Source organism: Trachypithecus francoisi, unplaced genomic scaffold (genome assembly GCF_009764315.1).
Source record: "Trachypithecus francoisi isolate TF-2019V2 unplaced genomic scaffold, Tfra_2.0 Lachesis_group0, whole genome shotgun sequence".
Classification (NCBI taxonomy): domain Eukaryota; kingdom Metazoa; phylum Chordata; class Mammalia; order Primates; family Cercopithecidae; genus Trachypithecus; species Trachypithecus francoisi.
The window spans coordinates 155,619,412-155,690,709 of NW_022681453.1; the positions used below are offsets into that span (position 1 = coordinate 155,619,412).

At 47.7% G+C, this 71,298-nt stretch overlaps 1 protein-coding gene and 1 long non-coding RNA gene across 2 annotated transcripts; one reads left to right on the forward strand and one right to left on the reverse strand.

Moving 5' to 3' along the window:
• Positions 1-2,712: 2,712 nt before the first annotated feature.
• ESYT3 (extended synaptotagmin 3) lies at positions 2,713-47,465 on the reverse strand. Its single transcript, XM_033212525.1, has 23 exons — positions 46,840-47,465; positions 28,910-28,951; positions 25,607-25,741; positions 23,284-23,360; positions 21,683-21,749; positions 20,901-20,990; positions 20,270-20,325; positions 18,723-18,843; positions 16,417-16,587; positions 15,500-15,582; positions 13,307-13,355; positions 12,701-12,790; positions 12,183-12,245; positions 12,023-12,085; positions 11,398-11,466; positions 10,760-10,846; positions 9,870-10,019; positions 8,018-8,514; positions 7,232-7,330; positions 6,555-6,686; positions 4,620-4,725; positions 4,456-4,505; positions 2,713-4,132 (listed from the first exon to the last, which is right to left on the reverse strand). The coding sequence occupies exons 1-23, from the start codon at positions 47,146-47,148 to the stop codon at positions 4,096-4,098; spliced, it is 2,643 nt and encodes an 880-aa protein (XP_033068416.1). The 5' UTR covers positions 47,149-47,465; the 3' UTR covers positions 2,713-4,095.
• LOC117084131 lies at positions 23,923-26,400 on the forward strand. The gene is made up of 3 exons (XR_004437327.1): positions 23,923-24,033; positions 25,103-25,250; positions 26,166-26,400. It is a non-coding gene; the product is annotated as an uncharacterized LOC117084131 (long non-coding RNA).
• Positions 47,466-71,298: the final 23,833 nt, after the last annotated feature.

A 71,298-nucleotide genomic window follows, 5' to 3' on the forward strand; every position in this document is an offset into this window, starting at 1 on the left:
ACAGAAATCTAAACGATTCTTGGATGGATCTTTTAATCTTTTTACTTTCAACATTTCTGTGTTTGATGTGAACCTCTTATAAACAGCACATAACTGCTTTTTACTTTTATTTCATTTGACATTCTAGATTTTAATAGTGTTTATTGTAATTACAAATACATTTAGAAGTCTTTTGACCATCTTTTGTATTGTCTAATTATTTCTTTGCTTTCCCCTCCTACTTTTTGCAGGGTTGGTTTTTCCTTATAACCTTTTCTCCTTCACTGCTAATTTGGAAGTTTTAGATATCAACTTTATTGGCTTTCTGCTATTACTCTGTTTTCATAGTTATCTTGCAATTTTGAATACATACTTAGGAGACAGAAGTCACATTGCACAGGTAACCAAACATGAAAATCTTAACCACCTTTTACTAGTTAGCAATTCTTGTGGTGTTTACTACTAAACCGAGTAGAAGCGGACTCTAGGGGATACAGAGTATCAACTTCGGGATGCAGATCCTTCCCCCCAGGGGTAAGGGAGAGTGAACAAGAAAGGAGGTTAGAAACTAAGTGCCTCCCTACCAGGCTGAGATTTAGATTTCCTCTGGCAGCCATAGGACCATGCAACCCACTTGTGGCTAAGAAACTTGCCAAAAGGTGTTGCCTGCTGATAAAACACGAAGGCCATGGTTCTTAGGGCATTAGCCAAGGGTTAACTGTGGGGTACGTAGGTGATTGAGAACAGCTCTATACACCAATTAGCTAGCAGCCATGGAAAACATCAGAAGAAAAGCCCCTTCTTCCTGCTGTAGCCCTGCAGTGTCCTTCCATCACCCCCTATTGGCAAAGCCAAATATCAAGCCCGCCGGGAAAGGCAAAGGAGACAGACGTCAATTTGAAGCTGAGAGGTAATGAATTCGTTACTGACTCACTCACAGTTAAATTTTTAAGGTAAGTATCTTTAGCTTCCTAAATAAGGTATGGTCTTGAATACTTTCTTCTGAATCAGCCTAGCTGCCCCTTCTTAGTTGTTAGTACTAGCATTTTAGTTCTACTGTGTTTCTGAACCCTTGCAAAAATCTTTGGTTATTTGTTTATATCTTGTGAACAATCAAAACTTACTTAGGTTTGCCAACGTATTTTACAGATTTTTTTGCTCTCCACTGCTTCTCACATGCTATTTCTGCCTTACTGGTACATTTTCCTTCTTGCTGAAATATTATCTATGGCTGTTTTTCAGTTTGATATTCCTGTGCACCTTATATTTTTTTAAAGTCTGTTTTTGTTTTGTTTCATAAGTTTTGCCCGTGAGTTTCCCTTTAGTGACAGTTATCTGCTGCAGTTGTCACACATGTACCCTGGATATGAGTGGCAATCCTGTGGGGCCAATTTTATGGTTGCCTCCATCAAGGCTTCACAGGATTCCAGGTTCGAAACCAATATTCACATTCCTTCCTAGGTTTGGGGGTTTTTGCAGCAAGTTGATGTTAACTTCAGACCCTATGCTCCTGCATATTAGCTGACTGTTTCCACCCACTGCTGAAAACCAATTCTTGTCCTCAGTGGCAGCCAAGGTATTACCAACTTTTCAGGCTCCCTGCCCCTTACACAGTGCCTGTATAACCTTGCCTTCTGTGTGGTGTGTACTAAAATTTTGGTTCCCTTCAACATTTTAACTCCTCTTTAGACCATCACCAGGAATTTACCTGTGTTGCCTGATACAGGTAAAAATGGTTCAATTGGCCAGGCACGGTGGCTCAGGCCTGTAATCCCAGCATTTTGGGAGGCTGAGGCGGGTGGATCGTGAGGTCAGGAGATCAAGACCATCCTGGCTAACACAGTGAAACCCCGTCTCTACTAAAAATACAAAAAATTAGCCAGGCGTGGTGGCGGGCGCCTGCAGTCCCAGCTGCTCGGAAGGCTGAGGAAGGAGAATGGTGTGAACCCGGGAGGCCAAGCTTGCAGTGAGCCGAGATCGCGCCACTGCACTCCAGCTTGGGAGACAGAGTGAGACTCTATCTCAGATTTAAAAAAAAAAAATCAAAATGGTTCAATTGACCATGTTTAAAATAAATGTTTGTGGTTTGAGTTTTGAAGAAGAGGGGTAGGTTTTCACTTATCTGCCATTTTGATTAGCTGTTTTAGGGTGGCTAATGTTTCAGATGTACATATGATACATTCCCTTATTTCTCTGGTGCTTCTCCATTTTCAAGGCACTTGTCTATTTAGGGAGCAATTAGAATGCCATCATGAGGTAGACAGGATAGGCATCAATGCTCCATTTTATTATGAGAATTTGCCATTTAAAATAGAAACCTCAGCAGAAACAGATTTCACCATGCATCTTCTATGTACTTAACACGGTCTAGGATGATGAGGGTGAAAAACAATTCAAGTAGCTTGAATTTTGTTCCCTACTGTTCAGTTGGAGAGTAAACAAATATTAAATACCAAATATAAGTAGCTGCTTAGCATGTAACCTTAGCAGGTGCCTAAAGAACATTTCCTTTTTTTTTTTTTTTTTTTTTGAGATGGAGTCTCGCTGTCGCCCAGGCTGGAGTACAGTGGCCGGATCTCAGCTCACTGCAAGCTCCGCCTCCCGGGTTTACGCCATTCTCCTGCCTCAGCCTCCGGAGTAGCTGGGACTACAGGCACCCGCCACCTCGCCCAGCTAGTTTTTTGTATTTTTTAGTAGAGACGGGGTTTCACCGTGTTAACCAGGATGGTCTCAATCTCCTGACCTCGTGATCCGCCCGTCTCGGCCTCCCAAAGTGCTGGGATTACAGGCTTGAGCCACCGCGCCCAGCCACAACATTTCTTAAAACTTAGTGTTACAAAGGCTGGGAACTATTAAAATGGAAAATACTCAGTATCAACAGTAAATGCTACAGGCGGTGGGAAGAGGCCATTTCACTATTGATTGACTTAATAAAGGGAATAGGTTTGAGACAGGACTTGAGTCGGCAGAGCATAGTATTTGGACTGTTCTGGAATAGAACATCTGCATGTGAATAAGGTGGCAGAAAACTGGAATAAGAGTAACATGACAAAAGCTTTGTTTTTGAATGCTGCCCTGCTTCAGAAAAGTGGCAGTGAAGGCAGTGGCAGAGACAGAAAACTGATGGCAGGTAGTGTCAGACGTCTAAGTCAGTAAGAGAGAAGAGGAGGTCCAGGAATGTTAGAGGGGATGAGAAGTATATTTGGTCTTGTCAAGTCTGAAACGTAAAAGAGGCACTTGTTTAAGTATATAGTTTATATATTTTGCTTTTAACATGTCATTTAGGTGAACTAACCGTCTCTTTAGAAAAGTTTAGTAGCCTAAACTTATCTGAAAGCTTCCTTTTCTCTGACGGTGAAACTCTTCAGCAGTCTCCAGTGCTTTGCTGTGAGAGTCAGACATAGACCTGGGTTTGGAACTTGGTTTGCATTTTCCCAGGGAAATAATGCTACACGCTGGAATTTGGCCCGTAGACTACACAAGAGTATTTAACTCAAGGTATTTAAGTATATCAGTATAACATTTTTGCCAGTAGGGAAATAACATTTTTAGCTCCAGGTCAAATAAAAGAACAAATCTCCAGGCATACAAGTACCACAGGTGGCAGCCAGAAGGGCTTTGGCAGTGTTAGCTCTTGGCAGTTTTGAGTTGGGTCACTTTCTGTTTCCATAAAAAAGTGACTTCCCTTTGGCCAGTCACTGCCCAGGAATGCTGGTAGTGGCTCCAGAAACAGATCTCCCCCAGCCCCTATGCCAGGGGCAGGATACTTTCTGGTACATACATTCAGGTAAGTCCTAAATCAGATGGTATACAATTACCTACTAAAAGTGAAAGGTAACCACTGAGGTTTGGATAATTTAGTAGGCATAAATATATCATTTCTTGCTGGACTTGAACAAAAAAATCCAACCAAAAAAAGTAGTTCTTGCTTTTAAATAACCTCTTCCTTATGCTATTCAGTCATGTAGTTAAATTCCACACAAGAATGTGTAATTTCAAGTGGTTGTGATTTAAATGACAAACTATACATATATTTGATGTAAGTGATCCAAAGGAAAAATATATATACATATATACACATTTTAATATAAAGGTGAGTGATAAGGATTCTCATCATCAGCTTCTGGGCTGTCCATTTGGAGTCAGCTCATACCTGTAAGACAGTTAGGTTTGGACTTAACGTTAGTAATGACAGTGTGTTGTGGTAACAGGACAAACTGCCTAGTCCTGCCTGCCTGGGCCTCTGTAAGACCAACAGAACCTGTCTCTGTAAGTTGGCCAGCCAGGGTTCAGGGTTAAGGCTAGAGTTTACAGGTGTCTTTTAGGGTATCAGTGAGGTCTGCAGGCAGTAAAGCCTTAAATAAAGGTATTCATCTCTCTCCCTTCTTGATAACCAAAGTAGCTGAAATAGTACTGAAAAGGGAAAACTGTCTTGAATAGCAGGATAACAGTAATAAAATGAAAGGGCACACTTACCACTGTGAAAAGCCCTTAATCAGATCTTCTTTTGATAAGTCAATCAGTACCTAAATAATCACAAATAATTAGTTTCCCTCCAAAACACTGCATTAAGGAAAGAAATTGGGATAAAGCAAATTGATCATAATCTCCTTGGTATATCAAATCTCTGTTGTACTTACTTTTCCTAACTCCTTTCTTCTGTGTGAGCCAAGTGGTCTACTATTTTTCACTGCAACATCTAGTGACCTCTTCTTTACTTCTTCCATGGGAACAAAAAATTCAAATCTTTAGGAAGCAAAAAGTCAGGAAGTGAGAATTACGCATTTCATTCAGTTTTCTTGAAAATCTAAAGTGCTTCATCCATTTCCCTACTAAAACAGAAGATGCAGACTATTAGGAGCACCTAGAGCAGGACTGGCTCATAACTACTCACAATGTTTCATTATTACAGATAATCACTGTCCAGTGTTGTTCACAAAACCCAGAAGTATTAAGAGGCTGTTTGCGTAGAAGTGCCTCAGACTGCTGTGGCTTAGTTTGCATCTGTCTTTCTCCAATTCTACCCTTGCTACCCCTCTTTTTTTTTTTTTTTTTTTGAGATGGAGTTTCACTCTGTCGCCCAGGCTGGAGTGCAGTGGCATGATCTTGGCTCACCACAACCTCCGCCTCCTGGGTTCAATCAATTCTTCTGCCTCAGCCTCCTGAGTAGCTGGGATTACAGGCACGCGCCACCACACCTGGCTAATTTTTTGTGTTTTTAGTAGAGACAGGGTTTCACCATGTTGGTCAGGCAGGTCTCCAACTCCCGACCTCAGATAATCCACCTGCCGTGGCCTCCCAAAGTGCTGGGATTACAGACGTGAGCCACCATGCCCGGCCCTGGCTACCACTCTTTTAGCTGGCCCTCCTCACCCTGAATAGTACTTATTCATAGGACCACCTCAACCCCCTTCTCAGTTTTTTCTCACCAGCTAAGGGCTAGAACACTGAACAGTTAGGTTTGCTGCAGTTGTGTGGAAAATAGTGGCCACCTCCTATGGAGTAAGGCAGAGGAAACCTCTTTTAGGTTTATTTTTAGGGTGGAGGTTGCCAGCTCTGCCTTCCAGATAGTCCAGGCTTATCTTGCTGTCATACTTTTGAGAATTATTAACAGGTTTAGGTTTGTCAGAAAAGTCAAATGCTAAACCTCTTCCCTCCTATATTCCCACATAATTTTTTTTGATCCCTTAGTCATGTAGTAGCCACCACACCACAATTTTGACATCTTTTTATAATTATGTCAGAGCTTCCTTTGAGGGCAAAATATCTTACTTGTGTGGCTCTAGAGTATAGGATGGTGCCTGGCATAAAGCATTCAGTAAATGTTGAATGAATAGTCTCTCTCTTCCTCATACCCTTTTCTTGATACTGATGAACTCAAAGTGTAGCTGTTAAAGGAACATAATAGTTCTTAGACATGGCCCAAAGAGGACTCAGTGTAACCCTTTTTGAAAAAGTTATTGGCCAGGAAAATTATGAGATGTAATATTTTCCTAAGCTGGCTAGAAATGTCTTTTTAGAACCCTGAAGCAGAAGGTACACGCTGATGAGATTCAGACTTCTAAGAATAAAAATATTTGGGATAAGATTTGCCACCACTGGCCCATCAAAAGCAATTCATATGATCAGAGTCACCTTTGTCTCCAAGGACACAGGTGGACAAGCCTTTGTGGAGAAGGGGAGGGTATCTTCTCCACCTGTCACCTATGTTTTGTTGCAGGAGGGAAGACAGGCCAAAGAGCTTCAAGCTTTAAAGGAAATTTTAGGTCGTTAGGCTCAAGGAATGTTATTTGAACAGATTCAAATCTTTTTACTACCAGAGAGACCTCATTTAAACAGAAAGAATAGGGAACATTCCATGTTCAGGAACACTTTAGCCTCTATGAGCAGTAAATATAGGTAGCCATTTTGATAAACTTCTCTGGCACTCCATTTTTTCCCACTAAAGTACAGAAGCTTCATGAAGTCATAGACTATGTTGTCTTGTTCAGCCATAGGCTGCCAGGCAACATTACAGGTACTTGGCAAATACTTGAATGGATGAGGCACTCTGGGCAGGCTACCAGCCCACTTACGTCTCATCAAACAGAGGTTCCAAGGTCTTCCGCTTCACTGAAGTCTTCTTACGACACGCCCACTTCCTTTCTGGCAACAAGTAGACACGGACGTAGGGATCAGCTCCACTGCTGGTACATGGTGTCAGGTTTCTGATTTGGTGTCAAAGACATTAGGAAAAAAAAAGGCCCCTGGTTTTCAAACACTGCAAATACTCATTTGAGAGAAGGCTGTATTAGCCATTCAGCATTAGATACGCTTGAGGATAAAAATGCTCAGTGGTCCTGATGATCAAAAGTAATACTCTGTAGAATTTAGAGGACAAAATATCAGACGCATGATTTTGAAAACATGCATCTTTATAAAGCTTGGAGTAGAGCAAGTACTTTCCTTCTAAGGGAAGTTGGAGATTTTCACTTGGAAAATGTACTGGCTACCAGCCACTCCAGACAGTCTTGCAGTGGTTGCATCTGAGCAAAGCCCTTGGCTCTTGAGCCCATTAGCACCACTGAAGAATGATGGCCAGAGTGCCCCTTTGATTACTTGATTACAGTGTTCAGGCCTTCAAATCTCATTTTTTTCCCCCAAAGTGTTATCTTGGGACTATGTGCCCTGTTCATTGCTCTGAGTGTCCCTACTCTGATTTATGGTCACCTGATGCTCCCAAAGGACCTCCCTGGCCCTAGAATCCCTTTACCTGCAGCCATTGATTAGCACGCTGAGGCAGCGCCGCAGACACACATAGCGCACTGTGAGCTGAATCTCGCCCAGCTGCCATCGCCTCAGGTCTCCACCTCTGTAAAGAAAGAGACCGTCACTTCTCTTGCCGTAACAGGCATTGGCCCTCTTCCCCCACCCCGAAAGACAAAGCATTCCTGCTTGAGGAGCATAGAGCCATGTGGGATAATAATTTGCAGTGAGTTTACTTTCAGTTGGAATTCAGTTCTATCCAGCATTCATGTATAATTATCCTACTTCACAGTAGGAAGAACGGGAACCCTGAAGTGGGCTCTCCCTTTGTATCATGATTCCTTTTGGGGCCTTGAATGAATTTATTAAACTTTTATGATAGTTCCATCTTGTAGGGTTATTGTGAAGGTTGAATTAAATCAGATAACATGCTAAGCCCATAGTAAACCCTTCATAAATGACAGCCATTTATTATGTAATTCTACATATTAAGCTTTCCATGTCATCCCAGTTTATAATTCTTTAGAATTCAGGAAATGGTTCTGCTGGAAGGGACCTTACCAACCAGAGTCCAGCATCTATTTTATAGTCAGTACACAGCTAGAGCCATAACCAGCCTGTTTGGCTCTCTCTCCCTCGTCCTGTGTTCTCTACCACACCATGCTGCCTCTTAGGAAGATATTTTGTGAAAAAACAACTTGCACAGAAATGTAACTTCATATCTACTTTTCCATCCAGTGAGGTATTTTTCATACAGACGATTTTAGAAAAGATTAAGCAGAGAGGTGCATACTCAATGTTGAGGCTGCTATCTGCCAGGTCAAAGCAAGAAGAGGCCAAGGAGTTGAGCGAGGACATGCTGGGAGGCAGCCTCTTGGGTGGCCATGCGAATGGGGAGGCAGGGCATTTCATGGGTCTGGGTGACTTGATGGGCCCTGGAGAGTGGGGACCCGGGACAGTCAGGAAGATGGTGGCTGAACTCTTCTTCTCCCCCATGGGCTCACAGAACCTTTTGGCACTGTCCTTGCCTTTAGGCTCTGGGCCTGTCTCTTGGGGTGTGGGCTCAGTGGCAACGGTGGTAGCACTGGTGGTGGTTGTGGTACTCTTGGATGTGTCCTTAGTATCAGAAGCAGGGTCTGGGGGACAAGGCAAATCTGTAGGGCCTTCTTCCTGAGGTGGGGCTTTGGGATCCTGGTTGGTAGCCACCTTCTTGATGAGCAGAGGGCCTTTCTTTAGGGCTTCAGGTCCTGTGTATGGGCTCCCCAGCTCTCGTTCCTCCACTTGCAGGAACTGCAAGCAGATAAGATAGATAACAGGGTGGCTTATGAGCTGGGTCACCACTTCCACAACCTCAGCCACTGTTTCTCATTCCCCCTTTCCCCTCAGTTGTGAATTATAAAGACCCTTCCTAGGAACTTCCATTTCTAGTAACATATGGTGTTCCAAACATTCTGAAAAACTTGTTAGAAATGCCAAATAAAATGAAGCAAATATCCTTTGAAATGCATAGCCAAATTCACAAGAAAATAAGGATAATTCCGTTTAAAAAAGAAAAAAATCTGAAAAATAAAAGAAGTTAAGCTTTGCTAGGGTTGTATATCAACCTCGGAATTCAGGGAGTTAGGAGAAGAGAGGCTGTGAGGCTAGGAGCTGAAGGGAAGACCCACGAAGGTGGGATCTCTTTAGTTAAAAAAGTAGTTTAGGGTAAAAATTATTCTGCCTACCGGCAAAGACTGGTGACAAGAACATGTGTTTGTCACAGCCTGTACTCTGGTTGAGGGGACAAAGTCTTCCCTAATAACATGACACCTCATAGGCCTGTCCTCATATGAATTTTGAGTATAAATATGAGCTATCTATGGGATCTTGAAACCCAAGGTTAAGAAATGTACATAAAAATGGACTCAGGTTTGTAATGTACCTGAGGTACTGGGCTGCAGCAAAAGCAGAAACTCCTTGGAAGAGAACAACCTCAATCCAGGTCATAAAGGAACACTGAACATACGTTTGCAATCCAAGTTATGAAACAGAAATGAGTCACCATCAAAAAGCATCAACAGACAAAACAAACATCAAAATTTAATTCCCAAGATCTTCAAATAATAGAACATACATATTAATACATTGTAACATATTTTCAAATGACCAAAGATGGAATATAAACATGAGAAGATAATAAAATGCTATGAGAAAATACCAAATAGATTTGGAAAAGATAAAAATAGAAATGAAAAATCACCATTGAAAAAACCATGAACAGGTTAAACAGCAAACAAGGCATAGCCAAAGAAAGAATTAGTGGCCTGGAAGATAGCTCTGAGGGAATTAGAATGTACCACCATGAATACAGAGATGGGAAATATTTAGGTGAAGTCAAGAGACATGGAGGATAGATGAGAAGGTACATTTAGAAAATTCTAGAAAGAGGAATTTAAAAAGAATGGAAGAGAGGCAATATTTGAAGAGCCAGTATCTCTTCAAATATTGACTTGCTCCCATTCAGTATTTCAAAATTGATGAAAAACATGACTCCATCTCCTGGCTTCTTCCAGGCACAGAGCAGGTGCTTAGTGCTGGGGCAGTTCACCCTGCTCCACTGCCAGAGCTCTATTCCTCCCCTCCCCCAGGGGACAAGAGAGATTTACCCGAAGCACCAGCCTCATGGAGATGAGGCTGTCCAGGCCTGAGTGGTCCAGCTGAAAGCGCTGCTCAAGAGTGAGGTTAGCATAGGGGAGGATCTGGCACAGAGGGACGTCCAGCATTCCCAGAGCACACTCCTGGTCATCATCAAGCACCTGGGCAGTGGGCCAGTCACAAAATAAGAGGATAACCAAGCCCCAACCACACCACTACTAGTATCTGGGCCCCAGCCAAGTTTGGAGTTACTTCAGTCTATACTGTGCTTCTATGGGCATCTGGTCCTATTCTGAAAACTAGAATGGGATCAGGCCAGACCTGATCCTTGTCTTCTGTCAGGGAAGATACTGACTCAGAGTAAGAGGCGATTATGATCTGTATGAGCTAGTCTGTTAAATGCCCAGAGTCAGAGGGCTTTGGGGACTGATGAGCTGTGCTGCTCTCCAGGCAGGGCTCAGGACCCCAAAAGATCCCAGCTCCACCACTTGTTGGTCATGAGATCTTGGACAAGACATTGTTTTTGCCTCTCTCTGCTCACTCTACAGATCTTTTGTGAAGATTAAATGAAATATATGTTTTTAAAAGTGCACCATTATTAATGTCCTGTGTAGATTCCAGCACAGGCTTCTCTGGATGCTGTGTAGCAAATATAAAGATCCTTTTGCAGGGAAAGTCAAGGGACTTGAGGATTTATCCTCCCACATCCCCCTATACAATGACCTCAGGCACTAGCCTCAAGGAGATGAGGCCTTATGGGGCCTCAGTGTCCTCTCTCACATAAAAGGGCCTGACTTTAAACACTGCCAGGAGAACCTGCTCAAGGTGCACTTCAAGCTTCCCACCCTGCCTGGCTTAGAAACCTCTTAACTCTGTTTCAAGAGCCCATCGTCCAGCAAACCTTCAGATGGAGCTGCTCACTGGCCACATTGTGCACAAAGAAGGAGAAAACCTGGCTCCAGACAGGGTCCTTGTTGTGGGGACAAGTCTGGGAACAGAAGAGGGAGAGATCATTGAAGGGTTAGGTTGGGCAGAGCTGGATACCAGCAGCCTCTGCTACCACTCTGGCCACCATTGGGAACCTTACCTATTTGCCCTGAGATCAGACCCAAACACACTACAGCTCGTGGGAGGCACTAGGACAGGACAACCACACTCAAAGGCAGGGAGTGGTTTGCCAGGAAGTTTTACAGGGGAGCTGAAAATCATATTGGCCTTAGAGCTCACTTCAGGAGAGGAGAAGCCAACAGAATTTCGGCTGCTGGACTGAGAAAATGCATGATTGGTGGAAAGGACACAGGCTTCAGAACCATGCCCACACTTGAACCCTAGTTCCGTGTCCTTGGTCAAGTCATTTCTCTCTGATCCTCAGATTCTTGAACTATAAAACTATTCTGTGAGGTTATTCTGAAGACTAAATAACATCAAGTGCCTCCTAGGCATTCACCATAAGTTAATTCCCATCCCTTTTGCCTCTCTCCCTGAGAAGGGCTGGGTCCTTGTTTCCTTACCCCAGGGCTACACACCAAGCTGTCTTACCTTACTTGTATGTGTCTTCTTGCCTACAGATAGTTTGACATAGGAAGAAGGGTCTTTGCTGACCTTGTTCTGTGAGGAATCAAATCCGTAACAGTGAAGGTGGCATAGTCAGGATCAGCTTGAGACAGTCCTACCCCAACCCCCAGGAGCATTTGGGGGAACTGGGACCACCCAATTACTTCTCTTTGAGAGAAAGCTACTCTAATGCCCCAGTGCCCTGGGCTGTCATTACTGTGTAAGCCCCAGGACAGGACCAACCCCAGAAAGCAGTTCCAAGTTAAAAGACCAGAAGCCAGAGCTGAGCCTGGCCAGGCACAGCCTCTTGTTCCCTGGGGCTATGAAAACAGAGTGGAATCAAGTTTTGGCTCCTCCTCTTAGCTGTGCGGCCCAAAAAACGGTAATAAAAATGAATGACACAGTCATCATGAGACTCAGGGATAACAAATGTGGGGGATGAGCTGCCAAGCCTAGTGCCTGGCACATAGTAGACTCCACAATCAGCACCTCTTGTTATCCCTAGGCTGTGTGTGCACAGACTGTGGCCCAGAAGACGGGGTTGTGGCTACTCTGGGGAGAGAAGCTGTGATATGCCCTCCCTGGAGTTTTTAGCCACATACTCACTCACTCTGGCAAACCTGGAGAGTTTTTTGGCTCGATATTCACCATTCAGGTAGTCAAAAGGGTTTCTCTGCAGCACAGGAATAATGGGGTTAAAGCAACACAGGACAATTTGAAAGTGATGGGCACTTTGTTGCGTGTGACACTCTGGACATGTCACTACTCACCGGCAAGTTGCAGGCACTCTCCAAGAAGACCACGAGAATGGCAGTGGAAAAGCCACCATGGTCCTGCAAACAGACACAGACCCTCACTGGGTACTCCCAGCAGCAGGAGAGAAAGACTGGTTTTGGAGAAGCCTACTCATGGCAGAAGAAAGTCAGCTAGCCCTCACACTCCAGACTAGCTGCTGGAGGACATCTCACAACCTAGCCTTTTGTTGAGGTTAGGAATATAACTGGTGCATGACAGATTCAAGTTAGACACTGAGTGGATTTCCCTGTGAACTGGGAGGACAGGCATTGACACAGAGTTCTAAGAACCCCATCATCTAAAGATGATGGAGATGCTCAGAGGACATTTGCTGAGAGCCATCAGGAGCTGCCCTGTGTGGAGACGGGCTAAGTGACATGTTCTTCAGGAGGTGAGCAAGAACAGGGGGCATCTCCCTCCCTCCACCTGCACACAGCTGGCACGTGTGCTCCTCCACCTTTCTGCTAGGGAGCCCTTGACACCCCACACTCACCTCGGTCAGAGCTTCCTGGTCGGTAAGCAATGAAAGCCACTCCAGCCGCAGGTGCAGATGCCCGCTGGTTGTGTCATTCAGGACAAACCACTGTGGGGCAGGGGCGGAAAGCTCAGGGCAAGGGCCAGGGAGATGCTACTGATGCTCTTTGGGCAGCCCAGTCCTGGGACCTGGTATCCTAGTAGGGACAGGGAAACCCAGTCCTAGTATGGGAAAAGGTGGACCAGCCCAGACAGGGTATGCTCTGGGCTCAGAGGGACTGGGAGATGTGGTTATAGGAAGACAGAAGTGCTATGCTGTGAGATTAAAAAAAACCCAGGCCCAGCCTGCCCTCCCCTATAATGTGATTGTCCCCTGCTGGGGTCCTTAGTCTGTGGGTATTTCCCAGGGAAACTTCTTCCACCCGGGGCCCTGGAGAATACCCTGGGGAGTTTCCTGGAGCCATCAGTGCCTCACCCAGCTCTTGCCCTGAGGAGGGACATGTGTGCAGCCCAGCAGAGAGGGGGCCACAGCATAGGAATAGCTGGGCTGAAGCAACCTGCTAGAGATGTCCACAGGAAAGGGCTACCTTGAAACTCCCCCGAGGGTTGCAAGCACCAACTGTACCTCATCCACCACTCTGTTGGTCATGACATCTCCAAGGCAGATCTGCAGGCTGGAATATATAGGGAGAGGAGATTGGGTCAGTTCAGAGGAAGAAAGCAGCAGAGGGCATGGAGGCCCACACTGGACTCTGTTTTCAGATATCTGAGTGCAGCCATTAAGACAAAATCTTACCCCAAGGAACCAATGGGAGACCAGCATCAGCTTGAGTGAAGGAAAGACTACCTACCATCAGGGCTGCTCCCATTGGGTGTGCTACCTGGGGAGGAAGGGAGCTCCCATACCCAGAGGGGATAAGCAGAGGCTGCTGGACACATCACCTCTGGATTTCTCAATGACAGTGCAACTAGCATTTTGAGTGAGATGATTCTTCATTGTGCAGAACTACCCATGCATGGCAGGAATTTGGCTGCCTGGTCCTGTGCCCTTTAAATGCCAGAGGCACCACCTCTCACAGCCATGTTAATAACCCCAAATGCCCCTTCATTTCCAAAACTACCCCAGGTGCCCTACAAGGGGTAAGTATAGTTGGCATGTGATATAGTTTGGATGTCTGTCCCCTCCAAATCTCATGTTGAAATGTGATCCCCAATGTTAAAGGTGGGCGGGGCCTAGTGAGAGGCGTTTAGGTCATGGGGGCAGATCCCTCATGAATGGCTTGGTGCCCTCCCCACAGTAATGAGCTCATGCAAGATCTGGTTGTTAAAAATAAGCTGGGACATTCTCACTCCTCTTGCGCTTTCTCTCTCTCTTGCCATGTGACATACCTGATCCCCCTTCACTTTCTGCCCTGAGTAAATGCTGCCACTATGCTTCACGTACAGCCTGCAGAACCATGAGCCAGATAACCCTATTTTCTTTATAAATTACCCGGCCTCGGGTATCCTTTATAGCAACAAAATATGGACAAACACAGCATGTGTGTGTGAGAGGAGGTAACACTCACACCACAGCTTGCCCCTAACTCACCCTGAGCCAAGCCCAACCAGAAGGTCCTGATAGCCAGAGGGGAAAATGTAATTCTATATAACTGTAAGAAATGTGCTTAAGCTCAAAACACACCTGAAATCAGTTATTAATACATAAAGCATGACCCACAAGCCACACTTCTAATCTGCAACATTATACAAAAATTGCAACTGTTTCAAGATAAAAATACAAAATGATAAGCAACATCTAGTGGTGAATCTATGTGTGTTAACATCCAGGCTAATACACACAGATTCTGCGTGTTTCTTAAACTGTCAGATTGTGCCCCTCCCAGTTTGGTTTCCACTTTTCAAAATTACATGATCATGGAAACAAGCTAAACAACACAGGAATCTGAAAATGTGGGTAAAACTGCCTTTTCTGCTTCCTCATCTGAGATAAGCGGTGTTAACAGCCTGCCTTTCTCTGCTAGCATGAACACATGCAGAAATACGCATTCAAGGTTCCTCTCCCAGATGATGACTCAAATGATATGTTATGCCCAGCTGCTCTCCCCCACTTCATAATGGGTGTCCTCCGGGTTAAGACACAGAGATTCTACTTGTTTTTCAGAGCTGCAGAATATTCTGTAGTTTGGCAATGGAAAATTTATTCAAACATTCAGCCAATGTCCTCTGAGGTTAGATATTCATTTAGGGGATGGGGGTGTTGTTTTTCTTCTATGGATAGTTCTGTAATAAACATTTCAGATACTAGGGCTTTTATTTTATAGGAGATCCTGGAAGTGGGACTGCTGGATCAAAATACATGTAAGTTTTAAATTTTGATAGCCAGCCCCACCCTGATCATTTTAGTCCTCCCATACCCCTGAAGGGCTGGGTTCTACCCCCTAAAGCATGGCCCAGGGTTCCTTGGAACTGGGCATCTGGCCATCCATGCCAGCCTTGTCCACTACTCCAAATGGGGACTTCGTACATTATCAAGAAGGCAGAAAGCAGAGCCATAATATACAAATCTTGGGGTCCTCTCTGTACCCCCCAGGGCCTAGGTCAGGGCTGGGCACCTGGGAGACATCTGGGAAGGTTTGTGGTAGGAATGTAGAATGGTGAGGCAGGTTGCCTGGCACAGTCACCATGTCAGGGTGACCAGAGAGGATTGCTAGTCATTAAGTGGTAGGAGCAGGGTATTTGTGTCCCAAGGCCCAGCCCAGCACCCTACAGGGAGGGAAGGCTGCCTCCAGGCCCAGCTGTGCGCCCTCCTCCTCACCTGCCCAGGAAGTCATCCCTGTCGGTATCCTCATCATACAGGTCTACCTCCAGGTCCTGCCCAGGGACTTCGTACACCATGAACTGGAAGGAAAAAGAGATGTCTTGACCTGCAGGCAACAGCTGACCTTATGTATGACCCAAGGGGAGCCAAATCGTGGCTCAGAATGCTAGCAGGGTCCTGATCTCCTCAGTGCCTCGAGAACCCCACCCATAAGGGAGTGAAGTCCGTCCCCTGTGGGGGGAAGAGAAGATTAGAGAAAACATGTGTAAGCCATGGCAGAGCAGGTGCCCAGGAGACAGTGGCTGTTTGTTCTGCGTGGGTTCTGTGGTGTCCAGAGCACCTGTTCATGACATTCTCCTGCCCCTCTGTGGGTCTGCAATACCAGGAAGCCCCAAGCTGCCTTTTAGTACCCCTGCTTTCACTGCCTCACCCCAAATGTAACAAAGCATCCAGATGGTGTATTGGGAGAGGAAGTTCAGAGGGGTCACCTAGGATGTGTAATCTGGGGGCCTTAACAGGCTGTGGGTCCCACCCTTCAAACAGTAGGGATTGTGGTTGAACTGAAGGAAGAACTTCAGGATCCTGATGTTTGACTCTGACAGGGGAGGTTGAAAGGAGTGGAGCAGAAATGCCTCTAAGGCTCTTTCTCTTTGATTTGGAAACTTCTAACAAAACTGGAAGGAGAAAGGAGGTAGGAATTTGCCTTCAGGCTGGCCCTTTAGTCGGGCCAGAGTAACCTACTCTGGAAGCCTGGTAGATATGGGAGCGGGAATCCCACAGACCTGCCTGTCTCCAAGGCCTACTCCCTGCCTAGTGTTGCCCCTGGATTGCCTCTGCCCAGCATGACTCAGAGTGAAGGCTGGAGGGTATCAAGGGATTCAAGGGATTCCAGGAGCAGCCAAGAAGACCCTTACCTCAAACACCTCGTTCCAGGTGGGGTTCAGGTTCCTGTAGATGGTCCTACTCCGGAAATGCTGCAGGCCAATGCTCACCTTGGCGTAGGGATCTGACTTGCCTTGGAGCCCCAGGAAGTTGTCCTTCTGGGCCAGCTTCTCTGCCTCTAGCAAGTGCACTCTGATCACTCCCTGGAAAATGTCCAAGCCCAGGGCTCACAGATGCTTCCTGGGGCCTCCAGGTCCTGGAGTATCAGAGCTAAAGCCATCAGAGATCACTGCTGCCCCCACATTGCCCCCTCCATGGTCTGGACCAGGAGATAGAAGCCAGATACAGCAGTGACCTGGCCAAGGCCACACAGCAAGTGATGGCAGGGCTCTCTCCATCAGTATGCCCTGCCCACTGGCCTCCCCACTCCCTACCTCCAAACTGCCACATGAATGGCTTACACAACTGCAGCTGTTTGTCTCCCTCCTGTGCCAACAATCATGACACCTAAGGAAGCTTCCTCCTTTACTCTAGCCCCCTCTGTTGTGTGTCCTACATGTAGACTTCTACAAGGGAGTTCTAGCATCCCGTCTCCTGGCCCCTGTGGGCAATGCCAGCTGCTGACAGGAGGTCCCTGCACTCCTAAAGGCCCCAACACTGAGCCTCATCCCCACCACACTCTGGACAGTGCTATAGGGCAGACCCTCCCCCAACACTTGCATGGATAGATGTTTAAAAGGAAATGAAAGAGATATAACTCTGTTAATAAAGACAGGAGCACAGGAATTAGGAAAGGCATAGTTCATGGGCTTTGAGGTATATCTCCTTCCTAGAGTTTTTTTTTAATATTAGTAAATACATATGCATTTACTCTTTGACCCAGAAATCCCACTTCTAGGAATCTGTCCCAAGGGCATACTAGCAAAAATATAAAGACATGTATACAAGGCTATTTATTACACTACTATTTGTAATAGTGAAAGACCCAACACAACATAATGGTCCATCAATAGAAACTGTGTTGAATAAACTTCAGTACATTCCCATCGTGAAGTACTTTGGAGCTCTTAAAAAGAATGTGGAAGATCTCTAATCTACACTATCATGGCATGATCCCCATGACACACTCAGTGTTAAAAGCACACTGGGGGCCAGGTGCAGTGCTTACGCCTGTAATCCCAGCACTTTGGGAAGCCGAAGTGGGCAGATCACCTGAGGTCAGGAGTTCGAGACCAGCCTCGCCAACATGGTAAAACCCAGTCTCTACTAAAAATACAAAAATTAGCCAGGCTCAGTGGCGTGTGCCTGTAGTCCCAGCTACTAAGAAGGCTGAGGCTGGAGAATCACTTGAACCTGGGAGGCGGAGGTTGCAGTGAGCCAAGATCGCGCCACTGCATTCCAGCCTGGATCACAGAGCAAGACTCCCCACCACCACCTTCCCCCAACCCCCCCCCCAAAGAAAAGCACACTGGGGAAAACTATACTATGCTGCCATCTATCGAAGAAAGGGGGAATTTGAATATAAGCAAATATGTGTCATATGACCATATATATGTATTTGTTCATATTAAGTAACAGCCAGGTGTAGTGGCTCATGCCTGTAATCCCAGCACTTTGGGAGGCTGAGGCAGGTAGATCACTTGAGCCCAGGAGTTTGAGACCAGCCTGGCCAACGTGGCAAAACCCTGTCTCTACAAAAAATACAAAAATTAGCCAGGCGTGGTAGTGCACAGCTGTAGTCCCAGCTACTCGGAAGGCTGAGGCAGGAGGACTGCTGGAGCCCAAGAGGTGGAGGCTGCAGTGAGCTGTGATTGTGCCACTGCACTCCAGCCTAGCTAGGCAACAGAGCAAGACCCAATCAATCAATCAATCAATAAAATGGAAGGATAAACTATTACTTATAAGTGAAGGGTGGGGAGTAGGTGGAGGGAACAAGGAATAGAAGCCAGACTCCTTAAAATGTAATTTGTTTTTTAGTTGAACTTTGGAAGCGTACAATTACTTTACATAATTGTAAAAGGAAGTTAAGGTAAAAAACCCTAAAAATGGAGAACAGAATGAAACAAGTCAATGTAAATATTCATGGCCAGTTGTCACAAACAGGAAATATTCCAAGTAAGTTTAAAATGCAATAAATTTGACACCACCTCCCAAGTGGGATACACCCCAAGGACAAAATGTCTTTAGTAATTATGACGTGGGCAATGGGGTTTGTACCGTTATTCTGGGACCATCAAGCATTAGTGTGAAATAAAGCCAGCGCACCACATGTGAAGGCTGAGAGGATATTTGCGCTGCCTCCCAGCAGGCTGGTCTGTGGCCAGTACTGGGTACTCACGCAGGGCAGAGGGAAGCGCAGGTTGGTCAGATCCAGCCCCTTCTTCACAGGCACAGTCACACGGTTAGGCAGCACCAGGTGGGCAGCAATGAGGTCCTCCAGCAGGCTGTCTGACAGCTCACTGGACACAAGGCAGGACCAGCTGTGGAGGGGTGCCACTGCCTCCCCCATGCCACCTGCCACCCCATCCCTAGTAGAAACCAGGAGCCCAGCCTGGTAGGGTGGGCCTCACCTAGAGAACAGCCCTGACCCCACTTGCCTGGGTAGGGGTGGGTGTGCCTATACATCGTGACAGCCCCTGACATTCTATCTCAGCAGCAGTCCTCCCACCTACATGTCCCCAACTCCCTCTGTCTCCAGGCTACTTTGTTCTTGGAGGTCACACAGCACGGTGGCTAAGAGCAAGGTTGATGCCTGTGTTAGAATCTCAGCTCCACCACCGACTAGCTGTGTGGCCTTGGCAAGTCACTAACCTCTCTGGACCTCAGCATCCTCACCTCTAACCTGGGGCTAAAAATGCATGTTCCTGGGGTTGTTTGTTGCCTGACTCCACCTTCTGGTACTGGGGGTCAAGGATGGTGCCTGGAACAGGGCTGGCACGGTGTAAATGCTCAGTAAATACTTTTTGAATAAAAGAACGCATGCCTGGATTCCCTTTGTCCAGTGTGGGTGAGATCCATGTAGATGTCAGTGAATGAGTGAGTCAGCGGCCCTCCCGAGCCTGACGAGCCAGCTGGTGCCAGCCCTGGCCAGTCCAACTGTCCCTTCCTCTTGGGGAGGTGTGTCCAATAGGGCTGGTGCCCTTCTCTGCTCCTCTCATGGGGCCTGGGGCTCTGAGAGGAGCCTTCACTTGCCCCCCGATGGGGAGCTCTCTAGGACCAGCTGCTCCTCACTGGCCTCTGCTGTGACAGTGCCCCTTCCATGCCTATGTTTGTGACCACGGTCAGGGGAAGTCACATAGGCTTCTCACCACATATTTGGTTTGGGAGGGGTACAGTGAGGAAAAAAGGAGGACATTCGTGTGTCCACACCCAATGTGCTGCCACCACACAGCTGAGTGTCCTCCGAGGGACCCAAGGCAGAGGAACCAGGCTCCCCTTTTACGAGGAAGACCCCAGAGAGGTGAAGCAACTTCTCCACATTGACTCAGCTGCTAAGTGACAGAGCCAGGAGCTGGCTGCCTCTGGTTCCACAGCCACACAGCCTCCCCTCGGACCACATCTCAGCAGACACAGCCACTCTCCCCTGCACCAGGATGGGGACCTGAACGTCAGCCCAACATTCAGCAAAGGACTTCTTGCCTACTACATGGGTGTGTGTGTGTGTGGTGTGGGCAGGGGGTGTGCTGGCACAGTGCACACCCACAGAGGCCACACAACACCGTTAGCCTCCCACTCCCACTCCCACTTCAAACAGACCAGTGCATCTCCCTCCACAGGGAGCACCAGGAGGGAAGGCACCACCATCACACAGCTCCCATCACTGGCTGCAGAGCCCTGGAGGCCCCCACACTTACGATCTCCCTCGAGGCTCTCCCAGGCACCTACTTGATTCCCGGTGCATCCAGCAGGTTGGTCAGGCCAGTCCAGTTGATCTGTAGGTGCTTCAGGGGCAGAGGGAAGCTATTAGTCTGGAAAGGGCTGGAAGCCCAGGGCTGAGAACCCCCTGCCAAGAGCCTCACACCCACGTGCATGGAGAACCCAGCCTGCCGGGGTGGGGGTTTGGGGAAAGCAGGCAGAGCACCCTCTGCCAGGGTGTCAGGCAGGCAAGGCCACCTCCCAGCCCAGCTCAAGCATCTAGCGGTATTGAGGGCCCAGGCCTCAGTTCAGGATGGGGCAGGGGTTGTGGAACCTGCTGCTTCCTGGGTAGAACCCCCACAGGAGTGGGATCGTCCACATGGCCACAGGCTGGCCTGGACTTTGACAACTCTGCGTTTGAGCCTCGGCTCCAATTCAGACCGTCTGTGTGACCTTCTCTGAGCTTAGCTGCCTCATCTTGGGGAGGGCAGAGTCTAGCTCAAGCTGCCTTAAGGATTAAATGAGATAAGGAGTGTGACTGCCCAGGTCTCCGTGGGCTTGGACAATGTCCATTCTTGGGCTCAAACCTGATGTCTAGGGCCCAGCAGACCAGTGCCTACTCCCAGGGAGCAGCAGGCTTACCGCAGTCCCTGGGACTCACCGGCTTCTGAAGGAAGAACACAGTCACGGCTCCCACGAAGGGCTTGTCCACTAGGAGGGGCTCCAGGATGACCCGCAGGGTGCCCTGCAACTGGATAGGCACAGAGGGCCCGTGAGGGGCCCAGGCCTCCTTTCTCCCCATGCCTGCTGGGCTCAGCTGAGGCCATCTGCTGCCTCATTTCATGCCCATGCTGCCCCACATGTCAGGACCACCTGCCGCAGGCCGCCTGCTCTCACAGCAGGAACCATACTTAAGGTGCCGAGGCCTGGACACAGCTGCCACCTCTTGCCAGCCACCAAGGGGCCCTGAGCTGGCCCCACTGCCCTCCACAGGTGTGCTGGCCTGAGAGACCTATAGCCTTTGCCAAGTTTTGGGCTGGCCCAGTCAGCAAGGACCCAGGAATGATTTCCAGGCCCAAATCAGCTCTTCTACTCCTGCTGAGAGTTATTTTCACCTCCTGGGTCCACCTCAGTCTCTAAGCAATGGCTTTCCATCGCCCCATGAACACCACCTCTCTCCTCACCAGGCAGCCAAAGCCTCTCCAAGGCCTCTGCAGTCAGATGAGGCTGGGGGTCTCTAGAGCACAGCAGTGGGTTGGTGAAGCCCCGCCACCACTTCCTGGCCGTGTGACCCTCAGGCCCACAGCTCCTCTGTAGTCACCATCCTCTGTGTTTAGTGTTGCCACCGCCTTCTGCAGCCTACTCTGGCGTGACCCGGCTTCCCCTTCCCTGATCCCCACCCTGGGGGCTGGAAGAGAGGCAGCCCCACCGGGCTCCACCCACCTGGATCCCGTTCACACCAGCCTGAATCTTCTGCAGCTCCACACTGATCTCACAGTCTCCGATGTAGCTGAAATGGGGGGTGGAGAAGGAAGGTGGGGAGGAGGGACAGGTCCACCTGCTCAGAGAGGTTGGAAAACTTGCCCAGTGTCACACAGCCTGAGCCCAGGCAGCCAGCTGCCAGCCCTGAGCTCTGTGTACTGGGCACATGGCCTAGTAGCCTCAGCCTTTCTCAGCTCTGCTCAGACCTGACCCAGACCCTGATCCAAGCCCAGACCCCAGGAGGCAGCCGCTGTGCACCCCTGCATTCAGGTATCCCAGGCGTATCCTCATCTCTGACCATGACAGCAGTGACTCTAGGCACTCACCTCACCCCACGATACCCTGAAGACGAAAAGGAGGGGCTCTTGATAAACACACTGCCCACCTTTCCACCCCTGCTGTCCCCCTGTCCCATCTCTGCCCAGGTGTCTTTCATGGGGACACAGAAGCAGCCCCCACTGCATACAGCCCAAGTGCTGCTGGGGCTGGTGGAGGTGGGCAAAGGTAACAAGGCCTCAGGCTTCAGCATAGAAGCCCGAGTCCATCCAGTGGCTCTCGCCAGGTGATGGGCACAGGGAGCCCAGAATGGGTGCCCTTGAGGGTCAAGATCAGCAGATCCTGTGAAAGCACTGAAGGAGACTCAGGGGAGGGAGAGGGCAGCCAGCACACATGTGCAGGGCACAGGCAGAGGAGCCCAATGTCACAAGTTGTGCAAAAACTGAGTGCTTCTTGAAAGGGCAGGAGTGAGCCAGACAGGGGAAATGGGGACCCTGGGAGCTGCCTGGGCAGCTGAGTGGGCCACACAACCTCGATGTGCCCTATTTCTACAAGGATCTCGTGGCACAGCCCCAGGGGCTGGGAGCACCTCATAGCCTGTCACCATCCCAACACACTTGGGACCAGCCCCCAAATGGGGACGGGTGGTCCGAAGAACTGGCTCCTATCTTCCCAACATGCTGTCAGTGCCAGCCTCTAGGCTAAGGACAGAATGAGACATGGGAAAGGAAGGGCAACACTCTGGATCCTCAGAAGTTCATCCTTTGTCTTTTTAGTGCAAATCTTGCCACTTCCAGGAAGGCTTCCTGGACTGAATCCCCCTTCTTCCTGACTCACTCCCATTATGAACCTCATTTCAAAGAGATATCCTTGCCCAACCCCCTGAACTAGTCGCTTATGTGTCTTTGCATTCTCTATTTTCCTGAGGTGCCGCAGAGCCCAGGTCTCCAGCTGACCTCTCACAGCCTGTGCTTAGAGCTCCCTGGGCCTCACCATGAGTCCTCACATCTTCTTGTCACACTTGCTCCCACCAGACACATCCTCTCTGAGGCAGCTGGTCTGACCCTCCAAGCGACCCAGCCCTGGCTTCCAAGAAAGCTCTGCTGCCCAGGCCTTGGAACCCAGAGTATGCCAGGGGATGGGAGAAGCTGGGAGGAGGGGAGCGTCCTATGAGGGGTTCTACATCCCAAGTCAGAGTATATATATCCTACTCCATCTTCAAACTGGCTGTTCCCAGAGTGTCCCCTTCACACCCTGAAACCCATACCCGGCCCGACAGAGCTCACCAGATCTGCAGGTCCACAGTCACACGCCTCCGATTGCACTTGTTAGTATGTGCCTTGACACCGTTGACCCTGGGGCACTGGAAGAAAGCCACCAGGGCTAGGTCAGACGCTTCTGTAGCAGGGGACAGCTGCCAGCCCTTCCCCCGGCACTGGGCTTTATCAGCAACAAGTATGACCACCAGGATGAGGCACAGGCATGTAAATCTATCCTGCAGCCCGGAGACTTCCCTCCCTAGAATGTGCCCCTCCTTTCTCTCCCTTCCTGCCACTACTCACACCACCACAGAGTGGCCCTGAGGCCAGGCCTGTTGTTCATGCCCGATAGCAAACTCTGGAAGTGGGTCCTTTCCCTTTACACGTGAGGAAACTGGAGCTTAGAGAAGTCAAGTCACTTGACTCCACAGGGTGGAGCTGGGCATAGGCATGGGAACTGGAGGAAGCTGGCAATATTCACGGGTGTGAATGAACGCCTATGGCAGCTGAAAAAAATAATGTTTACGGGTGTGTGAAGAAAGGGGGTGTGGTGAGTGCACCGGATCCTGGCCAAGCCCAGGAGGGTCGTGTGAGGAGTCCTCTGTGACCCCACAATGGAGAGGAGGGGACATGTGGGGAATGGGAGAGCAGAGGGGAGGAGGGAGGGGCCAGGACATGAAGAGCGCTGAATGCCAGGATTAGGAAGCAGGTGTTTCTCCTGCAGGGCTGGGACATCTGTTCAGCCTACAGCGTTCCCCTCCAGGTTCTTCTGATGTGGTAAATATCATTTCTTAGGATTGCTTGCCAGCAGTGCTGCATCCCATAGACCAAAGGTCCGCAATCTTTTTGGCACCAGGGACCAGTTTCTTGGAAGACAATTTTTCCACAGACCGGGGGTGGGGTGGGAAATGGTTTTGGGATGAAACGGTTCCACCTCAGATCATCGGGCATTAGAGTCTCATAAGGAGTGCGCAACCTAGATCCTTCACATGCACAGTTCACAGTAGGGTTTGTGCTCCTATGAGAATATAATGCTGCTGCTGATCTGACGGGAGGCGGAGCTCAGGCGGCAATGCTCGTCCTGGCTGCTGACCTCCTGGTGTGTAGCCTGGTACTGAGAGTTGGGGACCCCTGCCATAGATACAACCACCAGAGGAGCAGCCTGGCTGAGCAAGCTCTGCTGTGAACACAGCACTCTGCAAGCTTCTTGGCTCTTAGCCTGCTGAATTCTTCAAAAGCCAACTGAGCCATCACCGTTTCCTGGAAGTCTTCCCTGACTCCCACAGCCCCTCCACCCCTCCATTTCTGAGCTCGCATTCCTCTGCCATCATGCATGCATATACTGCCATGTTGTAATCCACAGGTTGATGTGTCCCTCCCACAGAAGGGGTGCAGCCACACCCCTTCTGGGCTCTATAATGCCCAGCACACAGCACGTGCTCAGTAAGTCACAGGTGAATGAAACAAGAAATGAATGCATGAACCAACAGATGCTGGCACAAGCCAGTTTGAGTGGCAGAAATCCCAATCTCCAGGGCTCAGGCCTGCCTAATCCACCCCTGCCCAGGGGCTAGCCAGGCAGGGCTGGCAGACAGCTCTCAGCAGGCTGGCCTGTATTTGGACACCTGCTCGTTGCTGGGAAGACCAGAGACCAATGTCTCTCATTTACTAGGTCACAGTGGTCTCTGGCTGGGGGATACATTTGGGATGATCAAAAGACTCAAGTCACTGGGGGCACTTCGAGGCAGGAGGAGTAGGGCACCAAGGCTGAAACATGAAACAGGAAGCCCAGTCTAGACAGGGACCATGACATTAGGTGTGCTGACACAAACTTCGTTGGCCACAGACCATTTCATCCTGGGACACCTGCTGATCTTCACAGAACTAGCATGGACTTGTGACACTGAGTGACCTAACAGCCAATTAGTGGAGAATATAAAGCGCTTGGCAGCACCGACTACCCAAACCGTGAGCATGTGGTCACCGGCACTGAGGTTAGCAACTATGATTTCTATCTTTCTGTCTGTCTGGCTACCACCATGGCATGTCTTCAAAGTTTTCCTTAAGAAAAGTGGAAATACCTCCCACCTCTGCTTTCTGTTCCCTCTGAGCCAGGCTTCCTTGGAACCTGGGGAGATGGTGGTACAGGGATATGGGGGAAGGGCGTCCACTGAGGCTGACAGGCTGGGAAATGCAGGTGGTGTTAGTGGTGGTGGGGGTGTCCCCTTGTAAGGTCTAGTGGGATCTCTGCAGTCATATGACTGGCCTGGATGGGGGAAAGGTAGGAGGAGAGGGGACAGAGAAAAGACTGCACAGCCAGTCCAGGCTGACCCTCCCGAGACACACCCACCTTCTGTCCAAAGTAGAGCTTGGTAAAGGTAAAGGTCCTCAGGTGGATGCTCTTCTCCCGGATCTTGGGCTCAAGTTTCTCCCGGAACTTGCTTTCCATGATCATGCTCAGGTAGGGCCAGGTCTGAGAGATGATCTGTGAAGACGGGAAGAGGCCCTTGGTAGTCAGGTCTATATTCCCACCACAGACCCAGAGCTGCATGGGACAAGGTCCTGATTCCCTGCAGCCTGGTCTTGGGGTGGGGTTTCCTATGCTGCAGCACTCACCTGCCTGCCTGCCCACCCATCTGCTCACCTGTTCATCTGTCTGTCCTTCAAACATCTGATAACCACAGCCGTGGTTCCCACTGCCATGCAGACAGGACCCCAAGATTTGGTGCTATTCTGCAGAGTACCATGAAATATTCACTACATTTAATATTAGGAAGCCCTTTAGTTCTGTGCTAAGACATGATCTCGTTCTACACTGTGGTTTAAACAAAAAGTAGTAGATGCAAGAAGTTTAAGAACAAAATTACAGAAAGAAAGTTAAATTGTTTCCTGTGGATTTAATTTTCTAGCAATCAGAAAAGGCAGCCTTTGCCCGATTTCTGCAGCAGAATGACTCACTGTGCTGGTTTGGGAACCAAGTGCAGGACCTGAGGAGAAGGAAGATGGCAGAGACAGAGGAGGATGGTGGAAATCAGAGGGGAATGGAGGGAGGGCCAGCCAGCAGGTACATTCTGTTTGGGGCAAGTCTTCTCCATCATCTTTTTTTTTCTTAAATGGAGTTTTGCTCTTGTTGCCCAGGCTGGAGTGCGGTGGCACGACCTCGGCTCACTGCAACCTCCAACTCCTGATTCAAGTGATTCTCCTGCCTCAGCCTACCAAGTAGTTGAGATTACAGGTGCCTCCCACCACACCTGGTGAATTTTTTTTTTTTTTTTTAGTAGAGTTGGGGTTTCACCATGTTGCCCAGACTGGTCTTGAACTCCTGGCCTCAAGTGATCTGTCCACCTTGGCCTCTCAAAGTGCTGGGATTACAGGCATGAGCCACGGCACCTGGCCTTCTTTTTTCTTTTAAGACAAGGTCTCACTCTGTCACCCAGGCTGGAGTGCAGTGGCATGATTACAGCTCACTGCAGCCTCGACCTCCCCGGATTAGGTGATCTCCCACCACAGCCTCCTGGGTGGATGGGACTACAAGCGTGCACCACCACACCTGGCTTTTTAATGTTTTTGTAGAGATAGGGTCCCCTTGTGTTACCCGAGCTGATGGATGTTGATCCAAGATTGCTATTTTCACATTACCAGAAGTGTCACTGCTGAGTACATCAAAAAGCATTCCCTAGCCAGGCACGGTAGCACACACCTGGGTACCAACTTCCTTGGGAGGCTGAGGCAGGAGGATTGTTTCAGCCCAGAAGTTCAAGGCCAGCTTGGGCAACATAGCAAGATTCCATCTCAAAAACAACAGCAGCAAAAATAAAACAGAGAACATTCTCAGCCTCTGGGTGAATTTGGAAGAAGCAGGTTGCTGCTTTAAGAGGAGTGATTGGGTTTCTGGGGATTCATGCAGGACCCAGTGCCTCTGGGGCAAACCTTGCAGAGCTCCTTCTGCACTCCGTTAGCTGGCTCATGGATCTCTGCCTGTGTTTCGTCTTTTCTTTCAGTAATACACAGAGGCCTACACAAAGCATTGGAGATACAAGACTGTATCTTTCCTGTGGGCTTGGGCTTCAGTTTAAATATGCATGTCCTTCCTCCACGTGCCCCTTCCAAAGCCATCACTAGAGGAGGCTAAAGGCTGTGAGATTCTAGGGCTCACTGTTCCCATCTCTCTCAAAGGCCTCTCCAAACCCCAGGTTCTACTTCCTCGGGTCTGATCTCATCTTCCTGTCTCTCTGGTTTGTCACTGGCCAAGTGCCTCCTGAGTATAAAGCTCGTTAGGACATACTCAGTGCCCTAGTATGTGGTTTTCCTAAACAACTGTCTCTGTCTCCCCATCCAAGACAAAGGTGGGAGCCTCATATCCCAACAGTCTTATAGCCTCCTCTAGTGATGGCTTTGGAAGGGGCACGTGGAGGAAGGACATGCATATTTAAACTGAAGCCCAAGCCCACAGGAAAGATACAGTCTTGTATCTCCAATGCTTTGTGTAGGCCTCTGTGTATTACTGAAAGAAAAGACGAAACACAGGCAGAGATCCATGGACCAGCTAACACAGTACAGAAGGAACTCTACAAGGTTTGCCCCAGAGGCACTGGGTCCTGCATGAATCCCCAGAAACCCAATCACTCCTCTTAAAGCAGCAACCTGCTTCTTCCAAATTCACCCAGAGGCTGAGAATGTTCTCTGTTCTTTTTTTGTTGCTGTTTTTGACATAGAGTCTTGCTATGTTGCCCAAGCTGGCCTTGAACTCCTGGGCTGAAGCAATCCTCCTGCCTCAGCGTCCCAAGGAATTGGTACCCTGGTGTGTGCTACCATGGCCTGCTAGGGAATGCTTTTTGATGCACTCAGCAGTGACACTTCTGGTAATCTGAAAATAGCAATCTTGGATCAATATCCATCAGGAAGTCCTTTCATATACCTAACCTAAGTCATTCCTGCTACGGGCTAAGCCTCCTCCCAGAGGCAAGGTTTGTATTAGAAAAATTCCTCAGTTAGGAGACTTGAGATGGGGGCTGCCATGGAGCCCTCACAGTTAGGGACAGGTCTGGGCAAATCAGGGAGGGGAAAGCCTCCGGTTAGTCCTCTGTGAAGTCGGGATTCCTGCTGGGGAGGGCTCAGCCAGGGGTCATCATCCAGCAGGGGCCTCCTTGGGACATCTGGCAGCAGAGCCCAAGGGGAGTTCCCAGGGGTGACCTAACAGCAATTACAGTAGTGACGTCAGTGAATCGAGCCAGGGCGAGGACTCTAATTATTCCCATTTTACGGATAAGGAAACCAGCTCAGAGGCGTTAGGCAGTCTGCCCAAGATTGCGCAGCAATGGTGTTGGATCTAGGCAGGAAACCAGGCGGTGTCCAGAAGCTGTTGTCTAATTGATGTCTTCCTCTCCCTAGGAAAGTACAGCTCCACGACCTGGTGGGCCAGTGGGGATTGTACTTTTCTCTATACCTCTCTGTATTTTCTAACTTTTCTGCTGTGACCACATATTAATTTAAATTTGTTGTTGTTGTTAACAAAAGCAAGCCATTCTGGTGAAAGAAGAGGGAAAGGGAGCATCCCTGCCCGCCTCAGGCAAGGGAACTGCCGCCAGGCCCCCATCAGGCTGCTGGAGGCTGGTGTGCCTCAGGCCCTGCTAGGCCCTGCCAGCGGCCTTACCTTGTTGGCCCACTCGACCCGCTCCACGTCCGGGAAGTGGATCTAGGAAAGAAACCCCGAGGGGAAGTTAGACTTGAAGCCGCACACCCCCTGGGAACCAAGTAAGCCAGCCTGGCGGGTTCCCCATTCCGCCCACGCGCTGCGCCTCACCCCTTCCTCCCCGCTGCCTCCAAGTGTGCTCTCAGAGTCACAAGTGTGCTCTCAGCACCCACTGGGCGCCCAGCCCCTGGCAACTCAGATCCGGTCCTGCCCTCAAATAGCGCATCATCCGGTGGAGCAGGCAGCAAATCAACAGACAACGAGCTGGCACTGATTCCGCAGTGCAGCCCAGCTCCAAGGCTCGCGTGGGCGTTTCTGGGCACGCGGTGCCAGGCAGGACAGGACTCCATACGGTTTCACCCCTCCCCTCCACCCCAGCCCCACACCTAGACCGAGGTGGGAGAGGACATGGAAGGCGAGGAGGAAAGGGAGGGCTGGAAACTGCTGGTTTGCACACGCAAGTAAGTCCCCACTCCTGGGAAAGCCCCGGACCCCCAACGTGCATGCCTCCAGGGTAACACTCGGGTCGCTCCTTGCAAATTCCATCCCCCTTACTCGTTTCAATGACACAAACAATATGTAGTCTCCGTAGAAAAATTAGAAAATGCAAAAATCAGCTAAACAAAAGCAGTATTAGGGAAATCTACCACCCAATGATACCTACTTAACAGCTTGATGTTTTCACGGACAACTCGAGAGCAGGGTGCTGTGCGGTGCCCCTCCCAACTCTGCCCACCTTGGCTCCCAGAAGCCCCTCCCAAGCCTCCTCCCTTCCCCTTAGGCCCTTCCTATGGTCACACAGCTTCCAACTATGGGGTCACAACCCCTAGCTACTCCAGCTCCACTTGCTGGGTGAACCCCAGTGTGGGAAGGGGGAACAGTGGAAGGTGAGTGGAGGGACAGTCCTGTTGGCTGACCTGGGCATGACATAATTCTGAGAGTGCTTAATCCCCCTCCAGGAGTCTGTCTCTGCTTCTGTCCGCTGAGCTTCTCATTCCCCCAGGGGTTTTCTTACAGAGGAGTGGGCGTGGACATGTACAGGGTACCTGCACAGAACACTGACACCAAAACAGCAGCCACAGCCATCACTGTGGCCACTCCCCAAGTCCCCTGAGCATGAGGCTGGTTTGGGGTCAGATTCAGAGTGGGCCTGGGACCACCCACGGTGGGGAAAGGGCCTGCCTCCTCTATCTGGGAGCTCAGAAGGGCCATTGTCCTGGGACTAAGTAGAGGTGTCCCTGCAATTCACACACCTACTGCGCACCTACCAAGTGCCAGGTCCTCAGCCAGCTTTGGGGTTGCCCGAAAGATTCAAACACATGCCCTGGCCTGCAGCATTCGCCCAGGATCACAGCCATTCCCAAAGTGGGGGACAGAGAAATTCAGTTCTCCTGGAACAGTTAAACAGCCTTGATTGGTCAGAGGAGTCCAGTGCTTCTGAGACTCTTGGGACACCATTCTCCCATTCTCTCTTGGGATACTATTCTCCCAGCCTCAGTTTCCCTTGCTCTGGGCAGTGGCCTATACTAACTCAGAAAAGTTTATATTCCCAGGTACGGAAGAGAAAACGTGGCCTGGTTCCCAGAGGTGCAGCTGGCCCAGCCCACAGAAACACAAGAATTCGATGCGGGAAGGAATTGTGGGGAGCGTGGGCAGGAGCTCGGTTCAATGGGGATGATGCCGCCTGCTCAGCACACATTCGCTGCAGCTACCCTGGGTCAGGTCTCAGCTGGGAACCAGGCAAATGGGAGGCAAGACCTTTCCATTGCTTCCTATTACACTGTCCAGTACTAAAGGAGAAACTCTTGCACATGAGCCTAGAGAGGAGACCCAGCTCATGTCATGGCCTCATCGCCCCCTCCCACTAGTCCCTTTCAATCCAACCACCTTTACCTTTTCTGTTCCTACCAAAGGCCTGCATGTGCCATACTGTGTGTCTGAAACAGTCCTCCCTGCTCCCCTTTGATTGATTCATTCGTCACTATCTTAGACTTCACTTGCAGGAAGCCTCTCTCTCTGGGTCTCCCAAGTTGGGGATAAGTGAGGTGCCTGCTGGTTCTCCACTGCAGCATTTGATACACTTTACTACAGCTGCCTGGTCTTGCTGTCTACCTCCCTACACACTGGAAGCTCTAGGAGGGCTTCAAAAAAAAAAAAAAAAGAGCAACAGAATGACCAAGACCCACACTGATTAAGCTGTCATGGTTTCTCTCAATTACCCACACCTGTATTTGCGGCACCTACACACTGGAAGCTGTAGGAGGGCTGACTGGGCCTCACCCCTATTAAGACCTGTTTCTAACATATGAAGGTCTTAATAAATATGTGTGGAATGAATGAATGAAGCATGGTTCTTACCCTCAAGGAACTCACAGGCAGGCAACTAACAGATCACCCTGATACAGAATCATTACTAAGGTGGGAAGAGGGAACATCCTCAGAGGAACCTGCTGACCTCACCAGTAGCTGTCCTCCTTCCAGCCCAAGGATCACACTTCCCATCTCACACCCTTGGCCCGGGTTGTTTTGTGACTTCAGGAGCTGAGTAGTTCTGATCTCTGGACCCCAAAAGGTGATCCTGCTTGGTGGGTCCAACCCTGGCCACTCGGGAGTTGGTCAAATGAAGATTCCTGAGCTGCCTCATGCCACTGAATCAGAGCATATCAGGGTGGGGCTCACCAACTTATTTTTCACAAGCTCCTGGTATGATGCTGGAGTTCAGTCAGGGTTGGGATCAATGACCAGCCGACCCCTTGCGTCAGGGTGACCCACATGCATCCTGAAAATGTAGGAAGCAAGGCTGGGAATTGTGTCTCATGCCTATAATCCCAGCACTTTGGGAGGCCAAAGCAGTTGGATCACTTGAGCCCAGGAGTTTGAGACCAGCCTGGCCAACGTGGCGAAACTCCATCTCTACTAAAAAATATAAAAATTAGGTGTGCATGGTGGCACACACCTGTAATCCCAGCGACTCAGGAAGCTGAGGCAGAAGAATTGCTTGAACCCTGGAGGCACAGGTTGCAGTGAGTCGAGATCACACCACTGCACTCCAGCCTGGGCCACAGAGTGAGACTCCATCTCAAAAAAAAAAAAAAAAGAGCAACAGAATGACCAAAGCCCACACTGATTAAGCTGGCATGGTTTCTCTTGATTACCCACACCTGTATTTGAGGCGTCTCACCAAGAGGCTCCTTCATGGATGAGTCTGAACCCCCTGAAGAGAGCAACAATTCAGTCCAAGAAAATAAGAGACCACAAGCCCCCTACCCTGCCTAGGGACCTGAAGGCCCTCCCACAGCCTGAATCTCAGCACCTGCCTTCACTCCCAGTGAGCCGAGGTGCGAGAGCCAGACCACATTCCTTGTGACTGCCCCTCAGTTTGGAGCAGGGGATGAAATCATAGAGACTAATTCTTGGGGAGCAATGACTCATCCTCAGTGCTTTCCCATTTTGACATCGACAGATCAATCTATTTTTCCATTATAATTGGTCATTTTTGGAACTTGAAGAAATCTTTACCCACCCCACATTCTCAAAGTTACTCTGGATTTTTGTCTATTGGCTTTCATGTTGAGGTCTCTAATCTCTCTGGATTTTTTTTACATAGGGTGAGACAAAGATACAATGTTTTCTCCCCCCATACTTGCACTAAGGCAATCTTCAACCAACATATAAAAAAAATTCTATCTTTTTCCTCGATTTGTGAATCTACTTCACTCAAAAACTACCTCATATGTACTTTGAGGTGTTTCTGGACTTGCCATTCAACTCTATCAGTCTGCCTGTTCCAGCACCACATGGTTTTCATCACTGTGTTTTTGCCAAATGACCTGGGGTAGGGTGAATCCCCTCCCCTGCTTTTGTTTTTTTTTCTGAGATGGAGTTTCATTTTTGTTGCCCAGGTTGGAGTGCAATGGGGCAATCTCGGCTCACTGCAACCTCCACCTCCCGGGTTCAAGCGATTCTCCAGCCTCAGCCTCCTGAGTGGCTGCGATTACAGGCACCTGCCACCATGCCTGGCTAATTTTTTGTATTTTTAGCAGAGACAGGGTTTCAGCATGTTGGCCAAGCTGGTCTTGAACTCCTGAACTCCTGATCTACCAGTCTCGGCCTCCCAAAGTGTTGGGATTACAGGCATAGCCACTACACCCGGCTGGCGATTCCCCATTTTGTTTTAGTTTTTCACACTGATTTAGATAATAGTAGGTATTTATTGTTCTGTATGAATTTTAGAATCAGCTTGTCAATCTACAAAAAAAAAATCCTTCTGAGATTTCAATTGTTATGTTTTTTAAATTATGTTAACTTGTGGGATAACCGACACAGTTAAATATTGCATCGTGAACACTCTTTATTCACATTTTCTATTCACATTTAGGATCAAACTTCAACTTTTTCTATAAAAGTCCTGTATATATATTTTTTTTAGATTACTGTGTGGAATTTCACTTTCTGGGCAACTTTGCTGAAATTTGTTAATAGTTCTAACTGTTCATTGATTCTCCCAGAACTCTTTTTCTTTGATTTAAATCTGTTGCTTTTATGTTTTTAGAGTTTATGTATTCATGAGTTTGGGGAATATCATTTATTTCCCCTTTTTGTTTTGTAATAAATGAATTCAAAGGTATAAATTTCTCTAGTTTTTGACACAATATTTTCATTGCTATTCTGCTCTCATTTTTCTATTCCCATTATGACTTCCTCTTAATGAGTTTTTAAAATAGTAATGTTTTAAAATATCTACACATGTGACATTTCAATAGATACCTATTTTTGTTGTTTTCTAATAATAATTTTATTTCTAAATTAAATTATTTAATTGGAACAGTCTGTAGGATTGTCAATTCACTGGAATATGTTGATAATTCCTTGTGGCCTAGTACATGATTAACTTCCATGACTATTCCACGTATAATCAGGTTATTAATCATGTCCTTCTAATATGCCTTATCCTTGCTTAGTCTTTGCCTGCTTCATTTATCATTTTCAGAAAGGGATGTATTAAAAGTTTCCAAGCCCAACTGCTGATTTATCTACTTCCTCATGTCGGTTGTTGATTCATATTTCACGTTTATATTATGTAATACATATATGCCTGTGATTATCATCATTATTGAGTCAAGGTCTCACTGTGTCACTCAGGCTGGAATGCAGTGGTGTGATTTGGGCCTACTGCAGCCTTGACCTGCCAGGCTCAAGCAATCCTCCCACCTTAGCCTCCTGAGTAGCTAGAACTAAGAGCATGCACCACCATGCCTGGCTAATTTTTTTTTCTTTTTTTGGTAGAGACAGGGTTAGGTCATGTTACACAGGCTGGTCTCAAACTCCTGGGTTCAAGCTATCTGCTCGCCTCGGCCTCCCGAGTAGCTGAGACTACAGGTACATGCCACCATGTCTAGCTAATTTTCTAAATTTTCTGTAGAGATGGCACTTTGCCATGTTGCCCATGCTGGTCATGAACTCCTGGGCTCAAGCCATCCACCCGCCTCAGCCTCTCAAACTGTTGGGATTACAGGTGTGAGCCAACATGCCCAGGTATATAATTACTGTCCTTTACAAGCATATAACAACCTTCTTTGCTTTGAGTTCTATTCTGTCTAATATGGCAATTGCTACCTCAGCTTTCTTTTGTTTCAGACTTGGCCAGTTGCGTATTTTCCATCCTATTTTCAACCTTTTTGAGTTCATGTCATCTCATGTCATTTAATACTCACCTAATCCCTTGTTTGCCCCATTTTACAGATAAAGAAACTAAAGTTCAGAGACGTTACATGACTTATAATCTCCAGTAGTGGTGTGCTAGAATGGAGACCCAAGCCTGGGTCTGCCTGACCACAGAGTCTGTGCTTTTCCACTCCATCCACTCACTCCTCCTAAGAAAACCTCACACAGCATCACATAAGGTTTTATAGAAACCTCTTTTATAAAGTCTGGGATTTAGCAGGCGACTGCTCTTATGGGGCTTCAGCCCTGATTGGCAGAGGCCACACCTTATGGCTTACAAAGGGCATTCCATAAACACTTGCATTTGATGCTCCCAACACTCTGTAAAGTGAACAGAAAATATATCATTATTCCCATTTTACAAATGAGGAGAGGCTCAGAGACTAGTTAGTACTTGCCAAGATTACCCATGTGATCAGAACCCAGCTCTCACCTACATATGACTGGAGCCCAAGCTTCAAATATTCTTCTTATCCACTTCTTCTCCCCATCTTCCACCTGAAATGTCAGCATTTGAAGTCCACTCCTTAGTGTTTGTCTAACCTACTCCTTGTGTGTTTGAAATGCCACCTCCGTAAGTCTCAGCTTTCTCATCTGCGAGATGGGTACAATATTGCCAACTTCACAGTTCCTGAGAAGACTAAATGCATGGATGATGCTTGGTATCTTTCCTGGCTCAGAATAAGCATTCTGGAAGTGGTAACTCTTGCTGGAAGTTGTACAGACCCGGGAGGCGCAGGCACTCTGACCCCTTTGACCTCAAGTACGTGCAAGAACAATGTCACTTGAGCTATGTGTCCAGTTCTGCCTCACCCAGAGCCCAGCAAATTCTCTGCTGAGTTTCCTAGTGCCTCTGGCCACCACTGCAAGGGGAGAACAGAATGAGGATTTACAACACAGTGCAAGTGGTTAAGATGGAAGGAGGAACACTGTTGGTGTTTCCGTGGCTTCGCTGATGGGCCCAGGGATCTGTGGCTCAGATAAAGACAGCCACAGACAGCTGGGCCCAGTGCCTGTCAGGCACCCGTGTGAAACTCTGCCCAGTGGGGGCGCTACATAGTGAAGCTTGGCAAACGCACCCAATCTGAGCCTCTGCCTTGTGTCTTTCCTCACTAGGGAAACAAAGAGAGAGCTGAAAAATAAGATGGGCGGCCCACACTGAACTCAGCCCTAACATCACTGAGCTTTTGTTGCAGTTCCCCATGAGGCTGGGAGTCTCTGGGACCAGCTAGTGGGGAGTCACCCACACCACCTGGCAGTGCAAAGAGCTCTAGCGATTCTCAGACTTCTGTGTTCAACAGTCCCACCTGGAGAGCTCACTACAGTCCAGCTGCTCGGTCAGGGCCCACAGAAATTCTGATTCCAGAGGACTGGGACAGGGGCCTAGAAACCTGCGTCTTTAACAAGCTCCTGGTGGTTCTGATCTTAGTGGCGGATGTGGAAGAATGAGTGGCCAGGACTCCCCAGGCTGGAGAGCTTATCAGGCCCTGGAAGAAGGTGGCTCCTCTGCCTCCGGGGGTTCCTGACTAAGCTAGAAAGTCACAGCCTGGGTTTCCAGCTGTCACTTCTAGGAGAACACTGCTATGTCACCAAATTCTTACCAGCAGCCTACAGACCTCAACTCCTTCATAAAGGGAATTCTTCCACAAACAGCAAGGGGAGGCCAGAGCCAAAAGGCAAAAAACAGAATATTATGATTTCCCTGACTCTGGGCCTGCTCTGTCCTCTAAAAGGTGAGCCACCCCCACCTCACACCTGCTTTCTGTAGCCAGGTGGGAGGAAGAGAAGGAAGTGCGCCTAGGGACTTAGAGCACAGGGTTTTGGTCTTAACTCCCTTCAGCCTCAGGTTTCTTGCTGATTAATAAGTGGGGCCGTTAATTCCTGTTCTTCCCAGATCCACAGTCAAGCAAAACAGTGGACATAAATCTACTTCTAAATGGTTTGGTGTTAGAGACAAATCCAGCGCTCCAGCAAGCTTTATCTCCATAAAACATGTACACTATCCTCACTGACGTATTACAGGTCTTTTTCCCAAAGCACTTCCCCAAAGCAGGCCTGGAAAATTTCAAAGATGCCCAGACACATAGTCGAGTCACCAGGATGTCAGACGTCCACTGTCCTCCCTGCACTACCTGTCAGAGAAGTTTAAATAGTTCACAAGCCTCTACCCTCCCCATCTGAGGCCTCCCTAAACTAACATACCTCTTGATGCTGTTAGTGTACTTGAGCCGAAGCGTTCCAGGCAAAGTGAGCTAATATTTTAATGATGGTGTTTTTAGGCATTGTCAAGGGAGTGGTGGTGAAGAGAATTTAGAGAGAAGAAGGTAAAGCAAATTCAAGTCTAACTAGAATTCCATGCTAGACAGGCCACCAAAGAGGCCCCCATCAATACTCCATCTTTAGGTGGTGATGTCTGTGCATTATTTCTTTTTTTTTGAGACGGAGTCTGGCTCTGTCGCCCAGGCTGGAGTGCAGTGGCCGGATCTCAGCTCACTGCAAGCTCCGCCTCCCGGGTTTACGCCATTCTCCTGCCTCAGCCTCCCGAGTAGCTGGTACTACAGGCGCCCGCCACCTCGCCCGGCTAGTTTTTTGTATTTTTTAGTAGAGATGGGGTTTCACTGTGTTAGCCAGGATGGTCTTGATCTCCTGACCTCGTGATCCGCCCATCTTGGCCTCCCAAAGTGCTGGGATTACAGGCTTGAGCCACCGCGCCCGGCCTTGTGCATTATTTCTTAACCCACTTAGGAAAAATGATTCCACAGCAGTGAGGAAATGGAGCCAGATGACAGCTGCCTCCTATTGGAGCCAAGGGTTTTGATGGGGTCCACACAGATGGGTCTGGGGTTGGGGTGGGAGGCCTTGACAAGAGCTTGGGCCACCAGACCCTCTTGGGAGGCAGAGGGACTAAGGAGCCTCACTTAAAGGGCCTCCCTGTCATTCGGTGAATTCTGCCAGCTCCCTTGCGCGGGGCATGACTACAGGGAGCAGCCATGTAGTCACACAGACACAGAGAGATGCACAAACACAGACATGTGGACACACAGGCAGACACACAGACACATCCGCAGAGTCACACACATGTGCAAAGACACACACTGTTTCCTAAAAAAAGCCTCATGGCTCTTCCCTACTCCAAAGGACATTCTTACAGACAATCCACCCTGCTAACTAGCTGCTCGGAGGAGAGGAGATCCACTCATTCTGAGTGTCCTACAGAGATGTCCTACAAAAGGAGGCCATTGGACTTCAGATTGGCTCCTGTCTTCCCAAGATCGGCTGCTGCTCTGTGGCCGCCTGTTCAGTGGTTCCTGCTTTCACAAGCAAAGTGGTCCTTCGATTTCGCTTTTCTCCTGAGGCACAGCCTTTTCCTTTTTTCCCTCTGTTCTTGGAAGGCAAACACTTAACCGTTAAAACTACTTTTAAATCTTCCAACTCTTCTGCTTTAAATTACCCAGCTCAAGTACTTTGAGGGAAACAATTGCTTTGCCAACTTGAAAATCTGTCTGGCACTGTTCTGTAATCCCACAGCTCCTTAACACACGCAGCCTAAATCAGCTGAACCCAGCAGAACTGAGCAGATGAAATCCACTAGTCACAGTGATGAGAACACTGAACACGGGCACTCTTTGCTAAGGAGGAAGGGCTCAAAGCAGAGTGGGGTGGCTCTGAGCTGTCCACAGAGTAGTTTTTTAAAGAGGACCTAAGCGATGATAGTAAGCTCAGAGAGTTCAATGATCCAGTTACAGGGCTGGTAATTCCTAGAAGTCAAAAAAAGTATCCTCTTGCTTATTAAACTAGCATAGGCCCCAAAAGATAATATTCAATGGTGATAAGACCACAGTGAATGGGCAAAAGTGTCTTTAAAAATCTTCATAAACTTCTAGGAATCCATACTAATTAAATTGAGAAGTGTGGACTAAGATTTACACAGTAGGCATTCACTGTAGCATTCATTCAGCAGATTGCTATTGAGTCCTTACTATGAACTGGGCATTGAGCTAGCAGCTGAAGCTACAGATACGTACAAGACGTATACCTTATCTTAAAAGAACTTTCAGCCTGGAGGAAAAGTTAGCCATAAAAATAGGTAGGTTACAAATCAGTCTGGTAAGCAGAGTGACAGACACATGCTCAGAGCTCTTAAGAGCCCAAGGAGAAGAGTCCTGGGGGTGGGGACTGAGTTTGGACTTGAAGGATGAGTCACAGAATCTAGATACACAAATCAGAGGGAGAAACTGCGGATAGACAGAGGAACCACCACCCACCTCCGCTAGCCATGTGACCAGGAAAGCTTCGAAGTAACCAATATAATCAAGGTTGGAGAAACAATTACACAGCTTGTGGTATATTCACATGAAGGATACGGTCGTCCTTAGAAGTGTTTTTGGAGAATGTTTGTAATATAATGTTAAGAACATAAAAAAATAAGAAAAAGGTACAAGTTTTTAAGAAACTGTTTTCATATATTTTCTATATAAAGGAAGTACACCCAAACATACTGTATCTCTGGGTGGAGGGATTGTAAAATGCCTACCCTAATTTTTTTTTTTTTCTTTGAGACGGAGTCTAGCTCTGTCTCCCAGGCTGAAGTGCAGTGGCATGATCTCGGCTCACTGCAAGCTCCACCTCCCAGGTTCACACCATTCTCCTGCCTCAGCCTCCCAAGTAGCTGGGACTATAGACGCCCACCACCACGCCTGGCTAATTTTTTGTATTTTTAGTAGAGACGGGTTTTCACCATGTTAGCCAGGATGGTCTAGATCTTCTGACCTCGTGATGTGCCTGCCTCAGCTTCCCAAAGTGATGGAACTACAGGCGTGAGCCACCGCGCCTGGCCGCTTATCCTAATTTTAACTTTTATGCCATTTCCAAATATTCTCCAATAAGAATGTTTACTTTCATGACCAGAAAAAAATACATTTTTAGACAGTTTATAACCAGTTATGTTAAAAAGTGAATACAACATGGACAAAGGAATAGAGTGGATGATTCTGGGATCCTGAAACATCCTATAGCCTAGAGAATTTCCTTGGCTTTTTACTCTGAGATTTCCAAGGCTCATGACTCATGACACACTGGCACGGGGCTTCTTGGTCTGCCCTCCCGCAGAGATAGGGCTTATGGGACCTGGGCTCTGCACCCCTCTGTGGCCTGAGGAAATCAAGTCTTATATCCTTAGCTTGAAATACACAGCACCTTAAAAAAAGAAAAAGGTGCTTTGTCTCTTTAATAATTCTCAATAGGGCAGAAAAACATCTTAAATCCCTCTTCAATATCTGCAGTAAAGGAGGAGGAGAAGGAAAAGGAAATCACTTGCCTCAAGCACATGTGAGCACTTTTGTGCTACAAACTCTAGGTTCCCAGAGATTTAGAAATCCCTGAATTCTGCTGGGAGGAGTGGGATGGGCAGGCGAAGGAGCAAGGCAGGCCAGGTCTCAGCTCCTCTCCCTCAGGTAGTTGGGTTGTGGCCCTCCCAGGTTTCAGGGGGCAGCTCACACCTCCCACAGGCCCCTCCTCAAAGTCACCGGAGACATTCCCACAGAAGTACCATCTCTGCCTGCTACCAAGACTCTGGCCAGGACCCAGTGGAAGCGGGTGACCATCTCTCCCCACCTTCCTGCCCACTGCAGAGGGGGCTGCAACACAGGAGAACAGGGCCTGTCCCTACTCATGGCCCTGATCCTCGTCCACCATGTGACCTCTCAGTTACTCAGGCACTCAGGCCCTGGCTGAGAAAAGGTTGCCTGGACATTCCTGTCCCAGAAAGATTCAGCCCCTTGTAAATGAAGCGGTGAGCAGTCTCATGTGAGCTCAGGTATCATACATTGCTGTCCCAGAATCTGCTCACCCCAAGATGCAATAATGAGCTCAGCTGACCTAACCTGTGAAAGACTGTGGGCCGAGTCCCCAACTCCCTACCACAGCCAGCAATACCATAGTGCCTCTTCCTCCAAGAAGGCTTCCTGGGCCACTTCCAGCCCAGGATAGAGCCCCTTCCCCATGCTTTCTCGGAGCCTCAGACTTGGAGTCACCTCAGAGGACTGATCATGCTCTATCAGAAGAGGCTGCCCTTGCAGGTCTGAATCTCCATCTAGCTCATGGGTTCCTCAAGGGCAGGGGCCGTGTGTCACTCATGCTGCCCCACCTGCAGCTCTATGCCTGACACACTGCAAGTTCTCAGTAAATGCTTGCTGAGTGAGTACAGGAATGAACACATGGATGCCTAGGATCCCTCTGTTGGGCTTGGAGGAAAGAAGGCCCATACTCTGTCACTCCTATTGCCCAATCCTGGCCCAGGACATAAGTCCATGAACCATCATTAAGACATGGGGCAGAAATCCCAAAGGCATGACTAAAATCTATCTGCCTCTTCCTTCCTGAGGACAGGCCTGATTCCAAGTCATCTGAATAATTTCACAGGGCGGCAGGGACCTCAAAGGTAAGAAGTCTCCCTAATTCCAAGCAGCGCCCAATCAGTCCTGAACCTGTTTAAAATCAGGTTCCGTGGCCCTGGCTCCAAGCATCAGGCTTTGTGATCTAATCTAAGAGTGCCCAGGCTAGCTCAGAGCTGTCACTGCATTTACTTCCTCTAACGAACTGAAGTATCTCAGGACAGTCCCTGAGAGCCTGGGTCCTGGAATGACTGCTGCTCCAGCCACAGAAAGAGTGTCAAGCTCTCAGCACTAGGTAAGCAAAGCACTCAGCCCTTGGCTGTCTGCCTAAGTGGCTGGCAGGGAGGCTTGGAAGGGGCAATCCCAGGGACGCTGCTCTGTGCCTCGGAATGCCCATCACTTTGTGTGAAATGCTCACCTTTTTCCTCTGGTGCTTGCTTCTGCCCGCAGCCCCAGAGCACACCCAGTTAGATGGGGCGCATGAAAGGCGGCAAGTGGGGTCCTGTGGGGTATGTGTCACCAGAGAAAAGCTGACTCGGGACTGGTTAAGGATGGCAGACCCTACAGCTATGAAGACTCTATAGAACATCTCCTAAAATGTCATGATTTTCAGAGAAATCAGAGGCCCAGAGAGAACAAGGGGCTTCTCAAGATCCCTCCATGAACGACCCCAATGACTTCCACCACTTCACATCGCGACCGCCTCACCAGCAGACACACACGAGTTAACTGCCCCTCACAAAGCTGCCAACTGATATAACTGATTGCTACCAGCTGAAAGGACAGCCAGCCTGGCCAGAAACCAGAGAGAGACAAAATGCCATGTTTTCTCACAGCGCTTTCTCCCCTCTACACTGCCTCAGGCTATTTTCCTACAACCAGCTCTCATTTCCCCAACCTAGAGTGAGGTGAGGATTTCAAACTTCCTTCCTCACGGGGCCCGGTCATGGCAGGGGCACATCAATATCTGATAAGCAACCCGATCATCCAGTTGAAGCACTGATCAATGGCTGAATAGCTGGAAATTTACGGGTCAGTGAAGGGCTGATTCATGCACAAATCCAGGAGTGAAGGCTGCAGAGCTCCACACAGGGGCCCCTACCGGGGGAGGTGGGCAGGGAAGCAAAGCAGCAAAGGTTACCCCGAGAAGGGTCTCAGGAGCCCGGAGCATGAAGGACGGGCTCTGAAGATCAGAAGGCAGCTCTCGCGTGAGCAGCACAGCTGGGACTCCGAGAACCCACAGGAGCAGGCTCCAGGAAGAGCCGGGTTGCAGGGGGTTCCACACAAGTGCTTTGCGTGTCCTTTCCGCTCTCTTCACCCCTTGACAGTCATCCAGATGCTGGAAAGACGAGCTTGCCACTTGGGCATTCATTTCATATTAGGAAAAGGTAGTTAGGAAGCCCAGGAATTGGAGGAACATAAAAGGACAGCCCCCACTGGGCATTTGCTTGTGTCTGGCTCTGTGCAAGCAGCTTTTCAAACAGTCGGCTCACCACAACCATGTGTGGCAAGAAAGCTTTTGTGACTTGCCAAGGCCTACAATTAAATGAGTAATATCAAGGGCTCCGTACTTGTCACTGTGCTATACATAGTCCCTACCCGACAAGGACAGCTGACTGAGGAGGCTCTTAATTCCTTCAAAAGTACACATAAGTACTGTCAGAGGAGCATTCGCATGGAAACGTGCAGCCTCTTGAACCCTCTGTTCAAGGATGAGCTGCGGGGGCCACCCTGCCTTCTTCCCCACGTGGTCAGGCCACATTCACAAGACAAAGGGGATCCACAGGTTCTTCCTTCACCGCCTCTTCCAGTAAGGCGAATTCTTCCTTCCAGCTATATCTCCCATGGCTGGGGACCTGGAGGAGAAGCAGGACTGTCTGAAGTTTGACTAGAAATCAGACATCAGGGCCGGGCGCGGTGGCTCAAGCCTGTAATCCCAGCACTTTGGGAGGCCGAGACGGGCGGATCACGAGGTCAGGAGATCGAGACCATCCTGGCTAACACGGTGAAACCCCGTCTCTACTAAAAAATACAAAAAACTAGCCGGGCGACATGGCAGGCGCCTGTAGTCCCAGCTGCTTGGGAGGCTGAGGCAGGAGAATGGCGTAAACCCAGGAGGCGGAGCTTGCAGTGAGCTGAGACCCGGCCACTGCACTCCAGCCTGGGCGGCAGAGCCAGACTCCGTCTCAAAAAAAAAAAAAAAAAAAAAGAAATCAGACATCAGGACCAAAATGACTGTGAAAGACCTTCCAACACAACTTCCTTTTACAGGTGGAGAAACAGCTTCAGCCAGGGAAAGCCATTTCTATGATCACCTGGAGGCAGCATCTTGGAGCAAAATGTTGAGAAGGAGTCTAAGACCAGGCAGGAAAGCCATGCATGACTGAGGACTGGCTGACAACGGCTGCCTTGGATGGCAGTGGGGAGGGATGGCATCCCCGCCTCAGCTCAGCCAGGCCTTGGCCTCCACCACTTCACAGGGAGTTGGTGCAAATTAGAAAAAGGCGCCCCTTCTAAGCAGCGTACAGCTTGACAAGCAGCAGGTGGGCCGGATATCCATCCCTCCCCATTAGGGGCTAGAGTACAGGGCCAGCTCACACAACATGCAACACAGGCTTGAGGGTGCTGCCCTTGAGTTATTCAACTCTTCAGTCCCCCAACTATTGATTTGCCATCTGTTAACTTGTAGAAATATTTCTTGATACCAAAGGAGGTCATAAGCCATCATTCTTTCAGGCAGAGAAATCAGTTCTCAAGAGGCAAGGCATGCTAAAAGGTCACCATGTGATGATGAAGAGATCCATTCATCCATGCCCAAAATCTTGTGCAAGGGGTCATACTGCCCCCACCATGCCCAGAGCCCCGTCTCTCTTTGCCTTCACGGTTTGTGTTCCTAAAAACGCAGAGAGAAGAATATTCAACCGGGTAGACTCCAGGTTTTCCATATCATCCCTGAGCATGGAAACCTTCATGAGGCAGGTGAAAAGCTCACACCTGCATCTATTTGTATGCACTTCACAGGTGTTCATACAGGCAACCAACTTCCCCAGACCTGTTTCTCATCCTGGAATCCCAATCACAGTAATGGTCAACCAGCTCCCTAAACCAGAAAGTGCCCTGGAAGACCCCTGGATCCTCCTGCACCCCCACTCTAGAGGCCACCACGCATATAAAGTCCCACTCCCAAGCATCTCCCACCTTCCTCCCTCACTACTACCGTCTTGGCTGAAATCACTTTCCCAACTGGTCTGTCTCCTCCAGCCTCCCTTGTCCCACCATGCTGCTTTCCGAGCATCCAAGGGTCCTTCCAGCCTTCAGAACAGGGCCAGCCTCCATCAAGTCTGCCTAAACTTGACCCTGTCCATCAACCCCTACCACACACTTCAGCCAGGCCCAGCACACAGCGCTCCCTCCTGCAGTGACTATGTCACATCTCCATGCTGTGCTCACTGCCTCCCTCGGCCAGAATGCCCTGTGCCACACCAGTGGCTCAATCCAACAGGTTATCCAGGCCCTGGTCCTCCAACCTACCCAGACAAGTCAGCCAGGTGCAGAATGCAGGCTGAGGCCAGCCTTTCCCAGGTCCTTGTCAAGGAGAAAGGGGGCTGTGATTCGGGGACAATATGCTATGGAAACCTGGTAGGGTGTCCTTCATACCAGGCCTTCCACCTGACTAGACCCTGTTCCGACTCCTGGCTCCAATTCCCCTCGATGGCAATGACCTGTTATGCATCTGTCCCCACCTGAGACTGCCCTCTTGGTAGGAGAGAGAGCATCACCTTCCTGTCTGTGTCCCTCTACCCAGCTGGGTCAAGCCTGGGATATGGGTTGCGAGGTGAAAACCCAGGAGGTGTCTTCTTGAGTTCAGGCTGAGTTCCCTGTTGGCTAGGTCCATGTTGCTCTTGGGGTCCGTATCCCCAACAGAGGCCAGAATTGTCTCTGTGGTGTATGTGGGGGAGAGGCAGGGAGGGTGTCAATGCCCCTACACAATCTGATTTTTGACCCAATTTCAGAAATAGAAATACTGCCTTTACATATAACTAAGTGTCTAGAGGCTTCCCTGATACAGAAGGGGAGAAAAGAAGGGGTGTTACTTGGTGAAGACTCACAGGCCCACCCTCATGGGCTAAGGCCACCAAGGGGGACAAAACAGAAATCTGACAGGTGGCCTGGACTCCCTCAACAGTGAGCAAGGGGTGTGGACAGGTTGAACCTGCTTGCTGGGTCCACACCTTTCAGAATCACAAGCCCTACAGAACCATCAGGATGACCAAAGTCTGTGGGAGTCAGGCCCCATGCACTACCCCTATGGCTACTACCACAGAAAAGTGTGCACCCTTATCAGGAAGAGTCTTTGGCCCCTCATCCCCCATATATGTAAGCTATTTACAAAGCTTTACCATCAAATCGTACATTAAATATTAAGTGTTATGAAGTGTATGCCCACTTTCAAGTGCTAATTCTCAGTCCCTCAGAATGTGATTCTATTTGCAGGTGGGGTTTTTAAAGAGGTAACTAAGTGAAAATGAGTTCATCAGGGTGAGCCTTAATCCAATATGACTGATGTCCTTCTAAGAAGAGATCAGGATACAGAAGAAAGATGGTGTGAAGAAGCAGGAAGACAGCCAGCTGCAGGCCAGCTGCACTTTGATCTTGGACTTCGAGGCTCTAGAAATGAAAGGAAAAAAGTGTCTGGCCTTTAAGCCATGCAGCCGGTGGTACTCAGTTATGGCAGACTGATACAATAAGACTTCATTGCTCTTATAAGATAAACTAAATGGGCCTTATATTTTTTTCTCACACCCCACTTTGGAGAGTACTGTCAGGAGGAACCTATGGCCCTGCTGGACTTTACAGGCCACAGGCTAGAGACAATGAGGGGTCTGGCGGCCTCCCCCGTGGGCCTGAGAGTATCTGGAAGACATCTAAGAACGCAGAGCCCCCAGCACCGGAGGAATCGTAAGGGTTTTGCGCAGACCAACCCTTGGATGGAACACCCCTCTTGCCAGTGTTTCCCAAGCTCATCTAATCATAAGAATCACCCAGGAGAACTGTGTCACCCTGGGAGTTATTCGATGGGGCGCAGAACTTGGGTTTTGTTAGGTAAGCCAGGACCAGAAGCGTTTGAGGAATCCTAGTGCCGCCCATGCCACCCCAGGAGATGGGTTTGTCGGAGCAGTATGAGTGCGCCGGCATCCCTATCCGGCGGAGGGAGGGAGGGAAGGAGGCCCGGGGCCGGCGCCGTGGGTCTCCCAGTCGTACCCGCCACTCCACCTCCAGCCCCGCGGAGCCCTCCCCCTCCTGCAGTCCGGGCCTCTGCCGAAAGCAACTGGGCCCGCCGTTTCTGTCACTGCGGTATTTGCACATCTACGTTTGGCGTCCGCCGTTGGTTCTCTGAATCAACAGGCGGGTGGAAGAAATGCCTTCTGATTCCAACGCGAGTAAGTGTGCGACGTCCCAGACGCCCTTGTTTTTCTCCTGGGTGTGGCCTGCCCGTGACTCTTCTCTCGGGCTCTGGGGCCTTAACTGAAACCCAGGATCCCCGCTCCCACTGCAGTCGGACCAGAGGTGGAGGTGAGGGTGCTGCGCGCCGCGGGAGGGGACGGCCACCGCCCCCAGGGTCTGTGCGCCAGGAGCGGTGGGGAACGGGTTGTGCGGGTCACCGTGCTCCCGCCCTCCCTCGGGTTTGCGCGCACCAGCTCCCGGCTGACCGCAAGTTCCTCCGAACGTCGAAAGGCATCTCCCCACCTCCGACCCCCGCCCGGTTCGGCTCACCCAGGCTGGCAGGTGCTGGCCTCGCAGCTCGCGGCTGATGAACTCGCGTTCATTGTCAAGGAATTCGAAGGCGGCGGCCAGGCGCCCGAGCTTCCCGCGGCGGTTCCTGCGCCACCACATCCACAGCAGAGCGCCGAGCAGCAACCAGGTTATGCTGAGCCCCAGGTAGCCAGCTAGGTAGACAGGCCCCAGGTAGAAAAGGACGCGCACCACGAAGGTACAGAGCTCGGGCAGCAGCTGGCTGGACAGGCGCAGCTCAGGGCCCGGCGCGCGCTGGGCTCCCGGGGCGCTGGGCTCCTCTGCTCGCATCTCGTCGCAGCCGTCTTGCCCTTCCCGAGAGCTTCACCCGAGCTTAGGTCCGCATGCCCCGACGCCCAGGCGCATCTGTCTCCCAAGCGCGAGGACCAGGACGCCGCGCCCCCTTGCCCTGCTGGGCCTCTCAGCGCTCCGAGTTCAGGGTTCTCTACCGCGCACTGGAGCGCGACGCCTGGAAATGCACCGAGCCGCGCCGCGCCGCACCGCCCCAACGCTCTGCTCCAGTGAGCCCGCAGCTCCGGAAGTCTCCGCCCTAGTGGGGCGGGCCGCTCGCCTGGCTCCCGCCGGCTCTAAAGAGCAACCAGCTGGTAAGCTCAGCCTCCGACCCCAGCACGTGGCGCAGGCGTCAGCCGGAGGTGCGCACTCGCTAGTCTGGGTGGACCAAGTGCTGCCCTAGGTGGTTGATGACTCACCGAGGCCTGTGTACAAACTGGCTTAACATGGATAAACATCACCTAAAACCTGTTTCCTACACGCAGTCTATAATACACAGTATAGTCTGGATTCAGCTGGCATTCGAGGCCCTCTCTGGACAGGCTCAGCCAGGCCTCCCCGGCCTCAGGTCCTGCGTCCCCACCCTCCAACTGGACCCTAGAGCCAGCTCTTCTGGCATCGGTAAAGCTTAGACCTAGCCCCCAGCCTCATCGAGCCGAGCTCAGGGCCCCTCCTGCGCGCCATAAAACCCTCTGCCCTGCTCTCCCCACCCTCTCTTATAGGTGTCAGTTTGGATCGTTATTTCCTGAATCATCAGACCGGGAACTTCCAGGGGCCGGCCTGTCCTGGCCATCTGTGGGGCACCCAACAAGGGAAAGTGACTGGCGAATAAAAGGAAAGGTGAAGAGGAAGCCCCTAGGTGCCTGAGAGTCAATGGTGAAGCCCACGGTTTGTAACCCTTTAGTGATCACAGCAGGTGGATCTCCGAATCTCTTAAGTTCGGATGGTAAATCGTCTTGTGGATAGTATATATTTCAGGTGGCCACATGAAAGGGCTCACATCAATTACTGGAATGTGATTTTGGAATTGACAAATGTGCCGGAATGATTTGGAATGACTCTATACTCTTTCAACAGGTTTATCAAAAGGCTGGAGCCAATGGATAGCAATCAAAAGATTCTCTTCTTTCCTTTTCTCTCTGTCTCTCTCTCCCTCTCCCCCCTACCACCCTCTCTCTCTCGTTCTCATTCTCTCTGACTCTTGCTCTCTCACTCTTTTTCTCTCTCTGGCTTTATCCTTCTCTCTTGGATAAAATTACTTACTGTAATGAGTTTTTTTCAACAACGGGTGAGTTCCTGGTGGTCAGAATACCTGGACTCTTCTCTATTGTTCTTGACTTTCCAGGACTCAGCCAAAACAGAGGCTGAAAGTCCCCCAACTTAACATCCTATTACACTGACATCTCCCAGTGTAGCCTGGGAAATCAACGGAAGAAATGCTGCTCGCTGGAGTTCCTTCTTGGGAGTTGCATGTACACAGTCCTATTAAAGGCTCTGAGAAGTCCTTCAGACAAAAAGCTATTAAATTCTATTTAACCCAGTGTTTCCCAGATTATTTGACCACAGAATTCTTTCCTCAAAATATTTTTCTATTGGTTAACCCAGGTCTGCTGAAGCAAAAGAGAGTGTATGATAGGGATACTGGGAATTCTCCTGGAAGCTGAGGCAGAATGTGGCTGGCTCTCAGGATGGACGGACCAGGAAGCTAACTGCCAGAACTGCACTCCTCATCCTTGTGTCCCTCCCTGTTGACCTGCCTGTCTGACTGAAGTGCAGAACACAGCACTTTCCCCCTAGCATCCAGAGATGGAGGACACAGGTCTCACCAATCCAGAGACTGCCTTGACCCTTACCCTGTCCCAATTCCAAATCCCTTGGAGGCAGGATCCAACTGAATCTATCATCCCCTTCATCCTCCACACACAGCAGGTCCACACCTCAACCTGGGTTAGTTTGGGAGGGGGTGTGGAAGGTAGTGAGTTTGTGGGGGGTTTACTAGAGAAACGAAGATTGTTGCTTTGTGAACTGGATGCACACCCACTGAGAAAGATGCCCAGTCTGAGACCTGTGGGACATTGCCATTCCCAGCTGCATTGCCTTTCTGTTCCTTGAACACATCAAATTCATTTCTGCTGCAAGGCCTTTGTACTTGCTGTTCCCTCTGCCTGGAATGTTCCTCTTCTAAAATTTCTCCAAAGTACGTGAGGGTGATGGGATTATGATTTCACCCTCCCTTTTAAAATTTATTTTATTTATTTTTTATTTTATTTTATTTATTTTTTGAGATGGAATCTCACTCTGGTGCCCAGTCTGGAGTGCAGTGATGCAGTCTCAGTTCATCGCAACCTCTGCCTCCCAGATTCAAGCGATTCTCCTGCCTTAGCCTCCCGAGTAGCTGGGATTACAGACACCTGCCACCATGCCCAGATAATTTCTGTATTTTTAGTAGAGATGGGGTTTCGCCATGTTGGCCGGGCTGGTCTCAAACTCCTGACCTCAGTCCACCTGCCTTAGCTGCCCAAAGTGCTGAGATTACAGGTGTGAGCCACCGTGCCTGCCCCCCATTTTTAAAACTTTATTTATGTCATTAAATTACTCTCACAAATTTAATAGAACATTGAGAATATGGCATTGAAAACTCTATACCCTACCTGGGAAGGAATCTGTGCCTGAACACTGGAACCTTTATTTCCCTTGATCTGGACATCTAGTGACTACCACCAGCAAAGAAAAATATTTCATGGGTGGTTTGATCACAGCAAAACCTGGGGAGAATAATGCCTTCCAGAGTCTTTACCTGAACACACTTGAGAGTGCATCCTATTACATACCAACCAAAGAACAGTAGCTCAAATAAACATAAGTTGGTCACTAGTGTGGATTGAATTGTGTCTATGTTGAAGTCCTAACCCTTGGTACCTGTGAATGTAATCTTATTTCAAATAGAGTCTCTGCAGACGTAACCAACTTAAGATGAGATCATGCTCAATTAGAGTGGCCCGTAAATCCAATGACTGTTGTCCTTATAAGAAAAGAGAGATTCGGAGATAGGGACACAGAGGACACACAGGAAGGAAAGGCCATGTGAAGACACACATAGAAACCAGAGTGGTACAGTTACAGGGAGGAATGCCAAGGACTGCTGGCACCCACCAGGAGCTGGACAGAAACAAGGAAGGATTTTTCCCTGGAGCCTTGGGAGAGAGCTCAGCCCTGCTGGCCTCCAGAACTGTGAGAGAATAAATTCCTGTTGTTGTAAACTATCCAGTTCGTGGCACTTCGTTACTGCAGCCCTGGGAAACGAATACAGCCTTCTACTGAGTGCCAGGCACTGTTCCAGGCATAAGAGATTCAGGGTGAACAGAACCAACAGGCTCACTGCTCTCAGGAAGCTGACATTCTAGTGCAGGAAGACAGACACCAACATTTAAACCAAGTACAAGAAAACAGCAGGTAAGGAAAGGTGCTCTGCAGATAGTGCAGTGAGTGGACTGAGAGAGAGTGGCTGGCGTAGCGGGGAGGGCTGTTTTAGCCAGGTTGAGACCTAAATTAAAAAGAAGACGGAAAATGTACATACAATTTTATTATTATTATTATTATTATTATTATTATTATTATTATTTTGAGACGGAGTCTCGCTCTGTCGCCCAGGCTGGATTGCAGTGGCACGATCTTGGCTCACTGCAAACTCCGCTTCCCGGGTTCACGCCATTCTCCTGCCTCAGCCCCCTGAGTAGCTGGGACTACAGGCGCCACCAACACGCCCAGCTAATTTTTTGTATTTTTAGTAGAGACAGGGTTTCACTGTGTTAGCCAGGATGGTCTTGATCTCTTGACCTCGTGATCCGCCCACCTCGGCCTCCCAAAGTGCTGGGATTACAGGCGTGAGTCACCGCACCTGACCATTTTTTTTTTTCTTTCTTTCTTTTTTTTTTTGAGATGGAGTTTCCCTGTCCCATTGCGCCTAGGCTGGAGTGCGATGGGACAATCTTGGCTCACTGCAACCTCTGCCTCCTGGGTTCAAGTGATTCTCCTGCCTCAGCCTCCCGAGTAGCTGGGATTATAGGCGTTTGCCACCATGCCCGGTTAATTTTTTTGTATTTTTTGTAGAGACGGTTTCACCATTTTGGCCAGGCTGGTCTCGAACTCCTGACCTCAGGTGATCAACCCTCCTCGGCCTCCCAAAGTGCTGGGATTACAGGTGTGAGCCACAGTGCCCAGCCTAATTTTATTATTTTTAGAAACTTAGTATCTCACAAAATCATCTTTCCTTTGGAACAGAAAAATAAATGTCCTCTGCTATGTAGGTGTCATTAGTTTTTTGTTTTTGTTTTTGTTTTTAGATGGGGTCTTATTCTGTTGCCCAGGCTGGAATGCAGTGGCGTGATCTCGGCTCAGTGCAATCTCCACCTCCCAGGTTCAAGCAATTCTCCTGCCTCAGCCTCCCAAGTAGCTGGGATTACAGGCATGCACCACCATGCCCAGCTATTTTTTTTGTATTTTTAGAGAACAAGGCTTCACCATGTTGGTCAGGTTGGTCTCAAACTCCCGACCTCAAATGATCCGCCTACCTTGACCTCCCGAAGTGCTGGGATTTTAGGCGTGAGCCTCCGCGCCCAGTGGTGTCATTAGTTTTACTTTTATATTTTCATACAGAGCTAGAGTAATTTTCTGTGTTTGTTCCCTCTGTTAGACTGGGGAATTCTCTGAGGGCAGCAGCTGTATCTGATACATCTTTCTGCCTCAGTGTCAACGTTTGAGCCTGACCTACAGGAGGAGGCTAGGGAGCAAAGGGTAAAATCAGAATCTCTAGCATTTGTTTGGGTTTAAATCGAGACTCAAGCACTTACTGACTCTGAAACTAGAGAATCTGCAGTTCCATTTCCTTATCTGTAAAATGCAGATCATAATATTTAAGTTATAGAGTGGTCATGAGGATTGGGTCAGACACAATGTGTGTAAGTCTGTATATCCTACACATGGGGAAGTTGTTTGTATTGTTTGACTTTTTTTTTGAGACGGAATCTTGCTCTGTCGCCAGGTTGGAGTGCAGTGGCACGATCTTGGCTCACTGTAACCTTCAATTCCCTGATTCAAGCGATTCTCCTGCCTCAACCTCCTGAGTAGCTGAGATTATAGGCGCCTGCCACCACACCTGGCTAATTTTTGTATTTTTAGTAGAGACAAGGTTTCACCGTGTTGGCCAGGATGGTCTTGATCTCCTGACCTCGTGATCCGCCCACCTTGGCCTCCCAAAGTGCTGGGATTACAGGCGTGAGTCACCGCGCCCAGCCTTGTTTGGCTTTTTCCAACAAGAATGTGTTTGTGTTTTATCTGTATAATTTTAAAAGTTTTTTTATTGTTGCAAATGCATATAATATTTACTATCCTAACCATTCTTAAGGGTCAGCTCAGTGGTATTAAGTACACTCGTATTATTGTGTAACCATCATCACCATCTCCAGAATTCTTTTTCTTGCAAAACCAAAACTTTACACCCATTAAACAATAACTTCCCATTCCCCTCCACACCCTCCAACTACCCGCAACCACCATTCTATTTTCTGTCGCTACGATTTTGACTACTCTAGATACCTCAAATAAGTGGAATCTTACATTCTGTAATTCCATATGCTTATATGGAATTGTAAACATAATTCCATATGTTTGTCTTTTTTGTGACTGGCTTTTTTTTTTTAGCATAAATGTCTCCAAGGTTCATCCATGTTGTAGCATGTGTCAGAATTTCCTTCCTTTCCAAAGCTAATCTCTCACTGTAGGTATTTACCACATTGTGTCTTTGCAGTCAGCTGTCATTGTCACTTGGGTTGCTTCCACATTTTAACGATTGTGAGTAATGCTGCTGTGAACATGGGTGTACAAATATCTCTTCTTTAACCTTGTTTTCAATTCTTTTGGATAATACTCAGAAGTGGAATTGCTAGATCAATGGTAATTCTATGTTTAATTTTTGAAGATCTGCCATGCTGCTTTCCCCAGCAGCTGAACCATTTTATATTTCCATCAACAGTGCACAAAGTTCCAGTTTCTCCCCATCCTTGCCAACACTCATTATTTTCCAGGTTTTTTTTAATATAGTAACCATTCTTTTTTTTTTTTTTTTTTTTTTTGAGACGGAGTCTCGCTCTGTCGCCCAGGCTGGAGTGCAGTGGCCGGATCTCGGCTCACTGCAAGCTCCGCTTCCCAGGTTTATGCCATTCTCCTGCCTCAGCCTCCCCAGTAGCTGGGACTACAGGCGCACGCCACCTCGCCCGGCTAGTTTTTTTGTATTTTTTAGTAGAGATGGGGTTTCACTGGGTTAGCCAGGATGATCTCAATCTCCTGACCTCGTGATCCGCCCGTCTCGGCCTCCCAAAGTGCTGGGATTACAGGCTTGAGCCACCATGCCCGACCTATGGTAACCATTCTAATGGCTGTGAGGTGATATCTCATTATGGTTTTGATTTGCATTCTCTGATGATTAGTGATGTTGAGCATCTTTTTGTGTGCTTTTTGGCCATTTATATAGGATCTCATTTTTAAAAACACAAAAACAATGATTTTCTGTATGAATGTAGGCAAATCCCACCCCTACTCTGGATTTTGGCAAGCTGTTGGGTCAAATGAAGGATTTAACCAGAGTGTCTGTGAGGTCTTACCCTGCAAAAGGCATTCAATTCTCTGAGTGTATCTTGATAATTTTCTGGTTTACCAAACTTAGTGCCTATCGGAGTGCCTGGAATGCAGTAGGTGCTCAATGTTTGTGAAGGAACACACACATGGATGAATACATGAATGTGTTTGAGTCACAAACAGAATAGTCCTTCTCACATCGCCTGATAAACAGCTGGAGAGGAAGCTGCAGTCCCTTAGGCTGCTCACCCTATCATATTTTTGGGCTGTGCCTGGAACCAATATGACAGCCAGTGAAATTGACCACATTTAGAGTACTGTTTGAGGCCCCGGGGGTGACAGCAGATTCAGAGACTGCACCTAAGAAGTCAATTATTTTACACTCTTATCATGAAAACTTGGTGGAAGTGGGTGTGTGGTGGAGCAGCAGAAAGACATGGGGAGTGGGAGGGTAGAGATGTCTCTGCAATGTCCTACATGATCTGGCCCCTGCCTACTGCCCAAGATCACCTCTTGAGGGATCCAGCCTGCACCTGGGTCTCCAGCCCCACCACACTTCTCACACACCTCATACCCTAAGTGTGAAGCAGGTAGCCTGGTTGGTGTTCACTGTTCTGGGAGAAGGTAGAGTTGCTGTCCTCTTGGACACTCAAGCTCTGATTGCTTCTCTTCCTCTAACACGGTATGGGATGGAGACCAGGAGGACAACCACCTTGTTGAGACCTCAGCCAGGCCCCGCTTAGAGACCATGGGCAGAATCTGTGACCTCATATCCCTCCACATACCTGCCCTTTCCACCTGCCAACAGGTGTGCATGGTTCCAGGACTTCTTAGACAGGGCCTGGAAGCTGCAGTTTGGGAAATCCTGCCTCACCCCTTCCCACAGTATTCTGCCTACCCTGCCCCCTCTTCTCAGCTCTGCTCCACTCCTGGAATTCTTTTTTATTTTTTTTAAGAGACAGGTCTCACTCTGTCACCCAGGCTGTAGTGCTAAGTAGTGTGAACATATCTTGACCTCTTGGGCTCAAGTGATCCTCCTGCCCCAGCCTCCTGAGTAGCTGGGACTACAGGCACATACCACCACGCCCAGCTAATTTTTGTATTTTTGTAGACAGAGTCCTGCTACGTTGCCCAGGCTGGTCATGACCTTCTGGCCTCAAGAAATCCTCCCTCCTCAGCCTCCCAAAGTGCTGAGATTATAGGCGTGAACCACAGTGCCAGGTCTAACATATATGATTGTTAACATATATGATTATTCTGGCATTTTGTATATTCTTATGTCAGGTTTAGGTTCAATATGTTATCGTTTCCTTATTTGTTTTGTTAAAAAGTATTCTATTTTCCTTTGTGATTTTCTCTTTGATTTAGTCGTTATTTAGAAGTCTCTTGTCTAATTGTTAAATAATTGGGGATTTTCTAGTTTATTTGTTATTAACTCTTTAATTTTTTTGTGGTTAGAAAATATACTTTGTATGACTTAAAGCCTCAGAAATGTGTTGAGTCTTGTTATATGGCCCAGCATAGAGTCTATCTTGGTTCCATGTGTGCTTGAAAATAGGTATAATCTGTAGTTGTTCTATAAATGTCACTTAGATCAAGAGGATTGATAATATTGCTTAGAACTTTCATATCCTTGCTAATTTTTCATCTAGCTATCCTCTAAATTATTGAGAGGAGCTTTAAACTTTCCAGTTGTGCTTGTTGGTTTATTTCATCTTCAGATTCTGTCAAATATTGTTTCATGTATTTTGAAGCTCTGTTATTAGGCACATACACATTTTCATAATTATGTCTTCCTAATAGACTCACCATTTTATTATTATAAAACATCCCTGTTTATCTTTGATAGTTCTTCTTGTCTTGAAGTCTATTTTGCCTGATATGAATACACGTACCCCAGCTTTTTCATGCTCACTGTATGTATGACACATATGTCTCTTTTCATCTTTTGACTTTCAACCTATGTTCTTACGTTTAAAGTGTGTCTCTTATATACATAAAGTTGGATCATTATCTAATTACCAGTCAGACAATCTCTGTCTTTAATTTCAGTGTTAAAGTCCTTCTGGATTTGATGTAATAACGGATATATTTGGTCTCAAACGTGCCGTGTTGTTCTTTGTTTTCTCTTAGCTCTACCTGGTGTCTGTTCCCCTTTTCTACCTGTATAAGTCTGTTCTCTCAAAGACATAAAGAAATGTCTAAGACTGGGTAATTTATACAGAAAAGAGGCTTCATTGGCTCACAGTTCTGTAGGCAGCACAGGAAGCATGGCTGAGGAGGCCTCTGGAAACTAACAATCACGTTAGAGGGTGAAGGGTAAGCAGGCATGTACATAACTGGAACAGGAGGAGGTGCCACACACTTTTAAACAGCCAGATCTCTTAAGAACTCTGTCATGAGAACAGCACCCAAGGCACGGCGCTAAACTGCTCATGGAGGATCCACCCCCATGATCCAATTACCTTCTACCAGGACCCATTGCCAACATTGAGAATTACAACTGAACATGAGATTTGGGTGGGGACACAGATCCAAACCATATCACTACCACTGAAATATTAACTAAAGAGAAAATTGACAATTCTTAACCAAAATGGAAAGTTTTAACACTCCTCCCTCAGCAATCGACAGACAAAAAAACAACAAAGATACAGATCTGAAAAAAGACTATCAAATCTTGACTTAATTGATATTTGAAGGACCCTGTACAACAAAATGGCCAACTACCTTCTTTTTGAGGGTATATGATACACCTTATAATAGTCCAGATAATTAAAGGGTCTGAAACTAATGTTGGGTGGCGGGGGGGGGGGGTCCTTGCTCCCAGAGCTCCCAAGATGGTGGGGGGCTGCTTCCAAAATGGCGGCGGGTCACTTCCAAGATGGTGGCAAGCCTTGTGTTCTCTGACCCGGGGTTCTTGGCCTCATGGATTCCAAGGAATGGAATCTTGGGCCATGTGGTGAGTGTTATAGCTCTATTAGAAGCCATGGGTCACGGAAGAGAACCGTGGAACCCAGTGACTAGTGTTCAGCTCAATTAGGACAAACCCAGGCACTTAGCCATGCAGGAACAATGGCAAGCCTTTACCCCGATCGGGAGTGGCAATGGGCTCCTAGCTGGATCAGGAGCACAGCGGACACCCTGCCGGATCCGGAGGGATGGAAATCAGCGGCGGGTCTGAGACAGTGGCAGACAGCAGCGATGGACAGCAAGTGAAAGCTCAGCTCAAGCTGTAACAAACACGTACCATAAGAGTGTGCAGTTGCAAGATTTAATAGAGTGAAAACAGAGCTCCCATACAAAGGGAGGGGACCCAAAGACGGGAGCCACTACTGGCTCAAATGCCTGGGTTTATATCCTGATCATTGTCCCTCCCACTGTGCTCTCAGGCGATAGATGATTGGCTATTTCTTTACCTCCTGTTTTTGCCTAATTAGCATTTTAGTGAGCTCTCTTTACTACCTGATTGGTTGGGTGTGAGCTAAGTTGTAAGCCCCATGTTTAAAGGTGGATGAAGTCACCTTCCCAGATAGGCTTAGGGATTCTTAGTCGGCCTAGGAAATCCAGCTAGTCCTGTCTCTGACTATGGAGAGTATATTCTCTGATCACAGTGGAATCACATTAGAGTTTAAGAAAAATCAGATAATTAGAAAAACCCAAAATATTTGAAAATTAAACAACACATTCCATATAATCCATAGGTCAAAAGAGAAATCAAAAAGGAAATTGGAAAATATTTTAATCTCATGATAACAACATATTAAATTCTATTAGATGCAGCTAAAGCAGTGCTAAGAAAAAAATTTATAGCTTTAAATGTTTGTTTATATTAGAATGAAGAAAAGTCTAAAACCAGTGATCTGCATTCCTACCTCAATAAATTGGAAAAAGAAGTGTAAATTAAACCTAAAGTAGAGGAAAGAAAATCATAAAGACAAGTACAGTAATTAATTAAATAAAACTTACATCAACAGTAGAGAAAATCAATGAAATAAAAAACTGGATCTTTGAAAATATCAACAAAAGTGATAAGCTTTTAGCTAAACGAAGCAAGGAAGAAAGAGAAAAGGCAAAGTGTTAATATCAGGAATGAAAGAAGGGACATAACTCTGGCCTCCACAGATATTAAAAGGATGATAAGGGAATAGAATATTATGAACAACTTCATGCAAAATAATGGAAAAACCTAGATGAAATAGAAAAATTTCTTCAGGGACAAAGAAGAAACAGAAAATTTGAATATCCTTACATTAATTCCAAATACTGAACTTGTAATTTAAAATGTCCCACAGAAGAAACTCCAGGCCCAGAAGGCTTTACTCATGAATTCTATGAAACATTTTTTTTTAACAACAGGAATACTATACAAACTTTTAAAAATATGGAAGTATAGAACACTTCCCAAATTCATCTTATGAGGCCAGTATTATGAAATAATATGAAAACCAGATGAAGACACTACAGGAAGAGAGAATTATAGACCAGTATTCCTCACAAACACAGATGCAAATTTAAGTAAAATTAAATGTATGTATCCATGTATCTCTGTCCATCTGTAAATATGTATGGAAAGATACCTGAAATGATGTTTACCTGATATTAATGATGACTGTTTCTTTCTTTCTTTTTTTATGAGATGGAGTCTGGCTCTGTCACCCAGGCTGGAGTGCAGTGGCGTGATCTCAGCTCACTGCAACCTCAGCCTCCCAGTTTCAAACAATCCTCCCACCTCAGCCTCCTGAGCAGCTGGGACCACAGACCTGCACCACCACGGCCAGCTAATTTTTGGAGTGTTGCCCTATTGCCCAGGCTGGAGTGCAGTGGTGCCATCTCTGCTCACTGCAACCTCTACCTCCCCGGTTCAAGCGATTCTCCTGCGTCAGCCTCCCAAGTAGCTGGGATTACAGGCACCAGCCACAATGCCCAGCTAGTTTTTTTTTATTTTTTATTTTTATTTATTTATTTATTTTGAGACGGAGTCTCGCTCTGTCGCCCAGGCTGGAGTGCAGTGGCCGGATCTCAGCTCACTGCAAGCTCCACCTCCCGGGTTTACGCCATTCTCCTGCCTCAGCCTCCAGAGTAGCCTACAGGCGCCCGCCACCTCGCCCGGCTAGTTTTTAGTATTTTTTTAGTAGAGACGGGGTTTCACCATGTTGGCCAGGCTGGTCTCGAACTCCTGACCTCAAGTAATCTGCCCGCCTTGGCCTCCCAAAGTGCTGGGATTACAAATGTGAGCCACTGCACCCAGCCAATTATGACGGTTTCTGGTTGGTGATTTTTTTTAACTTTATTGTTGTACTTTTTTATAGTTTAATTATTTTTAATAAACGTGTATTATGCAGCATAATAATTTTTATTTAAAAAGCCATAAGCGAATAGCCAAATTATTAGTTCCAGGTGATGAAAATATGAGAGAGTTTTGTTTTTCTTTGTACTTTTCTGCATTTAAAAAAACTTGACATGGTCAGCTTGGTGGCTCACGCCTGTAATCCCAGCACTTTGGGAGGCTGAGGTGAGCAGATCACGAAGTCAAGAAATTGAGACCATCCTGGCCAACGTGGTGAAACCCCGTCTCTACTAAAAATATGAAAAATTAGCTGGGCGTGGTGGCACGTGCCTGTAGTCCCAGCTACTTGGGAGGCTGAGGCAGGAGAATCACTTGAAACCGGAAGGCGGAGGTTGCTGTGAGCTGAGATCGCGCCACTGCACTCCAACCTGGGCAACAAGAGCAAAATTGTCTCAAAATAAATAAATTAATTAAATTAAATAAAAATAAATAAAATTTAAAAAAAGACATGAGTTGCTGGTTTCAGGTACACAGTCTTTAAAATGTTAGGTAGTTTCTTTTGATTCCTATTTTATTTTATTTTATTTTTGAGATAGGGTTTCACTTTGACCCCAGGCTGGAGTGCAGTGGCATGATCTCTCACCACAGCCTCAACCTCCTGGGTTCAAGTGATCCCTGCACCTCAGCCTCCTGAGTAGCTGGGACTACAGGTGTGCCCTACCACACCCGGCTAATTTTTGTGTTTTTTTGCAGAGACAGAGGTTTTGCCACATCCCAGGCTAGTCTCAAGCTCCTGAGCTCCAGCGATCCACCTGCCTTGGCCTGCCAAAGTGCTAGGATTACAGCCAGGAGCCACTGTGCCTGACCTGTTTCCTATTTTATACAGTGTTTTCTATTAGGAATGTATACTGAATTTTATCAGATGTCTTCCCAACATCTATAGGTATGATCAAATGGTTTTAAGATTATCCTAATACTGAACCACACTTGCATTCCTGGTGGAACCAGTTTGTTGCACAAATGTCTACTCAGTAAGGTGCAAAGAGAAAGTGAACTTTTCCCATTGCCTTCCAAGCCCACCGGGGTGTGCTCTTCCTCCACGGGATGAAAACATGGGCCGCTTTCAGAATTTTTCCAATCATTTGTTATCTAAGAACAGTTTCATTTTAGTATAAAAAGCCCTGCTCGATCCAACATTAAACAATATTAAAACTCCAGTCTTTTATCTAACTTAAACTTCTCCTCTCCCTTAGCGCTGCCTTCAGCTGGGATATCTGTGATGGGGACAGCAGCTTCTCACCTCTTTCTTTTTTGAGATGGCGTCTCACTCTGTCACCCAGCCTGAAGTGCAGTAGTGCAGTGGCACGATCTCGGCTCACTACAATCTCCACTTCCTGGGTTCAAGGGATTCTCCCACCTCAGCCTCCCAAGTAGCTGGGATTACAGGTGTGAGGCCACCATGCCTGGCTCATTTTTTTTTTTTTTTTTAGTAGAAACAGGGTTCCACCATGTTGACCAGGCTGGTCTCGAACCCCTGACCTCAAGTCATCCGTCTGCCTCAGCCTCCCAAAGTGTTGGGATTACAGGTATGATCCACTGCGCCTGGCCACACCTCTTTCCTAAGTGCTATTTTGGGGGCTGGATTAGTCAGGGTTCTCCAGAAAAACAGAATCATTGAATGCACAGGGAGAGAGAGAGAGAGAGACAGAAATTTTAATAAGGAATTGGTTCATGTGATTATATCAGAGGTGTTTGAACCAGAGCAACTCCATCTTGAATAGGGGTTGGATACAATGAGGCTGAGACCTACTGGGCTGCATTCCCAGACGGTTAAGGCATTCTAAGTCACAGGATGAGACAGGAGGTCAGCACAAGATACAGGTCATAAAGACCTTGCTGATAAAACAGCTTGCAGTAAAGAAGCCAGCCAAATCCCACCAAAACCAAGATGGCCACGAGAGTGACCTCTGGTTGTTGTCACTGCTACACTCCCACCAGCGCCATGACAGTTTACAAATGCCACAGCAACATCAGGAAGTTACCCTATATGGTCTAAAAGGGGAGGCATGAATAATCCACCCCTTGTTTAGCATATAATCAATAAATAACCATAAAAATGGGCATCCAGCAGCCTTCAGGCTGCTATACGGAGTAGTCATTCTTTTATACCTCTGCTTTTTAAATAAACTTACTTTCACTTTACCCGATGGATTCACCCTGAATTCTTTCTTACCCAAGATCCAAGAACCCTCTCTTGGGGTCTGGGTCGGGACCTCTTTCCTGTAACAATTATGGAGGCTGAGAAGTCCCACGGCGTGCCATCTGCTATCTAGAGACCCGAGAGAGCTGGTGATATCGTTCAGTCCAAGTTTGAAAGCCCAAGAACCAGGGGATACAGTGGTGTAAATCCCAGGCCCAAGGCAGGAAACTGATGTCCCAACTCAGCAGTCAGGCAGAGGGAGTGAATTCTCCCTTCCTCTGATCTTTGTCCTACTCAGCCCTGAATAGATTGGATGATGCCCCGCTGCAGTGGGGAGGGTCATTTGCTTTACTCAGTCTACCAATGCAAATGCTAATCTCTTCCTGAAACCCCCTCACGGATACACTAAAAAAAAAGTGCTACAAACTATCTGGGCACCCCATGACCTAGTCAAGTTGACACATGGAATTAACCATCACAGGGGCCCTCTGGGAGAGAGCAGAGATGAGGAGCAGGAAGTCCCTACTAGTTTCGTGCCACTGTTAGTTGTGTTGCACTTATAGTTACTGGGGGGGGCCCACTCCCCAACACTGAGGCTCCCTCTCTTACAGAACCTTTGATCCAGGCAACACCCCCTCAAGTTGGCAGTGTAGACTTCTCCCTCAGCCTCCTTTGGCCAAGTGTGGGGATCCCTACTAAATACCACTCCCTTCCATGGCACCCACAGGAAATATGCACATGCTGTTACCCAGTGAAGGCTGGAAATGCAGGCCTTCCTTCAGACAGTCCTCACCCACAATCTGCCATCACAGAGGGGCAGCTCCAGCCACAGCCTCTTACCTTGAGTTTGTATCAGTTCTTCTGTCCCTCAGGTCTCAGGAGACCCTCTTTTGACTTGAGATGGGAGGGGAGGCAGAAGGCCAGATGGAGTATGCTCATTGAGAATGCTATCCAAAGATGTCCTCACTCCCACTCTTCAGCGTCTGAAGGAAACCTCAGGATCTGGAGGGCCCTCTTGGGCTGGCACAGAGGCCAGCTGTCTCCCTCAAGAATGGGAGGGCTTGACAAGCTGGCTCTTGTTCTTGGTCTTTGGGGTGTTGAACTAAAAAAAAAAAAAAAAAAAAAAAAAAAAACTGAGACAAATTTTATATAAGTAGAGAGTTATTTGGGCTAAATTGGGGACTGCAACCCAGGAACATAGATTCAAGTTGCCCTGAATATACGCTCTGATTAGCAGCAGTGACTACTGGGTTATTTTATTTTATTTTATTTTACTTTACTTTATTCTATTTTATTTTTACTTTACTTTACTTTATTTTTGAGACAGAGTCTCACTCTGTCACCCAGGCTGGAGTGCAGTGGCATGATCTCGGCTCACTGCAACCTCCACCTCCCAGGTTCACACCATTCTCCTGCCTCAGCCTCCCGAGTAGCTGGGACTACAGGTGCCCGCCACCACATCCAGCTAATTTTTTGTATTTTTAGTAGAGACGGGGTTTCACCGTGTTAGCCAAGATGGTCTCGGTCTCCTGACCTCATGATCTGCCCGCCTGGACCTCCCAAAGTGCTGGGATTACAGTCATGAGCCACCCCGTGCAGCCGACTTTTTAAAGGAAAAGAAGAGGCAGTTCCTAAGTTGTTAACCAAGAATTTACATTAAAATAACATAAGCTACTGATTGGCTGCTATACACTCACAGTTCTTTGTTATCACAAATTCCAAGAACATGAAAATTAATGGATGAGGCAGCTAGTTAGGAACAAAATGCCTTTAAACAATCGCCCCGGCAGGGCGTGGAGGCACACACCCATCCCTCTGTGTGACTGAAGCCCCATGCTCATGTCTCGCTGGGCCTGGTGAATTTTGCAAACCTCATATAGCTCACACTGCTCAGAGTTAGTTTTCTTTCCTCAGGGCCTTCAGCCAAAACTCAGATATGAGGAAGAACTGCTTTTGATGTGGCAGATTATTCCTTTTATATGCTGTCAGATTTATTACTATTATATTTTAATGTTTACATCTATTTTTATAAGTGAAACTTCTCATTTATTTTCTCAGCCTGCTTTACCAGACTTTGATGCTAAGATATTTCTAGTCTTATGAAATGACTTTGGGACTTTTCTTTCTAGTCTTTTATAGTTTGAATAGTAAGAGAATTGTTTCTTTGGGGAAGTTAAGTAAAATTTAGCTGTAAAATAATCTCAGCTTGGTGCTTTATGAAGTGATAAATCTTTAACACATTTTCCAGGTTTTTCTATTGTTGCTGAACTGTTCAGGTTTTCTACCTCTTTCTGAGTCATGTTTGGCAATATAAAATGCTATCAGAGAATCATCTATTTTCTTTCTAGACTTTCAAATTTTGAAACCACCTTTGCAAAAATTATAAGAGTGAGAAAAACTATAACAGTGAGCTGAGTTAACCCCACCCCTGGCCCCTGGCACGCATCTTGCCCTTCCCTAATTGTTTCTGGGCTTTGGGGCCCAGCTAACTTTGAGAGATGTTTAGGTTATAGTTTAAATGATGATAACCTTTCCTCAAAACTCAAACACCTTTGTAAAGCTAATGAAAGACCATCAGACTAGGGGTCAGAGAGGAGGCTGATTCTGCTAAGGTGTAGACATAGATCATCAGCCATTCCTGCAGATCACACCACTATTGTAGATTTGCCTTTTGCGACACCTTTTCAGGTTTTTTGCATGTCTGATACGCATGGCTCCATCTGGAACCGCCAAGTCTGCTCCTATGCCCCCACCCAGAAGTAATTCAGTGCCCAGGAGGACAGCTTTGATCCCCTATAATTTCATCTCTACTGCAACGAATCAGCAGCAAGCCTAGCCACCCCCACCCCTTCCCCGGGACTGCCTTTGAGAAAGGAGCTTTGGATGAGATTGACTTGAGTACTAACTCCATCTCCCACGTGGTATGGCCAGCCTCATGTCTACTAAACTGTTTCTTTACTGCAATGCGGTGGTCTTTCTTTGTGCAGCAGGCTGGAAGAACCCCTCAGGTTACAATTTGTTGCCAAAAAAATACCACATCGTGTTCTTGGGTTAGTTTCCTGGGATTGTTGTAACAAATTACTGCAAACTGGGTGGTTTAAAACAACAGAAATTTATTCTGTTTTGGAGACCAGATGTCCAAAATCAAGGTGTTGGCAGCATGGATCCTTCTGGAGGCTCTGAGGGAGAACTCACTCTGTGCCTCTCTCCTGGCTTCTGTGGCTTGGCAATCCTTGGCATTTCTTGGCTTGCAGACGCATCACTGCCACACCTGCCTTTGTCTTCACAAGGCATTCTGCTCTATGTGTTTCCAATTTCTCTCTTCTTTCTCTGATAAGAACACCAGTCATTGGATCTGGGGCCCACCACAAATCCAGGATGATCTCATCTTGAGATCCTTAATTCTATCTGCAAAGACTCTATTTCCACATACGGTCACATTCCTAGGTACTGCAGGTTAGGACCTGGGCATATTTTTGAGGAAAGAAATGGACTATCAGCTAAGAAATGTGAGCTCTGAAATTATTAGGCCCAGGGAAGCATTAAAATAAGACAGCAATCACTCCCTACTCCCCACTTTGAGCTATGTATGTGTAAACCAAAAATAAAATTCTAAGCTACCAAACCAACTGAATGGATCCCTCCTCTCAGCCAAAGGCATTCCAAAGTCAGCCTGAAAAACTAGTTCAAGCCATGATGGGAAGGATGGGTCGGACATGCCTCACTATACCCTCCTCTCTTTGGAATTCAGGCACCGCCAACCAGCATTAACCTTAAAACAGAGATATTAAGAGTGACAAAACAGACTCTTTGTAGCAATAAGGTACCAAATTCCAAACTGACTCTAGTACAGCATCACATGACAGATAAAAGCCCTGAAAGAAATCAAAGTATTTTACCCCAAAAGGTATTTCTTTGACATTTTTTTTTTTTTTTTTGAGACAGTGTTTCTCTCTTGTTGCCCAGGCTGGAGTGCAATGGCATGATCTCTGCTCACTGCAACCTCCACCTCCTGTTTCAAGTGATTCTCCTGCCTCAGCCTCCCAGGTAACTGGGATTACAGGTGCCCACCACCACACCCAGCTAATTTTTGTATTTTTGGTAGAGATGGGGTTTTGCCATGTTGGTCAGGTGGCTCTCGAACTCCTGACCTCAGGTAATCCACCTGCCTTGGCCTCCCAAAGTGCTGGGATTACAGGTGCAAGCCACCATGCCCGGATTCTTTCATATATTTTGAAATGACCCTGCAAAGCTGTCTCTTGTGGGGAAAATCTACATTCTATAGAATCCTCTTTCCTTTCCAGGTCTTTTCCTGATCCAGGAGTGATTAACTAACACTCTGGCACCTTTTTAGTTCTGATTAGAGACATTTACCAGCTATTCTCTCTGAAACCTGCTACCTGGAAGCTTTGTCTGCATAATAAGAACCTTGCTCTCCACAATCCCTTCTCTTAGTCCAGTTACTCCCTTCTATTAAATGCAGGTTTTTAGGTAATAACTCTTTCAACCAATTGTCAATCAGAAAATCTTTGAATCCACCTGTGACCCGTAAGCTTTCTCCTTTCAAGTTGTTCCACCTTTCCAGACCAAACCAATGCACACCTTACATGTATTGATTGATGTCTTATGCCTCCCTAAACCATATAAAACCAGGCTGCAGCCTGACCACATTGGGCACATGTTCTCAGGACCTCCTGGGGCTGTCATGGGCCTTGGTCACTGATATCTGGCTCAGAATAAATCTCTTCAAATATTTTACAGAGTTTGGCTCTTTTCATTGACATTCATCTCTTGAAACGACTTGCTATCAACACAAGTAGCTATAAATTAACCTATAACCCACACTCCATAGCTTAACAATGTATAACCAATCATTAACCAATGTTATTTCTGTAAGCCAATGAGAATTCCCATCATCACCCAATGGGCTCTTTCTGCCCATTACACAGACAAAACCAATTCACTGAGACTATGGAATTGCAATAAAGAAAGAGTTTAATTGACATGAGTCCAGCCACACAATACGGGAGATGGAGTTATTACTCAAATCAATTCTCTGAACGTTTGGAGGCTAGGATATTTCAAAGAGAGTTTGGCAGGCCAGGGAATGGGTGCTGCTGATAGGTTGGGGATGCAATCATCAGGGTGTGGAAAGTGGTCTCTGTGCATGCTCAGTCAACTTCCGGGGGTGTGGTGGGTACAGGACCAGTTGGAGGGTCTAGGTGGAGCCATCAGTTGTCAGAAATGCAAAAACCTGAAAAGACATCTCAAAAGGCCAATCGTAGGTTCTATAAGAGCGATGTTATCTGCAGGAGTAACTGGAGAAGTTGCAAATCTTGTCACCTGTAGAATAATGGCTAGTAATTGTTTACATCTACACCTTAGCAGAAGTTAGGTTCCCCTCATCCTCCTAACCTGGTGGTCTTTCATTAGTTTTACTAAAGTGGTTTAGTTTTGGGCAAAGGCTGTTATAATTTAAACTAGAAACGAAATGTCTTCCAAAGTTAGCTTAGTCCAAGTCCAGGAATGATTAAGGGCAGTTTGGAGGTAAAAGGGAAAAATGGAGGTTGGTTAGGTCAGATCTCTTTCACAGTCGTAATTTTCTTACTGTTATAATTTTTGCAAAGGTGGTTTCATTCCTGACAAACAACTTTGTACAGTCCACTCTCCGTATCCTATTTTGCCTTTAAAAATCCACTTGTAATTGCTGCTAACTGGAGTGTGTATTCAGGGCAACTTGAATCTATGCTTCCATGTTGCAATCCTCAAGCTGGGCCCAAATACACTCTCTACTTATATTAATTTTGCCTCAGCTTCTTCCTTTTAGGTCAACATCTTCTTGGGGCCACTATTCAATCCACTATACTTCTATTTATAGAATCATGACAATTTGACAGTTTCTGAGAAACATACAAGTTTACTTGTAATTACAAAAAATTTATTTTCCAGCAGCTTCCAGCATCAAAAGAGACTTGTTTACATGATGCCACCAGATCCATTTTCACAGGAAATAAGTCTGTCTTTTCTCCCTTACTCTGCATATGGGGAAGTAATTCTGAGTTCCATGAAACTCTTTTCTTGGAGAGGAGTGGCAGGGAAGGGAATTAACTGTTCACACTTTCTGCCAAAAACATATCTGTCCATTCAAGACTGTGAGCTTCCTAAAGTATAGGCTGTACCTCTCAATCCTCCAGGTACCACAGCTGCTCCCATCCCAGGCCTGGTCCGTCCTCAGAGCAGGGGCTCTCAGTTACATTGCATGTGTGTGCATGCATGTGTGCCTGCATATGGATGTGTGTGTGGAGATCTGCATCTCTTCCTCTCCCCTCTATAACAGGATCAATTCAATGTCTCCTCTTGCCTTGGAGGAGAAAAATATTACAGTTGTTGGAAACAAGATAGCTCATGTAACTTGATATTTTTTGGAGTCAGCTGTCACAAGTCAGGGTTCTATTTGCTAAGCAACTGTAATGAAAATATTACATATTTTCATCGAGATTAAAAACTAAGACCACAAGAGCTTTGAGCACCATGATATTGGAAAAATATGGACCACAACTGTGTCAGGTGGTGCACTACATCACCGACCAACCACACCACTCTTGGAGATGATGAGTTAGACCTACCGGAGTGCTGGAGGGAGAGATTTGGCACCATCTGCGGAGACGAATCCTGCAGCCACAGAAGAAGGGAAGAGGGCAGGCCAGTGGGTCTTGTACTTTCCTGCACAGCAGCTTCACCTAGAGGGTGTATTAATGCACAGCTTGCTCAACCCCAACCCAGGGTTTCGGGTTCAGTGGGAGTGTGGGGAGAATTTGCATTTCCTATAAGTTCCCATGAGATGTGTTGCCCTTGTCCTGGAACAGCACTTTGAGGACAACTGACCCTAGGTGAGGCTTTGGAATCCATCCTTTTAATAAGCTCCATCTGTGATCTAAGGCAGCAGGCCTGCACATGACATGGCCAATGCCAGGTGCAAGTGAGCAGGCCAGAGGCCAGAAGTCAGGGTTTGGGTCTCCCAAGGTAGAGGCCGCAGTAAGACTGTGTGTGTGTGTATGGATCCTGTGAAAATGGAACCAAGAGAGCCTTTCTGAAAGCCCTTCCTGGAGACCCCACAGTCCTTGTGTCTATATGGAAGGCCGGAAGCAGATGGAACAGCCAACCCCTGGAAGGCATTGGAGGTCAGCTGGGAGGGGTTTGGGGTGGCTTTCAGCAGGAAGCACCCAGAAAGAGCTGGGCCTTCGTTGGGCAAGTTTAGACCCAGAGAGTTCATCAGACAGTTCCTGAGAAGGTTCCTTGGCCTGGTGCTGTGCGAAGCATGTGGCAAATACAAATGGTGAACTTGCCGAGATCCAGACCCTGGGCCCCCAAGGTGCACATTTATTTGCGTATGGGCAGTCCTAGGGCAGAAAGTCCTAGCGAGCTGGGCCGAGAACAGGGGCCGGTGGGTGAAGGAGCCTGACCTTTGATATCCTGCTTTAGAGGAGGTGCTGGTTCTCTCCCGGACCTCTGGGGAAGCTGGAGGACTTCCCTACAAATCGTGCGCACAGAGGCAGCTAGAAAGGACCCGTCTGTTCTGCGATGCTGCCATCTGGTGGACGAGAGGGGCACTGCCCCTGCTTCCCAGGTGTTAGTTTGGCAGGGAAACCTCAGCAGGGATAATATCTGCTGCCGCTGCTGCTACTACAGTAATAATGCTGATAAAGCTTAAATATTTTCTTTAAAGCAACTGTGAAGGAGCGAGCACAGCTACTATTCTAAGCTCTTTGAATATGTTAACTCATTTAATCTTCACAACCCAAAAGGTAGGTAGGATGTCCATTTATCAGAAGAGGGAACCCAGGCCAACAGAATTGGAGTAACTTGCCCAAGGCCACATGGTGAGGAAATGTCCTCTGATCCTTGTCTAGGGTTGGCATGGAATGGATCAGACACACTTGGGTCCGAGTCCTCGACTTGAAGCTCAGTTTCTTCCTCTGAGAGAATTTTACTGTCCCCATCTGGATGCAGTGAGGATTCTCAGCATGTACCTTGGCTGCTGTGAGGACCAGCAGGTGCCCCTCACACAAATGTCATGACAACAGTTCCCCCCCGGGGCTGTGCAGTCACCTGGCCCTGCCCAGCACATAGTGAGACCTCACTCAAAAAGGTGCATTTCAGCTCTTTGCCTAAGAAAAAGAGGCATCATCCATCTCCTTTCCTAATCTTTGATACTATGCCCCTCCAAAAATGTGTGTTATGTCTGAAGAACTTCCTTGCAGAGGTGGGTATTAGGAAGGGAGAGGCATTAACACTGCTTGAGCTTCAGATGGAGGTTTCGCCCTTACTTGGGAAGACAAGTAAGTTTGGCAGACAATGTGAGAAAGCCTGGCTGGATGTTTCCCAAAGGGAAGGGAGCGCCCTACCCCCATCACCACCACCCAGTGCAGGATGGAGGTACTGTTTTCCTCTTGGCTCCTACCTGGGCATGCTGACCTGGCCTGGGGGTTGCAGGGGGGTTCATTGTTGACCCTGACCCAGCAGATTCCGTGGGCTGTGGCACCAGGGTGGTTAGAGAAAATGGGATCTCAGTAGCCCCAGGGGAGAAAGTGAAAGAAAAAGGAGGAGGGTTTGTGGAAGGGCCGAGGATAAAAAACTCTTGTGAAAATTGGTCATACAAATTGTATCGTTCTTGTCATACTCAACTAAATCAGAGTAGAGAGTCTGGGGGAAAACACACCCAGGGAATATAATGTTGCTCCAAAAATGTAATTCTCTGCAAGCCTGGCTGCTGAAACTGCCTGTTTTTGTAAACGGAAACCAGTTTTGTCTAATGGCTACCGAAACAGCCTGCTGTTATTCTAAGACCAGTTTTAACCACTGCCACCACTCACCAATCAGAACTTCCCCCTGAGACAGGGTCTCACTCTGTCTCCCAAGCTGGAGTGCAGTGGCATGATCATGGCTCACTGTAGCCTCAACCTCCTGGGGCTCAGGCGATCCTCCCACCTCAGCCTCTCAAGTAGCTGGGACTATAGGTGTGTACCACCACACCCAGCTAATTTTTAAATTTTTTGTAGAGATGGGGTTTCACCATGTTGCCCAGGCTGGTCTGGAACTCCCGTGCTCAAGCAATCTGCCAGCCTTGGCCTCCCAAAGTGCTGGGATTACAAGTGTGAGCCAACACATCCAGCCATTTCTCCTTTTTATAGAATCTCTAACCTTCTCTTTGTTCTCCTGAAGTACTGAAGATCATGGGGTCTGTGCATATGCCCTGAATTGCAATTCTTGCTTCCCAAATAAAATGTTAAATTTAGAGATTTATCTCTATCCTTTTATTTTGACTTTGACACCCTGAACTTGGGCTGGGAAAGGAGAGAATAGTCAGGCTGAGTGTGTTTGGCTCTACACCCTATCCTTAGGAACTCCATGGTGAACTTAGCATAGGGGAGAGTATAGTGAGAGGATGAGCAGGGAATTTGGGAATAGCCTCCCCCCAGCTCAGAGCTCTGTAAAGGGAATTCCCCATGCAGCTCAGAATCAGCAAAAAGATTGCATTCCAGCCAAAGGCTTTTTGATGAGGTCAGGACATATTATTGAAAAAGTGGTGTTGGGACAACTGGCTTAACACAAAGTTAAAACATCCTTCACACCTCACTCCAGAATAAATTTCCAGTGAATGAAAGTTACATTAATAATAGGCTAACAATGACAGAGAAATGACTATGTGCCAGTTATTGTTTCTAAAGCTTTCCATAAGTTAGTTTACTTAATCTTCAATATGATGGCATGAGGTATAGACAGTTCCATTCCCTTATTTTATGAATAGAAAGTCATCTGGGTCAGGCATGGTGGCTCATGCCTGTAACCCCAGCACTGTGAACAGCTGGGGTGGGAGGATCCCTTGAGGCCAAGAGCTGGAGACCACCCTGGGCAACATAGTGAGACCTGTCTTTAAGAAAAATAAAATAGCTGGGTGTGGTGGCACATGTCTGTAGTACCAGCTACTAGGGAGGCTGAGGCAGGAGGATTGCTTGAGCCCAGGGGT

What these genes read in the sequence shown, in the direction of transcription:
- ESYT3 (XM_033212525.1), bottom strand. Translation starts at nt 47,148, where the DNA reads ATGCGAGCAGAGGAGCCCAGCGCCCCGGGAGCCCAGCGCGCGCCGGGC. An exon ending in CTGGATGCACCGGGAATCAA is followed by an intron (nt 18,844 to 20,269) that starts GTAGGTGCCTGG and finishes CCTTGTGTCCAG; the next exon opens with TGAGCTGTCAGACAGCCTGC. An exon ending in GTGAGCAGCTCCATCTGAAG is followed by an intron (nt 10,020 to 10,759) that starts GTTTGCTGGACG and finishes CCCACTGCCCAG; the next exon opens with GTGCTTGATGATGACCAGGA.